Source organism: Triticum aestivum, chromosome 2B (assembly GCF_018294505.1).
Source record: "Triticum aestivum cultivar Chinese Spring chromosome 2B, IWGSC CS RefSeq v2.1, whole genome shotgun sequence".
In the NCBI taxonomy this organism is placed as follows: Eukaryota; Viridiplantae; Streptophyta; class Magnoliopsida; order Poales; family Poaceae; genus Triticum; species Triticum aestivum.
The window spans coordinates 200520371-200592459 of NC_057798.1; the positions used below are offsets into that span (position 1 = coordinate 200520371).

At 46.5% G+C, this 72089-nt stretch overlaps 2 protein-coding genes across 2 annotated transcripts; one reads left to right on the plus strand and one right to left on the minus strand.

Moving 5' to 3' along the window:
• The first annotated feature begins 43673 nt into the window (after positions 1-43673).
• Positions 43674-45296, plus strand: LOC123041052 (uncharacterized). Its single transcript, XM_044463749.1, has 2 exons — positions 43674-44370; positions 45034-45296. Exons 1-2 carry the CDS (start codon positions 43753-43755, stop codon positions 45118-45120), a joined length of 705 nt encoding a protein of 234 aa, XP_044319684.1. The 5' UTR covers positions 43674-43752; the 3' UTR covers positions 45121-45296.
• A 939-nt stretch (positions 45297-46235) lies between these two features.
• On the minus strand, positions 46236-49362 carry LOC123041053 (vesicle transport protein GOT1). Its single transcript, XM_044463751.1, has 7 exons — positions 49075-49362; positions 48755-48830; positions 47415-47506; positions 47252-47332; positions 47054-47151; positions 46853-46934; positions 46236-46645 (listed from the first exon to the last, which is right to left on the minus strand). Exons 2-7 carry the CDS (start codon positions 48783-48785, stop codon positions 46607-46609), a joined length of 423 nt encoding a protein of 140 aa, XP_044319686.1. The 5' UTR covers positions 48786-48830; positions 49075-49362; the 3' UTR covers positions 46236-46606.
• Positions 49363-72089: the final 22727 nt, after the last annotated feature.

Consider the following 72089-nt stretch of genomic DNA (forward strand, 5'->3'; position numbering starts at 1 on the left):
TTTAAGCACAGCGTCCATGACGAATGGCTCGCTCGGCAGCTCGGGCAAGAAAAGTCGACGACCATGGCAACCTTAACGACACTTATGACCCACTTCTGTGTGGGCGAAGATAGTTGGTTGGCTCGTAGAAACAACAACTTTGGTGACCCCGACAACTCTGAGGTGCGGTATGACAATGGTAAACCTCGCCGCAATAAAAACAAACATTGGAATAGCAACAACGGCGACGCAAACGATATGGTAGTCAATGCCAGATTCAGCGGTCCGAAGTCCAGTCAGTGGAAGAAACCTTTCAAAGGCAAAGACGGGCCATCCAACTTAGATAAAATCCTTGAGAGGCCCTGTCAGATTCATGGCACACCCAATAAGCCTGCAAATCATACCAACAGGAACTGTTGGATTTTCAAACAGGCCGGTAAGTTAAATACCGAACACAAGGGCAAAGGGCCCCCAAGCGAAGAGGATGATGAGACCCGTTAGCCGAACATCAGGGGTTAGAAATAATTTCCCCCCAAGGTGAAAACATTGAACATGATATATGTCACTCACATCCCCAAAAGGGAGCGCAAACGCGTGTTACGGGAAGTCTATGTCGTAGATCCTATCGCCCCCAAGTTTAATCCATGGTCAGCTTGCCCGATCACTTTTGATTACAGGGACCACCCAACTAGTATCCATCATGAGGGTTTGGCCGCCTTGGTCCTTGACCCAATCATCGACGGATACCACCTCACTAGAGTCCTCATGGATGGAGGAAGCAGTCTCAACTTGATCTATCAAGATATTGTTCGAAAGATGGGGATGGACCCATTATGAATCAAGCCTAGTAACACTACCTCTAAAGGTGTGATACCAGTAGTGGAGGCTTGTTGTACGGGCTCAATCACACTGGAGGTAGTTAATGTTCGACATTGTCCCTTTCTGCAGTGGTTACCATGCATTGCTCGGATGAACTGCCTTCGCCCGCTTTAATGCAGTCCCGCATTATGCTTACTTGAGCTCAAAATGCCCGGACCTCATGCCGTTATTACAGTCAATGGTAATATGGAGCGCTCACTCTATACGGAAGAACACACTGTGGCCCTTGCAACCGAAGTGTATAGCGGCCTTATCAAGCCTAGTAGTTCACAGGCCAATAAAGCCAATGACACATCCAAACGAGTCCGGTCCACGCATACATCAGCAGATCCGGACATTGATTAGTAGTTCGACCTCCGCCGATCGCCCCACCAGGTAGCGGTTCAGGTACCGCACACACATAATTACGCACTAAAAATACCCGGGGCGACGCCGGAGGCACGCTGCAGAATAGATCATTGCACGGCTTGACCATAAATGGACCGCATACCCCCCTTCCCTTTCTTTTAATGCAAGTTCATCAAGAGTCCTACTTACAGGATGGTTGTCACAGGAGATCCTTTTAAGGCTAGCATGTCCCAGCCATCAAACACTCCTCTCAAAGGACTCACTACTAAGGAGGAAAGGCGCAGACGTGCGGCAGGGCATCATTAAAGTTTCTTTTCCGAACTATGGTTTTTCGGCCCTGTGTTAGACTTTCCCTTATGTAAATTTTTCTCTTCTTTAGGCATGTAATATGACCTTAGTGTTGAACGACATTGTATGTCATCAAAATACAAAGGGCACAGATGATTACCACCTTTTTGGTTGGGTGTTGAATTTTTTCCTTGTCATCTGCGCTATTCCTCATATTCGACTGATACAGGTGGTTCAACACGTGCCAAGGGCTGTACTCGGCCCCGCTAAATTGATTAAGTCCGAACACCCATAGGGAACTCTTCGGCGTCCTGGATATTGCGTTATATGCATCTGCTCAGAATCATGTCTTTGGTCTATAGTTGGGTTGCCCGGCTCCTACGTTTGCCACCTTACATTCCGCAAGTTCAACTAAGGTATTAAAGGAAGAACTACTATGATTGTATTTCCAGTTCGTCCGGTCAAATACCTCAGTAGAGAAAGCCGAAAGCTGACTGTCATGGTAAGCGAGAGCGGGTCAGCGATCCAGCGACTTAGTGTTACACTATGAATCACTCGCGACTTATGCCGTGTTATACAAGGGGCTGGGTTTTTGACCAGCCGCGTTGCAAAGGCGCCGTACTCCGGCTCACCGATCATGCAACAAGGGGCTACTACTTAGCACCACCAATGGACTCTTATGGCTAAGTGAAAGTACTAAAGTCGCATAGTCTGATTGCCTAGTTCACCTTGCAAGACGCCTCCCACATTGGACCAATACATTGGATTAAGTGCGGTCATGCGATAACGAACACCCCTGTAATATTTACATGGGGGCTGAAGCTTATGATTGGTAAACTTTCTGACATATAAACAACAAAATAGGAGGATAAACTAAATCATAGATATCATACACAATGAGTTCATTACATGACTCATACAAACCAGAGTCAACTACTCAAAGATGACATCCTTCAAACACTGCCCCTCCACAAGGCGGGCTCCCTCGAGGACCTCGTCAAAGTAATTCTCCGGCCGCCGGTGCTCTTTCCCTTCAGGCGGCCCTGCAGTAGCAATGTCGGCGGCCTTCATCCTTCCCCACTGCACCTTGACATGGGCAAAGGCCATCCGAGCACCCTCAATACAGGACGACCGCTTGAGGGCATCGATCCGAGGAAGTGCCTCCACTAGCTGTTGCACGAGTCCGAAGTGACTATTCGGGATGGGATCGGCTGGCCACAAGCGGATTATAACATCCTTCATGGCCAGTCCGGCCACCCTATGCAGCTAGGACAACTGTTTCAGCTGGTCGCTCAGGGCCATGGGAAGTTCTCGCGCAAGGTACTGCGACCAGAATAACTTCTCCGTCGAGCTCCCCTCTTCGTCTCGAAAGAATGCGGCGACATTCGAAATGCTCCTTGGCAGATCAGCAAAGGCGCATGGAGAACTCCAAACTCTGATCAGTAAAATACACCTCTTACTACTATATCTACTCTGCATGATAAAGGCCTTACCAATAGCAATCTGCTTCGCCTCTTGTATCTCATGGTGAGCGCCCTAGGCTTCAACCCGGGCCTCCTTCAGACTCTCGAGAGCGTTGGTGAGCTCGGAGGCCTGCTCCGAACTCTTCTGCTCCAAGGACTCACACCTTGCGATGGCGTCCTTGAGCTCCTGCTCTATTTCTCCCACCCACGCCTCATGTTTTCGGCGGGTGGTTTTCTCTTCCTCCAGAGCCTTGTCCGCGGCCACCTTGTTCGCCTTTGCCTCCTTCTTGGCTTTCACAAGGGCACCTTTGAGGGACTCGACCTCGGCTGTGCCAACTACGAGTATATTCATAACATCCTTAGTCCGTTTCAAACCAACTACACATAAACATAATTTCTAGATATACTAGCACACCTTGGGTTTCTTCGAACCGTTTGTTGGTATGGTCAATTTCCTCATCAGACAAACGAAGCTTCCTATTGAGCTCGGCAATTTCAGCGGCCTGGGCAGTAGCCGCCAGCTTCGAAGCTGGCCAGACATAAAAAATAGTGCGTGACATACTTTTTGATGATCCTCTATTCGGATTGTCTTAATCCGGACAGAGTCTCAGGGGATACTGTCTACATATGGGCTTCGCCTCACACGTACATACATAGAATACTTATGAAAAACATTACGCTGCCTACCTTGAAGCCTGCTAGCAGGCTATGGAAGGCTTCAGTCAGCCCGCTCTTTGCGGACTGAACATTTTCCATAGCCGCACCCATAAGGGTGCGGTGTTCTTCTACAACGGAGGCACGTTCCAGTGCCTCCCGCATACTGTCAGCAGCCTCCGGATCGGCATAGGCCGCCGATGGAGCTCTTGCTCCCCTGCCCTCCTTCGAAGGGGGATGCTGATCCAAACCCGGTGTCGTACTGGTCTCCGGGACGGTGTTCGGTGAGGGTCCGGACTGCCGAAATCCTTCACCTCCGATGGTTGTGGGGATCGTTGTGTCCCGCTTTGCAACTCCTGAGGTGTTGTCCTCGGGCAACTTCTGGACTGTCTCGTCCACCCCTTCCCGGCCAGGAGATGGCCTTTGAGACGACACCTCAGTGTCCTCCATGGCGGCAGGGGGGAGGGTGCGAGACGGGTCGTCACTCTTTGCCTCCCCGGTGGCTAAAGAGTTCCCCGCTGAAGAAGAGGGGATCGAGATCTTGCGTGGAGGGCTGAAAAGTATAAAGGAGAATGAGCACGACGAAGTCAGATTAAAATAATTGAACAAGTAAATTTCTAAAACTTACGTCTCGGCCAGGGGCTTCTCCCTTCGGGCCCGCCCTGGACTGCGTTTGGACTCTATGTACAAACTGTCCGAGAGGACCACTCACCCTTTCTTTGGCGTCGCCCCCTCTAAGTCCTCGAGGGCCGTCCTTTGCCCCTCCTCATCCTGAGGGGGGAGTCGCTCTCCACCTCCTCATCATCCTACTCCTCCTCTTCGTCGTCCTCATCTTCCTTGTGAGATGAGACGGGCTCAACCTCTTCGGAAATTATAGCCAGAGGGCCCTTGCAGCGGGGCCCGTTCTTGGGCCCCTTGCTCTTCTTCTTGGCCTTCTCCAGCTGAGGAGTAACTGGGTTTTCGGGCAACGGAGCTAGACAGTTGATGCGCTCCGACTTCTTGGTCCAACCCTACAACAAGAGACGGGTTGATGAGTTTGGCATAGATTGAATATGTGTGTGTAAACATGTGACTAGATATGTCTTCGAAGGAACCGAACACTTACTAGAGAGGCCGGATACGCGATGCTGATACCCATGTCTTCGATCTCCATGGGCCAGCTGCTCTTCTGCGCCTTAAAAAGCAGCTTCCACATCCCTTCGTTCGTAGCGCCGAAGAAGTGCTCCAACGTCCGCGGATCCTTCGGCTTTAATTCCCACATGGGGGAAGCCCGGCGCTGGCAGGGGAGAATGAGGCGGAAAAGCATGATCTGGATCACGTTGGTTATACCAACATTCTTTCCCAACACGTTGGTGATGCGCGTTTGCAGCGCCAACACCTCCGTCTGGGACCCCCAGTCGATGCCCTTCTCGTTCCAGGAAGTGAGCCTCATGGGGGGGGGTCCAGATTTGAACTCCGGAATGGCCGCCCAGTTGGGGCGGCGTGGCTCGGTGATGTAGAACCACTCCTGTTGTCAGATCTTCATGGTCTCCACGAAGGCCCCCTTGGGCCAAGTGGTGTTCGGCAGCTTGCTAATCATAGCCCCACCGCCGTCTACGTGCTGCTCGTCGACCACCTTCGGCTTCACATTGAAGACCTTGAGCCATAAGCCGAAGTGTGGCCGGACGCGGAGGAGGGCCTCACACACGACTATGAATGCCGATATGTGGAGAAAGGAGTTTGGGGCTAGATCATGGAAATCTAGCCCATAGTAGTACATAAGTCTGTGGATGAATGGGTGGAGTGGGAAACCTAACCCTTGATACGTCTCCAACGTATCTATAATTTTTTTATTGTTCCATGCTATTATATTACCCGTTTTGGATGTTTATGGGCTTTACTATACACTTTTATATCATTTTTGGGACTAACCTACTGTGACGCCCCCGATTCAATCGTACACTAATCATGCACACAAACGTGTACGATCAAGATCAGGGACTCACGGGAAGATATCACAACACAACTCTAAAACATAAATAAGTCATACAAGCAACATAATACAAGCCAGGGGTCTCGAGGGCTCGAATACAAGTGCTCGATCATAGACGAGTCAGCGGAAGCAACAATATCTGAGTACAGACATAAGTAAACAAGTTGCCATAAGATGGCTAGCACAAACTAGGATACAGATCGAAAGAGGCACAGGCCTCCTGCCTGGGATCCTCCTAACTACTCCTGGTCGTCGTCACCGGGCTGCACGTAGTAGTAGGCACCTCCAGAGTAGTAGTCGTCATCGACGGTGGCGTCTGGATCCTGGGCTCCAATGTTTGGTTGCGGCATCCGAGAAGAAGAGGAAAACGAGGGAAAAGAGGGAGCAAAGCAACAGTGAGTACTCATCCAAAGTACTCGCAAGCAAGGAGCTACACTACATATGCATGGTTATATGTGTAAGGAGGCAATATGGGTGGACTGAACTGCAGAATGCCAGAATAAGAGGGGTATAGCTAGTCCTATCGAAGACTACGCTTCTGGCAGCCTCCGTTTTGCAGCATGTAGAAGAGAGTAGACTGAAGTCCTCCAAGTAGCATCGCATAGCATAATCCTACCCGGCGATCCTCCCCTCGTCGCCCTGTGGAAAAGCGATCACCGGGTTGTCTGTGGAACTTATCTGGGTGTGTTTTATTAAGTATCCGGTTCTAGTTGTCATAAGGTCAAGGTACAACTCCGGGCCGTCCTTTTACCGAGGGACACGGCTATTCGAATAGATTAACTTCCCTGCAGGGGTGCACCACATAACCCAACACGCTCGATCCCATTTGGACGGACACACTTTCCTGGGTCATGCCCGGCCTCGGAAGATCAACACGTCGCAGCCACACCTAGGCACAACAGAGAGGTCAGCACGCCGGTCTAAATCCTATGCGCGCAGGGGTCTGGGCCCATCGCCCATTGCACACCTGCATGTTGCGTGGGCGGCGGGAAGAAGACCTAGCAACCTCCATTACAAAGGAAGTCACGTTACGCGGTCCAATCCGGCGCGCGCCGCTCAGTCGGTGAAGTCACGAAGGCTTCGGCTGATACCACGACGTCGAGTGCCCGTATCTTTCCCGCGTAGTTGGTTAGTGCGTATAAGCTAGTGGCCAGACTCAGATCAAATACCAAGATCTCGTTAAGCGTGTTATTATGAAATAGCCGCGGACGCCGACCAGGGCCAGGCCCACCTGTCTCCCAGGTGGTCTCAACCCGCCCTGTCGCTCCACCACAAAGATCCACACAGAGGGCCATCGGGACAAAGGTCCTTTCAGCCCCCAATCGTGAATCACTCGCGGGTACTCCTCGAGCCGACCCGACTTTAGTCACCATCTATAGTATGCATATATGTATAGTATATACCCGTGATCACCTCCCGAGTGATCATGTCCCAATAGTATAGCAAGGCAGACTGACAAGAATGTAGGGCCAATGATGATAAACTAGCATCCTATACTAAGCATTTAGGATTGCGGGTAAGGTATCAATGACTGTAGCAACAATGACAGGCTATGCATCAGAATAGGATTAATGGAAAGCAGTAACATGCTACACTACTCTAATGCAAGCAATATAGAGAAGAATAGGCGATATCTGGTGATCAAGGGGGGGGGGCTTGCCTGGTTGCTCTGGCAAGAAGGAGGGGTCGTCAACTCCGTAGTCGAACTGGGCAGCAGCAGCGTCGGTCTCGTAGTCTACCGGAGAGAAGAGGGGGGAAGAAACAATGAATACAATGCAACCATATGCATATCAATGCATGACATGACAAGTAACGATGCTAGGTGTGCCCAATCGCGGTAGTAGGTGATACCGACGAAGGGGGAAAACATCCGGGAAAGTATCCCCGGTGTTTCGCGTTTTCGGGCAGAGGTACCGGAGGGGGAAAGTTGCGAGTATGATAGGTTAGGGATATGTGGCAGACGAACGGGCTGCGTATCCGGATTCGTCTCGTCGTTCTGAGCAACTTTCATGTAGAAAGTATTTTCATCCGAGTTACGGATTAAAAGATATGATTTTCTAAAGATTTAAATCATTTTCTGATTTTAATTAGTTATTTAATTCGAACATTGTCCAGAACAGTGCATGATGACGCAGGCATGACATCAGAGTGATGTCAGCAGGTCAACTGGTCGGTTGACCAGTCAAACCAGACAGGTGGGTCCAGTGGGACCCACATGTCATTGTCAGGGGCATTAACAGAGTTTTGAAACTAACTAAATGGGCTAATTAGTGGGTGGGGCCCGGTAGTCAGTGAGAGATTAGTGTTTAATTAACTAATTTAATTTATTAGCAAATTATCGATTTATTTTTATTTGTTTATGGCATGGGCCCCGCATGTCAGTGCCACTAGGCTGCCCAGTTAGCACGTTGACTGGGTCAATCCAGGCCCCCATGGCCCACTGGCAGTGACCCAGGGGTGGGGCCCGCCTAGCCACGTCGGCGGACGACGCTGGAACGACGCCGGCGAGGCAAAACGTGGCGGCGCCTCTCGGGAGGTGGCCGGAAATCACCTACAGGGCACCGTTCATTGAGTTTTCGGGCGCGTTCGAGAGCTACGGCTGCGCCGCGTCCAACGGTGGTGATTGTGGTGGCAGGGGTGACCGGAATCGAGCGCGGCGAGCTCATCGGCAGACGGCCGGAGTTGGGCGCGGGAGGAAACAGCGAGGCATCATGTTTGCGAAAGAAAGGGGAAGCCAGGCGAGTTATACGCGAGGCGGCGAACGCAACGGGCGCTGGCCCGTGACCATTTGGTCACCGGAGGCACGCAGACGATGAGCGCAGGCGGCAGCGCGTTCGGGCGCCCAACGGGGACGGCATTAGGAGGCACGGGAGAGAGCGTGCGCTGGCGCGTTGGGCTCCTAGGAACCCCAGGAGTACAACGGTGGGTTTGGGCGAGCGTGACGGCGGCGGTGGCCACGGCAGCGAGGTACACCGCGGCGACCAGAGCCTCGGCACGACGACAAGCTAGTTAGAGCGTGAGCTAGGGGAGCTAGAGGCAGAGGGGGTAGGCAGCTCACCTAGCGGCACGCACGGTGGCCCTTGGTGGCTTAGTAGCAGCAGAGTCGACGGCACTCGTCGGAGACGCGTCGGGGATCCGAGGAAGAAGATGAGGCCGGCGGAGCGTTCGTGGGCGTCCGGCGTCCTGCGTCCTGACGGGGAGCCGTAGTCGAGGGAGGCGGGGCGAGCGGACACGTCGGAGCGGCTTGGAGGTCGCATCGGCCGCGAGTTCTACGGCGGCGAGGCCATGGCGGCGCTCGGTTGCGGTGGGGAACGAGGGGGAGATGGATCTGGAGGGGAGAGGGAGAGGCGCAGGAGCCAAGGCGAGAGTGGGTGCGAGTGCGGAGGGGAGCCCGAGGGGGCGCGGCGTCAGCGTCCTTATCCCCTCGGCGGGGACGGCGAGGTGGTGCGACGGGGACACGCCCCTATTCCGACCCAGGTCGGGGGAACAGGAAGGGAGACGACAGGGGAAGGCGGGCCGGGCCGGCTGGGCCGGTCGGCTGGGTTAGCTGGGCTAGTTGGCCCAGTGGGGTTTGGGGGGTTTTTCCTTTCTCTTTCTTTCTTTCTTTATTTTTCTTTTCCTTTTTCTGTTTTATTTAATTTAGGGCATTTAGATATTTTATAAAATCGTGTCTTCTACACCATAATTACCTATGTCATTTTTGGCACTGTTAGAACATTTTTGTTTCAACTTCTAAAAACTTTTGTTGTTTGCCATTTTTTTGAATTGATTTCTGGATCGGTTTGAACTTACGAAAGTTTAGCAACAGTGATCAAAGATGACATGGCATCATTACGAGAGTTTACTGTAGCCTAATTATCCGGGCGTTACAAATCTCCTCCACTACAAGAAATCTTATCCCGAGATTTAGGAGGTAGAAGAAAACAGCGCGGGGTATTCTTCACGCAAACGATCCTCGCGTTCCCAAGTGGCTTCATCTTCAGAATGGTGCGACCACTGAACTTTGAGGAACTTGATCGCCTTCTGACGCGTGCGGCGTTCTTCTTGGTCGAGAATGCAGACTGGATGCTCCTTATAGGAAAGGTCCTGTTGCAATTCGAGCACTTCATGATCCACTGCTCGGATTGGGTCCTTGAAGGAACGGCAGAGCTGTGACACATGGAACACATCGTGAACCTGAGAAAGGTTCGGCGGAAGCTCCAGTTGATATGCCACTTTTCCCCGCCTTTCCAGAATAGTGAATGGGCAAATATAGTGAGGAGATAGCTTGCCCTTGATCCTGAAGCGGTGAGCACCCTTCATTGGTGTAACGCGAAGATAGGCCTTTTCGCCAGGTTGATAGGCCATGTCCTTATGTTTACGATCATACTGACTCTTCTGACGTGGCTGAGCAGTCTTGAGATTTTCGCGAATAATGCGGACTTGTTCTTCGGCATGTTGGATAATATCTGGACCAAAGAGTGGACGTTCCCCAGTTTCTGACCAGTTCAGAGGGGTTCGACACTTTCGTCCATATAACACTTCAAAGGGGGCCATCTTCAGACTAGCTTGATAGCTATTATTATAAGAGAACTCAGCATACGGGAGAGATTCCTCCCATTTCTTGCCGAAGGAAATAAAACAAGCTCGAAGCATGTCTTCAAGAATTTGGTTGACACGTTCAACTTGCCCTTGCGACTGCGGATGAAACGCAGTACTGAATGACAGATGAGTTCCCATAGCTTCTTGGAAACTTGCCCAGAATCTAGAAGTGAGTAAACTGCCACGGTCTGAACTGATAACCAGTGGAATACCATGTAATGAGACAATTCTGGACATGTAGAGGGTTGCCAGCTGACTAGCAGTAATAGTCTCTTTGACAGCCAGAAAATGTGCAACCTTAGAAAGCCGGTCAATGACGACAAGAATAGCATCATTACCTTTCTGTGATTTGGGAAAACCGGTGACGAAGTCCATTTCAACATGGTCCCATTTCCATTCGGGAATAGAGATAGGTTGTAGAGTTCCAGCAGGCCTTTGATGCTCTGCTTTGATACGACGATAAACGTCACACTCAGCAACATAACGAGCAATAGCTTGTTTCATATTAGACCACCAGAATCTCTGACGAATGTCTTGGTACATCTTGGTGCTACCGGGATGAATAGACAAAGGTGTATCATGAGATTCTTTCATAACCTCCTAGGTCATATCAAGGTTACCTTTTGAAGGGACCACTAGGCGACCTTTAAAGAACAAGGTGCCAGTATCATCAACAGTGAAGAACGAGGGCTTCCCTTCTTTAAGGTAGTGTTTAATCTTGTGGGCTTGAGCGTCATACTTCTGCAGCGTCTTGATGCTTTCCACGAGATCTGGTATAGCAACCAGGGTATTGAGAGAACCCTGGGAAACAACATGGAGGTTCATCTTGCGGCTCTCAGGAGGAGGGGGAGTGAGAGCACCAGGAGGAACAATATGGAGGTTCAGCTTCCTGAATTCCTCAACAAGCGAGGGCTGAACTTTGTGAACCTGGAGGTGGTTGCAGTAAGACTTGCGGCTCAAGGCATCAGCCATTACATTAGCCTTGCCTGGGGTATACGAAATACCCAAGTTAAAATCTACAACAATCTCCATCCATCTTTGCTGACGGAGGTTCAGATCTGGTTGAGTAAACAGATACTTTAGACTTTGGTGGTCGGTGAAGATCTCGCAACGATTACCGAGAAGGTAATGTCGCCACTGTTTTAGTGCATGGATAACAGCAGCAAGCTCGAGGTCGTGAACTGGATAGTTCTCTTCGTGAGGGCGCAATTGACGAGAGGCATAAGCAATCACTTTGCGCTCTTGCATTAGTACAGCGCCTAAGCCTTGACATGAAGCGTCACAGTAAATGATAAAGTCCTTCTTAGTATCAGGTGGAGCTAGTACTGGGGCAAAAGTCAACTTGTCTTTGAGTGCCTGGAAGCTTTCCTTACATTTGTCTGTCCATTGGAACTTGACGCCCTTATGCAACAGGTTAGTCAGAGGTCTGGCGATCTTGGAGAAATTCTCGACGAATCGACGGCAATAGCTGGCGAGACCAAGGAAACTTCTGACTTGCTTAATGTTCTTCGAAGGAGTCCAATCAAGAATAGCTTGGACTCGTTTAGCGTTGACGGCAATACCATCCTTAGAGATGACATGCCCGAGATAGGTTACTTCGGGAAGCCAGAATTCAAATTTGGAGAACTTGGCGTATAGTTGATGCTCTCGTAGCTTTTCCAGCACAAGACGAAGATGTTCAGGATGTTCTTCTTCGTTCTTGGAAAATACCAGAATATCATCCAGATAAACCATGACAAACTTGTCGAGGTAATCCATGAATATATAATTCATCAGACGAGAGAAGGTGGCTGGAGCATTGGTTAAGCCGAAAGACATGACAGTGTACTCGTAAGATCCATATCGAGTCACGAATGCGGTCTTGGGGATATCCTCCTCACGAACACGGATCTGGTGGTAACCCAACCTCAAGTGGAGTTTAGAGAACACTGATGAACCAGCCAGTTGATCATACAGATCATTGATCTGAGGAAGAGGATACTTATTCTGAATGGTAGCTTGGTTTATAGGACGGTAGTCTTGGACCAATTGGTTTGTCCCATCCTTCTTCTTGACAAAGAGAGAAGGTGCTCCCCAAGGAGAGCAACTTGGGCGAATGAAACCACTTCGAAGAGATTTATTAATTTCCTCCTTAAGCTCAAGGAGTTCATGCGGCGGCATCTTGTAGGGTCGCCTGGCTATAGGAGTGGTGCCTGGTTTCAAGTCGATGACGAATTCGACAGCTCTAGCAGGGGGAATCCCTGGGAGTTCTTTAGGAAAGACGTCTAGGAATTCATGCACGACGGGAATGTTTTCAATGCCCTCGAGTGGTGCAGCGTTCAATGCATTCAATGCATAGAGCCTTGCCTCGGCATTCTGAACCAGACGAGCATTATAGCTTATTATTTCATCCGAAGGGTGTAGCAGATGGACAGTCTTGGTGGCGCAAACGATAGAAGCAGTATGCGCTTTTAACCAATTCATTCCCAGAATGAGATCAATGCTACAGGACTTCAGTACGATGGGAGAGACAAGGAATTCCAGTCCTTTGATTTCAACGGGGATGTCGTTGCAAATCATGGAGGTCCGACATTGGCCCGCAGGGGTGTGCACTAATAGAGAAGCGTTCATGTCCTCACATTTAATGTCGTGCAAGCATGCAAAATCTTCTGACATGAATGAATGCGATGCACCAGTATCAAATAAAGCGGATGCTGGTACTGAATTTATGAGGAGTGTACCCATCATAGTAGCAGGCTGGTCTTGAGCTTCATTCAGATCAACGTGGTTGGCATGAACACGGCCATAAGACTTGGCATTGTTGTTGCGGGCCTGGTTGTTTCCATGGCCAACTCCTGGAAGGGCCAGTTGATTCTGGTTCTGATTCTGATAGCAGTTCCTGGCAAGGTGACCTGGTTGACCACACTTGTAGCACAAACCATTATTGGGAGTGGGAACAGGTGCTCCGGGTGGTGGAGCTGGAAGCCTTGGCTGCCTAGATGGTGGAGGAGGCAGACAAGGTGCAGCATAGGTCTGCCTTGGGGCAGGTGCATTTGGACGGTACATGCTATTCGGGATCCATATCTTACGCTTCTACGAGGGCGGGCCCGAAGATGAGCCCATGTCACGGTTGCGCCTGTGAGAGCTCTGGTGTTCCTGCAGACCAGTCTTGACATTGATGGCCTTGTTCACCAAGGTGGCAAAATCGGCAAAGTCATGCACTAGAAGTGCGAGCTTGATGTCAGCTTGAAGGCCGTCACGGAACTTCTCCTGTCTACGTGCATCAGTTGCAATGTCTTCTTCAGCATAGCGGGATAAGTTCAGAAACTCCCGCTGATAAGCTTCCACAGTTTTGTTGCCCTGGGTGAGGTTACGGAACTCACGCTTCTTCCTGTCCATGATCCCCTGAGGAATGAAGCGGGCACGGAAGGCAGCTTGAAAGTCTGGCCAGGTGATGATTATCCCAACTGGCAGAGTACGCCTGTGGCTGTCCCACCATTGAGCTGCGGGTCCCTTCAGAAAGAAGGAAGCAAAGGTGACATAGCGGGCAGGGGCTACTTCAACAGACTCCATCTCATAGGTGATGTCACGGAGCCAGTCATCAGCATCCAGCGGCTGAGTTGAGCTGCGGTACACGGTTGGGTTGAGGCGCATGAAATCCTGCAGAGTCACTTGGGCTGGCTGCTCGTTCATGTTGGGGCGAGGGAACTGAGCCATCATATTCTCCATGAACTGGCGATTCATCTCGAGCTGTTGGACCATACCAGCCATGTACTCAGGCGGTGGTGGGGCGTTGCCGCCACGACCACGACCAGCTGGTCGAACCATCCTGCTAATATATAACAGGGGTAGTTCAGTATTGAGAAATTTGCATAGACAAGAATCATTCATGATGAAACATGCATAATGAAAGGAGCACGACAGATACCACATAGTAGTCGGCATAACTTACAAAAGGGTCGGACATAGAGTTCAGTACACAGAGTTCAGTACATAGACTAAGTCATCATAGGCGGCATGCAGGCTCGCGGCGAATGCATCTAATACTAATGAGCAAGACTACATCAGTCCCAGGAGGTATTGTGAAGGTAGCTGTAGCCTGACAACTGATAGTGAGGCAACGGATAGTCCTCCGCGTCAGTGGCCTGGGGGCCGCGGATACTCTGGTGTAGAACCCGACGCTCAGGTGGCAGAAGAGGACCAAGTGCGGGAGAGTAGCCTCCCACCTCTGGCCAACCGACACCGTGGGGCATCACGGTCCTGGCTGGGTAGATTGCAGAACGCGGCAGCTGTCCAGACCGGACAAAGGGGTGCAACAGCGTCAGAGCCCTGTAAAGGTGCTGACGAGTGGTGTACAACTCGTGGCGAAGAGCTCTGTTAGCTCGGTCCAGCCCATCAGCATGCAGAACCAGGTGCTGATGGTGGAAGGGCTCTCGGGTGACGGTGGAGTAGGCAGCAGTGTAGTATCCCTCCGCACCAACGTCAGATGCGATAGGAATGTGCCTGAAAGGGGAAGTGTCCAACGCCCGATACTCTCCACGAAGACGTGTCAGAGCAGCATGAGCAGCATCGTGGACTGCCATCTCGATGGTCACTCCAACACCATGAGCGGTGTGCAGCACGGTAGTGGACTCATACTCCCTAGAGTAGAGGTGGACGATGGCACGGTACTGCTCCTGGTGAAAGTCCTGGTACTCCTCGTAGATGGTGTACTCAGGGTGCCAGCGATAACCCAGATAGGTCGTCATCTCAGCTAGCACAGCAGGTGATCCTGAGGCACCAATGGCCGCAGTGTGGCACACGACCTGCCTCGTGGGTTCCATCTGAAAACAAAGATGTTTCAATGGAGTGAAATGACAATATGGGCACTATTCAAAATGCTATCCTACAGAATAACTATGGCTTATCCAACTTTGGGGTGAACGTGCTAACGGGATCCTAATGTCAGAGTTAGTAAATTCATTTAACCCGAGTAAGAGAGAGTTCAGAGCCCCAGAGTAAAGGTCGAGAAGAAAAAGATCCTAATACCACCCAATGGCAACGTGGGCCCGTAAGGCACACAACCATGTTAGTAAAAGTTTTGTAGTGACTAGACTTGACTTCGGCCAAGGAGTGTGGAAGGGGGATTCCTACAGGCAGTCGGCTCTGATACCAACTTGTGATGCCCCCGATTCAATCGTACACTAATCATGCACGCAAACGTGTACGATCAAGATCAGGAACTCACGGGAAGATATCACAACACAACTCTAAAACATAAATAAGTCATACAAGCATCATAATACAAGCCAGGGGCCTCGAGGGCTCGAATACAAGTGCTCAATCATAGACGAGTCAGCGGAAGCAACAATATCTGAGTACAGACATAAGTAAACAAGTTGCCATAAGATGGCTAGCACAAACTAGGATACAGATCGAAAGAGGCACATGCCTCCTGCCTGGGATCCTCCTAACTACTCCCGGTCGTCGTTAGCGGGCTGCACGTAGTAGTAGGCACCTCCAGAGTAGTAGTCTTCGTCGACGGTGGCGTCTGGATCCTGGGCTCCAACGTCTGGTTGCGGCATCCGAGAAGAAGAGGAAAACGAGGGAAAAGAGGGAGCAAAGCAACCGTGAGTACTCATCCAAAGTACTCGCAAGCAAGGAGCTACACTACATATGCATGGTTATATGTGTAAGGAGGCAATATGAGTGGACTGAACTGCAGAATGCCAGAATAAGAGGGGTATAGCTAGTCCTATCGAAGACTACGCTTCTGGCAGCCTCCATCTTGCAGCATGTAGAAGAGAGTAGACTGAAGTCCTCCAAGTAGCATCGCATAGCATAATCCTACCCGGCGATCCTCCCCTCATCGCCCTGTGGAAAAGCGATCACCGGGTTGTCTGTGGAACTTATCTGGGTGTGTTTTATTAAGTATCCGGTTCTAGTTGTCATAAGGTCAAGGTATAACTCCGGGTCGTCCTTTTACCGAGGGACACGGCTATTCGAATAGATTAACTTCCCTGCAGGGGTGCACCACATAACCCAACACGCTCGATCCCATTTGGCCAGACACACTTTCCTGGGTCATGCCCGGCCTCGGAAGATCAACACGTCGCAGCCCCACCTAGGCACAACAGAGAGGTCAGCACGCCGGTCTAAATCCTACGCGCGCAGGGGTCTGGGCCCATCGCCCATTGCACACCTGCACGTTGCGTGGGCGGCCGGAAGCAGACCTAGCAACCTCCATTACAAAGGAAGTCACGTTACGCAGTCCAATCCGGCGCGCGCCGCTCAGTCGCTGACGTCACGAAGGCTTCGGCTGATACCACGACGTCGAGTGCCCATATCTTTCCCGCGTAGTTGGTTAGTGCGTATAGGCCAGTGGCCAGACTCAGATCAAATACCAAGATCTCGTTAAGCGTGTTATTATGAAATAGCCGCGGACGCCGACCAGGGCCAGGCCCACCTGTCTCCCAGGTGGTCTCAACCCGCCATGTCGCTCCGCCACAAAGATCCACACAGAGGGCCATCGGGACAAAGGTCCTTTCAGCCCCCAATCCATGAATCACTCGCGGGTACTCCTCGAGCCGACCCGACTTTAGTCACCATCTGTAGAATGTATATATGTATAGTATATACCCGTGATCACCTCCCAAGTGATCACGGCCCAATAGTATAGCAAGGCAGACTGACAAGAATGTAGGGCCAATGATGATAAACTAGCATCCTATAGTAAGCATTTAGGATTGCGGGTAAAGTATCAATGACTGTAGCAACAATGACAGGCTATGCATCAGAATAGGATTAACGGAAAGCAGTAACATGCTACACTACTATAATGCAAGAAGTATAGAGAAGAATAGGCTATATCTGGTGATCAAGGGGGGGCTTGCCTGGTTGCTCTGGCAAGAAGGAGAGGTCGTCAACTCCGTAGTCGAACTGGGCAGCAGCAGCGTCGGTCTCGTAGTTTACCAAAGAGAAGAGGGGGAAGAAACAATTAATACAATGCAACCAGATGCATATCAATGCATGACATGACAAGTAACGATGCTAGGTGTGCCCAATCGCGGTAGTAGGTGATACCGACGAAGGGGGAAAACCGGGAAAGTATCCCCGGTATTTCGCGTTTTCGGGCAGAGGTACCAAAGGGGGAAAGTTGCGAGTCTGATAGGTTAGGAATGTGTGGTAGATGAACGGGCTGCGTATCCGGATTCATCTCGTCGTTCTGAGCAACTTTCATGTAGAAAGTATTTTCATCCGAGTTACGGATTAAAAGATATGATTTTCTAAAGATTTAAATCATTTTCTGATTTTAATTAGTTATTTAATTCGAACATTATCCAGAACAGTGCATGATGACGCAGGCATGACATCAGAGTGATGTCAGCAGGTCAACTGGTCGGTTGACCAGTCAAACTAGACAGGTGGGTCCAGTGGGACCCACATGTCATTGTCAGGGGCATTAACAGAGTTTTGAAACTAACTAAATGGGCTAATTAGTGGGTGGGGCCCGGTAGTCAGTGAGAGATTAGTGTTTAATTAACTAATTTAATTGATTAGCAAATTATCGCTTTATTTTTATTCGTTTATGGCATGGGCCCCGCATGTCAGTGCCACTGGGCTGCCCAGTCAGCATGTTGACTGGGTCAATCCAGTCAACGGGGCCCCCATGGCCCACTGGCAGTGACCCAGGGGTGGGGCCCGCCTAGCCACGTCGGCGGACGGCGCCGGAACGACGCAGGCGAGGCAAAACGCGGCGGCGCGGCAAGGGAGGTGGCCGGAAATCACCTACATGGCACCGTTCATCGAGTTTTCGGGCGCGTTCGAGAGCTACGACTGCGCCGCGTCCAACGGTGGTGAGTATGGCGGCAGGGGTGACCGGAATCGAGCGCGGCGAGCTCATCGGCGGACGGACGGAGTCGGGCGCGGGAGGAAATGGCGAGGCATCATGTTTGCGAAAGAAAGGGGAGGCCAAGCGAGTTATACGCGAGGCGACGAACGCAACGGGCTCTGGACCGTGACCATTTGGTCACCGGAGGCATGCCACCGACGAGCGCAGGCGGCAGCGCGTTCGGGCGCCCAACGGGGATGGCATTAGGAGGCACGGGAGAGAGCGTGCGCTGGCGCGTTGGGCTCCTAGGAACCCCAAGAGTACAACGGTGGGTTTGGGCGAGCGTGACGGCGGCGGTGGCCACGGCGGCGAGGTACACCATGGTGACCAGAGCCTCGGCACGACGACGAGCTAGTTAGAGCGTGAGCTAGGGGAGCTAGAGGGCAGAGGGGGGGAGGCAGCTCACCTAGCGGCACGCACGGTGGCCCTTGGTGGCTTAGTAGCAGCAGAGTCGACGGTGCTCATCGGAGACGCATCGGGGTTCCGAGGAAGAAGACGAGGCCAGGGGAGCGTTCGTGGGTGTCCGGCGTCTTGCGTCCTGACGAGGAGCCGTAGTCGAGGGAGGCGGAGCGAGTGGACACGTCGGAGCGGCTTGGAGGTCGCGGCGGCCGCGAGTTCTATGGCGGCGAGGCCATGGCGGCGCTCGGTTGCGGCGGGGAACGAGGGGGAGATGGATCTGGAGGGGAGAGGGAGAGGCGCAGGAGCCAAGGCGAGAGTGGGGGCGAGTGGGGAGGGGAGCCCGAGGGGGCGCGGTGTCGGCATCCTTATCCCCTCGGCGGGGTCGGCGAGGTGGTGCGATGGGGACACGCCCCTGTTCCGACCCAGGTCGGGGGAACAGGAAGGGAGACGACAGGGGAAGGCGGGCCGGGCCGACTGGGCCGGTTGGCTGGGTTAGCTGGGCTAGTTGGCCCAGGGGGGTTTTCCTTTCTCTTTCTTTCTTTCTTTATTTTTCTTTTCCTTTTTCTGTTTTATTTAATTTAGGGCATTTAGATATTTTATTAAATCGATTCTTCTACATCATAATTACCTATGTCATTTTTGGCACTGTTAGAACATTTTTGTTTCAACTTCTAAAAACTTTTGTTGTTTGCCATTTTTTTTGAATTGATTTCTGGATCGGTTTGAACTTACGAAAGTTTAGCAACAGCGATCAAAGATGACATGGCATCATTAGGAGAGTTTACTGTAGCCTAATTATCCGGGCGTTACACCTACTAACCGGAGGCCCAGCCCAAATTGCTGTTTTTTGCCTATTTTAGTTTTTCGAAGAAAAGGAATATCAAACGGAGTCCAAACGGAATGAAACCTTCGGGAGCGATCTTTTTGGAACAAACGCAATCTAGGAGACTTGGAGTGGATGTCAAGAAGCAGCCGAGGCGGCCACGAGGGTGCAGGGCGCGCCCTAGGGGGGTGGGCGCGCCCCTGCCTCGTGGGCCCCTCGTGGATCCCTTGCCCGACCTCCTTCGCCTATATATATCTACGTACCTCAAAAACATCCACGAGCACCACGAAACCCTATTTCGTTTTTTTGACTATAAACAGTAGGGTAAAACCCCACTGCAATTTTTATTAAAATAAAGAAGAACAACAAATTAGTCTGTAAGGCTTGAGATAAGCCCAAGAAACAAAAGAAAAAGACCTAAAAAGACTAGCAACATAAAAGAATAAAGGAAGAAGAAGGAGAGAAAGAAGCTAAGCAGCTAAAAAAACGTAAGAAGAAAAATTACAACAGGCCATCAAGCCAAACTGAGAATTGCCTCTCATGCTTCTTCCTCATCCTATATTTGAGAAGCTTCAGTTCCTCCAGATAAATGAACTTCCACCCTTGGAAAGAAGGTGCAATATTCTCAAATATTTTATTGTTTCTTGTGATCCGAATGGCCCAAGCTCCAAGAATGATTATCTCCATGTAAAATGGGTACCTTATCTTATCTTTGAGGTCTTGGAATGCTTCTAATACAGACAGATTTGGAGCTCTTGTGGGACAAATGAAGTCCCAGCATTGTTGAACAAATGGACATCCCCAAAAGAGATGATGCAATGTTTCTTCTATAGGATAGCCTCCAACAGCACAATTGTAATATTCCAACACAAACTTCTTCCTTCTAAGTAAGTTTCTGGTGTTAACTCGATCATGTAGAAGTTGCCAGAAGAAAACTTTATGCTTTGGTTGACAGGAACTCTGCCAGATCCAGTTGAAATGAGGGGGTGTCTGTTTGTGACCAATTAAGACTTTATATGCTTTGATGGTGGAGTAGTGCTCAGTTCCCCAAATGTAGCTCCAAGTATCCAAAGAGTTTAAATGTTCAGATTGTCTCATGGCTAAACAAATGTCTTCCATTTGTAAGAATTCCTCATAGGCCTCAGTTGTCAAGGGGAGGAAGAATAAATCCTGCAGGTACTCAGTCTGCAAAACTTGTTGAATATTTAGCTGGGGATTTTTGACAAAAGAGAAAAGGTGGGGAAATTGGTGTTTAAGAATTGCTTGGCTCCACAGATCATCCCAAAAGAATGCACTAACACCATCCCCCACATTACATCTAGCAATAGCTTTGTACTGATCAATGAGGGCTAAGTTGGACTTCCACCAGAATGATCCAATCATGTTGTCCCCTGGTAATTTCCCATCATTGTAATATGTCTCCCAGATCAAGTTTACCCAGGGAATATCATGTCTGTTGAAGAATTTGTGAAGGTTTTTCATGAGCAGGGTCTTATTATGAGTGAAGATATCTAAAACACCTAGGCCTCCCTGGTCTTTTGGTCTGCACACTGTGGTCCATGATACCAAAGCAGGCCTTTTGTCCTCCATATCAGGTCCTCTCCAAAGGCAGTGTCTCAGGTATTTTATGATCTGCTTTTTTATTGTAACTGGTATGTCCAAACATCACATGAAGAAGACTGATAAAGATGTCATCACTGACTTGACCAACAGTAATTTTCCAGCTTGGGTCATGAAGATAGAGATACCAGCCACTCTTTTTGCAATCCTGTTAACTAAAGGTAGACATTGCTCAACCGTTGGCTTGTAAATTCCCAAGGGCATACCAAGGTAGGTAAATGGGAATTTCCCTCTAGCACACTGCAGGGTGTTTGTATAGATTTGTACTCTGTCTTCAGCAATATTCAAGGGTACCATGATGGACTTCTCATAATTAACTCTTAACCCAGTTGCTGTGGCAAAAGTATTCAGAAGTGCTTTTAAGCAGAATAACTGCCTAGAATCAGCTTGCATAACCACTAAGGTGTCATCTGCATATTGCACAATTGGGAAGTGAGGACAAGAGTTTACTTGCAGAGGAGCAGTGATCAGATTTAATCTCATGGCTTTATTAAGGATGGATTGAAGCAAATCAGCAGCCAGCACAAAAATTAAAGGAGAATAAGGGTCCCCTTGTCTTACTCCCCTCCTTATGTAAATTCTTTTCCCAGGAACTCCATTGAGTAGTACAGAAGAAGATGCAGTTGTGAACAAAGCTTCCATCCAGGAAATCCACTTCTCTCCAAATCCTTTACCTCTAAAAATATCAATGATGGCAGCATGCTCAATTGTATCAAAAGCCTTCTCAAAATCCAGCTTTATTACTAAGATTTCCTCCTTAGATTTATGACACTGGTGGATGTATTCATATGCCCAACCAAGACAGTCCTGGATTACTCTATCTTTGAGAAAGCCATATTGATTAATATGCACCAACTGTATAATAATTCTTTGCAGTCTATTTGCCAGCAGCTTTGTAATGATTTTTAGAACACCATTAAGCAGGGAAATTAGCCTGAAGTCATTTGGAGAAATTGGCACCTCTTTTTTTGGCACTAAAGTGATGAAAGAGGAGTTAATGCTTTCAAGATTTACATTCCCAGCATGGAAAGCCAAAATAAGCTCAAAGACATCATTCTTGATAATATCCCAACAATTCTTAATAAACTCATTATTGAATCCATCTGGCCCTGGGGATTTATCATTAGGTAGGTTTTTGACCACCTCCTCAACTTCCTCTTGGGTAAAAGGCTTCTCAAGATCAATGAATATTTGGGGATATACTGTGTTTTCATAAAGATCATTAAGGTCAAAATGCATTGAGTGACCATTAGACTGCCCCAATCTAGTTTTAAAAGCCTCCCAGAGAATTGCAGCCTTTCCTTCATGATCAATTACTTCAACTTGGTCTTGATTCAGCAACATAGCAATCTTATTGTGTCTATGATTAATAGAGGCTTTAGTGTGGAAGAATTTTGTGTTTTCATCTCCAAACTTTACTCCCTTAATTTTCCCTCTTTGTTTCCAATAAATCTTCTGATCATTGAGCACAGTTAACAGATGCTCCTTGAGCAAGGTCCTGCAATTATTTTCAAATAGAGTAAGATCTCTGAATTCCTCAATCATATCCCATAGAAATATACAGTCATTTAGGTCTGCAATTTGCTTCTTATGACAGGCAAGATTTTTGGCCCACAGCTTTAAAGCTCTTCTGACATTCTTGAACTTTGCAGAAATCTTTTTAGCATAGTCTGTATGACCTACTGGAATAGCCCAAGCATTCTGAACCACCTGTTTAAAATCACTGTGATTAAGCCAGTAGTTTTCAAGTCTGAATACTCTAGACTTTGGAATGTTTGTGCCAATTTTAATCATGCAGGGTAGATGATCAGAGATTGGTTTAGCCATGGGGAGGGCCAAGGTATCAGGATAACTGGTCATCCAAGCTGCAGAGGTAAAGAACCAATCTAATTTCTCCAAGAGAGGGTTGTCTTGCATGTTGCTCCAACTAAACTGTTTGCCTTTAAGGGGTAATTCAATCAGTCCAAGCTCACTTATTGCCTCATTAAACATGAGCATTTCATTTACATTCCCTCCAGGTCTATTTCTGTCCTCAGGTGTTCTGATGAAATTAAAATCTCCCATAATAATCCAATCTATATCATTAGGCATCTGAATATTCCCAAACCAGTCAATGAATTCAATTTTGTCCTCATGATTACAAGGGCCATAAATGTTTGTGAGGACCCAACTTTTGGAAGATGTTCTGCAGGTGAACTGAATAGATAATGAGAATTTATTTTGAAACATTAGCTCTCCAGAGAAGAGAGCTCCATTCCAAGCAGTGAGGATGCCACCTGAAGCCCCAATGGAAGGTAAGAACTCAAATTTATTAAACCTTTGGGGACAAATTTTATGAATGTATGCTAGATCAAAATTTTCTCTCTTAGTCTCCTGTATACAAACAATACCAGCAGCACTTTCTTCCACTTTGTGTCTGATTGCCAACCACTTATCTGAGGAATTAATGCCTCTCGCATTCCAGTTTAAGATATTCCAAGTTGCATTGTTATTCATTAATAATCAGTTTGGTGATACTGAAGTCAACAGAGCCCACCCCCTGATGACAATTCGAAGCCAATAAATTATTTGTTTCCACAAAAAGGACAAAGCATTGTAAGAATGTTGGGATAGTCCAGCAGTGGACATAAGCCGGTGAGGAGGTGAACCAAAGCATCCAAAGTTGATTGCTCATAGCTTCCAAGTCAACAGATAGGACAGAGGTCTCAGTCATAAGTGGATACCAGAGCTGACACATCAGCAAAGTGCAATTAACATACAAAAGGTGCCTTCCAGGGTAAATAAGCATTGTGCAACCAGTGGAAGCATTACAGATAACTGCATACATAAGACAAGAAATTCCCAAAATAGAAAAGCAGGCCATCCTGCTATCAAGAGGAGACTGATGTTGTAGACACATATCACACAGGCCTGGGCTGTGAAGCTTCTGTTGTGGCCTTGGACACCTTAGCCACATCTTCCTGCCCCTTTTTCTTGGGCTTCTTTGACAGCTTTTCCTGAATGTCCTCCTCAGCAACCTTGCAGAAAGATTTGGATAGGTTTTTAACCACTGAATTGTGAATAACTGGGGGTATGGCATTGCATGGTAAACAAGACTGAGTAGCACAAGATTTCCTTCTATAGCCATTGTTATTCTTTTTAATCCTATCACTTCTTCTTACCTCAGTTTCAACCATAGGTTCTTTCTCCCTCCTTTTCCTTGATATGGCCTCTCCAAGGGGCAGCATTTTATTTGGGGACACCTACTGAAGAGGACTGCTAGCCCCAGTGGAAGAGTGAGCAGCAGGGCTAATACCCTCATTTTCTTTGCCTAGCCCCAAGATGAAATCCTTACATGCAGGTGCCTGAGAAGTTGCACATTCATCAGGAATGTGAAAAAGCAAAGTGTCGTCATGTTCACAATTATCAGTCAAAATTCACGAAACCCTATTTCCACCGCCGCAACCTTCTGTTCCCGTGAGATTCCATCTTGGAGCCTTTTCCGGCGCTCCGCCGGAGGGGGGATCTATCACGGAGGGCCTCTACATCAACACCATAGCCTCTCCAATGAGTTATGAGTAGTTTACCATAGACCTTCGGGTCCATAGTTATTAGCTAGATGGCTTCTTCTCTCTCTTTGAATCTCAATACAATGTTCTCCTCGATCTTCTTGGAGATCTATTCGATGTAACTCTTTTTGCGGTGTGTTTGTAGAGATCCAATGAATTGTGGGTTCATGATCAAGTTTATCTATGAGAAATATTTGAATATCCTCTGAATTCTTTTATGTATGATCGGTTATCTTTGCAAGTCCCTTCAAATTATCAGTTTGGTTTGGCCTACTAGATTGATCTTTCTTGCAATGGGAGAAGTGCTTAGCTTTGGGTTCAATCTTGCGGTGTCCTTTCCCAGTGATAGCAGGGGCAGCAAGGCACGTATTGTATTGTTGCCATCGAGGATAAAAAGATGGGGTTTATATCATATTGCTTGAGTTTATCCCTCTGTATCATGTCATCTTGCCTAATGCGTTACTCTGTTCTTATGAACTTAATACACTAGATGCATGCTGGATAACGGTCGATGTGTGGAGTAAAGTAGTAGATGCAGGCAGGAGTCGGTCTACTTGTTGCGGACGTGATGCCTATATACATGATCATGCCTAGATATTCTCATAACTATGCACTTTTCTATCAATTGCTCGATAGTAATTTGTTCACCCACCGTAATACTTATGCTATCTTGAGAGAAGCAACTAGTGAAACCTATGGCCCCCGGGTCTATTTTCCATCATATAAGTTTCCAATCTACTTTATTTTGCAACCTTTACTTTTCAATCTATATCATAAAAATACCAAAAATATTTATCTTATCTTATTATCTCTATCAGATCTCACTTTCGCAAGTGGCCGTGAAGGGATTGACAACCCCTTTATCGCGTTGGTTGCGAGGTTCTTGTTTGCTTGTGTAGGTATGAGGTACTTGCGTGGAGCCTCCTACTGGATTGATACCTTGGTTCTCAAAAACTAAGGGAAATACTTACGCTACTTTGCTGCATCACCCTTTCCTCTTCAAGGGAAAACCAACGCAGTGCTCAAGAGGTAGCAAGAAGGATTTCTGGCGCCATTGCCGGGGAGGTCTTCGCTCAAGTCAAGACATACCAAGTACCCATCAAACACTCTTCTCCCTCGCATTACATTATTTGCCATTTGCCTCTTGTTTTCCTCTCCCCCCTTCACCCTTGCCATATTATTCACCCTTCTTCTGTTTGTCTTTTTCGTTTGCTTTGATGTCTTACTTGGCTGGTTTGCTTGTTTGGTTGGGATAGTTGTTTATTTATTGCTAAACAGAGAACCTAAGATCTATGGATCCTCATCCGCTTGCTAATCTTTATAAGAGATCCAATTATGATGAACCAATTGCTAATGAGTTTTGTGCACTAGATTATCTTTATGAAGTTTTGCTTGAAATTCGTGAATCTGAAAATTGTGATGAAGAAATTTATGAAGAGATTCATGGTGGCTCCTTGAATAAAAAGCATGATTGTAATGATTTTACTATAAATTCTATTGATGTCAATTTTTCTAATAATATGCAAAACCCTAAGCTTGGGTATGCTAGTTTTGCTATGTCTACTACTTGTTGCAATGATCATGATTGGGGTGATTCTTCTGATGATCTTGGAAATTTATTGAAGCCCCATGATGAATATGAGATTGATAATAGTGTTTGCAATAATATTGAAAGTGGGTTTGGAAGAGTGTCAACTTTAGATCCCACATTTTTGGAGTATGTTCAATCTTATGATATTTTTGATAAAAGTGGGTTTGGAGAGGTCATGACTTTAGTTAATGTTAATCCCACTATCTTGGAAGAGTGTCAACTTTGCATATATGTGAATCGTGTTAAGAATATGTTTTGTGATAGCTATATTGTTGAATTTGCTTACGATCCTACATGTAATTATTATGAGATATGAAAATATGGTTGTAGAAATTTTCATGTTACTAAATTACCTCTCATCATGTTGAGATTGCTATCGTATCTTTTTTCTTCCTTGCATATGCTGATTTTTGCTTTCTATAATATTTTTTTTGCTTATAAAATGCCTATGCCTAGGAAGTATGTTAGACTTATACGTGTTTATCACGTGTTTTACGATGCTCTCTTTGCGCTTCAATTCTTATCTTTCATGTGAGCATCATTAAAATTATCAATGCCTAGCCAAAAGGCTTTAAAAAAAGCGCTTGTTGGGAGACAACCCAATATTTTTATTTGCTGTTATTCATTAAATAATTCATCTAGCCTCTGTTTAGATGTGGTTTTATGTTTTAATTAGTGTTTGTGTCAAGTGGAACCTATAGGATCATCTTGGGTGAAAGTTAATTTGATCTTGCTGAAAAACAGAAACTTTTTGCGCACACGAGAATAATTTTATTAAATCACAGAAACGTGATTTTGAGTTTATTCTTGTTGCAGTAGATCAATAGACATATTGCCTAGGGCTTACTATTTTTGTAGGATTTTTAGATTTCCAGAAGTATTCGGAAGTTATAGATTGCTACAGACTGTTCTGTTTTTGACAGATTCTGTTTTTCGTGTGTTGTTTGCTTATTTTGATGAATCTATGGCTAGTATCGGGGGGTATGAACCATAGAGAAGTTGGAATACAGTAGGTTTAACACAAATTTAAATAAATAATGAGTTCATTACAATACCTTAAGTGGTGGTTTTTCTTTCTTGCACTAATGGAGCTCATGAGATTTCCTGTTGAGTTTTGTGTTCTGAAGTTTTCAAGTTTTGGGTAAAGATTTGATGGACTATGGAATAAGGAGTGGCAAGATCCTAAGCTTGGGGATGCCCATGTCACCCCAAGATAATTCAAGGACAACAAAAAGCCTAAGCTTGGGGATGCCCCGGAAGGCATCCCCTCTTTCGCCTTCGTCTATCGGTAACTTTACTTGGAGCTATATTTTTATTCACCACATGATATGTGTTTTGCTTGGAGCGTCTTGTATGATATGAGTCTTTGCTTTTTAGTTTACCACAACCATCCTTGCTGTACGCACCTTTTGTGAGAGACACACATGATTCGGAATTTATTAGAATACTCTATGTGCTTCACTTATATCTTTTGAGCTAGACAGTTTTGCTCTATGTGCTTCACTTATATCTTTTTAGAGCACGGTGGTGGTTTTATTTTGGAGAAATTATAATCTCTCATGCTTCACTTATATTATTTTGAGAGTCTTTTAGAACAGCATGGTATTTTCTATGGTTATAAAATTGGTCCTAGAATGATGGGCATCCAAGTTGGGTATAATAAAAACTATCATATAGAGTGCATTGAATGCTATGATCAACTTGATGCTTGATGATTGTTTTGAGATATGAGGTTGGTAATATTAGAGACATGCTAGTTGGGTAGTTGTGAACTTGAGGAATACTTGTGTTAAAAGTTTGTGATTCCCATAGCATGCACGTATGGTGAACCATTATGTGATGAAGTTGGAGCATGAATTATTTACTGATTGTCTTCCTTATGAGTGGCGGTCGGGGATGAGCGATGGTCTTTTCCTACCAATCTATCCCCCTAGGAGCATGCGCATAATACTTTGTTTCGATAACTTGTAGATTTTTGCAATAAGTATATGAGTTCTTTATGACTAATGTTGAGTCCATGGATTATACGCACTCTCACCCTTCCACCATTGCTAGCCTCTCTTGTGTCGCGCAAATTTTGCCGGTACCATACACCCACCATATACCTTCCTCAAAACAGCCACCATACCTACCTACTATGGCATTTCCATAGCCATTCCGAGATATATTGCCATGCAACTTTCCACCGTTCCGTTTATTATGACATGCTCCATCATTGTCATATTGCTTTTGCCTGATCATGTAGTTGACATCGTATTTGTGGCAAAGCCACCTTTATAATTCTTTCATAAATGTCACTCTTGATTCATTGCATATCCCGGTACACCGCCAGAGGCATCCACATAGAGTCATATTTTGTTCTAAGTATTGAGTTGTAATTCTTGAGTTGTAAGTAAATAAAAGTGTGATGATCTTCATTATTATAGCATTGTCGCAAGTGAGGAAAGGATGATGGAGACTATGATTCCCCTCCAAGTTGGGATGAGACTTCGGACTTTTATGAAAAATAAAAGAGGCCAAAGAAGCCCAAATAAAAAAAAGAGTCCAAAGAAGCCCACCAAAATTAAAAAAAAAGAGAAAAAGAGAGAAGGGACAATGTTACTATCCTTTTCCACACTTGTGCTTCAAAGTAGCACTATGATCTTCATGATAGAGAGTCTCCTATGTTGTCACTTTCATATACTAGTGGGAATTTTTCATTATAGAACTTGGCTTGTATATTCCAATGATGGGCTTCCTCAAAATGCCCTAGGTCTTCGTGAGCAAGCAAGTTGGATGCTCACCCACTTAGTTTCTTTTGTTGAGCTTTCATACACTTATAGCTCTAGTACATCCATTGCATGGCAATCCCTACTCACTCACATTGATATCTATTGATGGGCATCTCCATAGCCCGTTCATACGCCTAGTTGATGTGAGACTATCTTCTCCTTTTTTGTATTATCCACAACCACCATTCTATTCCACATATAGTGCTATGTCCATGGCTCACGCTCATGTATTGCATGAAAATTGAAAAAGTTTGAGAACATCAAAAGTATGAAACAATTGCTTGGATTGTCATCGGGGTTGTGCATGAGTTAAATATTTTGTGTGATGAAGATAGAGCATAGCCAGGCTATATGATTTTGTAGGGATAACTTTCTTTGGCCATGATATTTTGAGAAGACATGATTACTTTGTTAGTATGCTTGAAGTATTATTACTCTTATGTCAATATTAAACTTTTATCTTGAATCATTTGGATCTGAACATTCTTGCCACAATAAAGAACGTTACATTGAGAAATATGCTAGGTAGCATTCTGTTGGAAATATGCCCTAGAGGCAATAATAAAAGGATTATTATTATATTTACTTGTTCATGATAAGAGAAGGACGGGCAAAAAGAGAGAGACTGACTAACTACCCGGATCAATGCTGATTGTTATTCATGCTATAATTGTATTATCCGGAAATCGTAATACACGTGTGAATACATAGACCACAATATGTCCCTAGTGAGCCTCTAGTTGACTAGCTCGTTGATCAACAGATAGTCATGGTTTCCTGACTATGGACATTGGATGTCATTGATAACGAGATCACATCATTAGGAGAATGATGTGATGGACAAGACCCAATCCTAAGCATAGCACAAGATCACGTAGTTCTAGAGCTTTTCCAATGTCAAGTATCTTTTCCTTAGACCATGAGATCGTGTAACCCCCGGACACCGTAGGAGCGCTTTGGGTGTACCAAACATCACAACGTAACTGGGTGACTATAAAGGTATACTACGGGTATCTCCGAAAGTGTCTCTTGGGTTGACACGGATCGAGACTGGGATTTGTCATTCCGTATGACGAAGAGGTATCTCTGGGCCCACTCAGTAATGCATCATCATAATGAGCTCAAAGTGACCAAGTGTCTGGTCACGGGATCATGCATTACAGTACGAGTAAAGTGACTTGCCGGTAACGAGATTGAACGAGGTATTGGGATACCGACGATCGAATCTCGAGCAAGTAACATACCGATTGACAAAGGGAATTGTATATGGGGTTGCTTGAATCCTCGACATCATGGTTCATTCGATGAGATCATCGAGGAGCATGTGGGAGCCAACATGGGTATCCATATCCCACTGTTGGTTATTGACTGGAGAGCCGTCTCGGTCATGTCTACGTGTCTCCCGAACCCGTAGGGTCTACACACTTAAGGTTCGGTGACACTAGGATTGTAGAGATATTAGTATGCAGCAAACCTAAAGTTGTTCGGAGTCCCAGATGAGATCACAGACGTCACGAGGAGTTCCAGAATGGTCCGGAGGTAAAGAATTATATATGGGAAGTCGAGTTTCGGCCATCGGGAAAGTTTTGGGGGTCACCGGTATTGTACCGGGACCACCGGAAGGGTCCCGGGGTCCACCGGGTGGGGCCACCCATCCCGGAGGGCCCCACGGGCTGAAGTGGGAGGGGAACCAGCCCCTGGTGGGCTGGTGCGCCCCCCCTTGGGCCCTCCTGCGCCTAGGGTTGGGAACCCTAGGGGAGGGGGCGCCTCCACTTGCCTTGGGGGGCAAGGCACCCCCCTTCGCCGCCGCCCCCCTAGGAGATCCCATCTCCTAGGGCTGGTGCCCTCCCAAGGGTCCCTATATAAAGAGGGAGGAGGGAGGGCAGCCGCAACCTTGCACTTGGCACCTCCCTTCCCCCTTGCTACACCTCTCCCTCCCGCAGACGCTTGGCGAAGCCCTGCCAGGATCCCTGCTGCATCCACCACCACGCCGTCGTGCTGCTGGATCTGCATCAACTCTCCTTCCCCCTTGCTAGATCAAGAAGGAGGAGACATCATGTTGACCGTACGTGTGTTGAACGCGGAGGTGCCGTCCGTTCGGCGCTAGGATCTCCGGTGATTTGGATCACGACGAGTACGACTCCCTCAACCCCGTTCTCTTGAACGCTTTCGCTCGATCTACAAGGGTATGTAGATGCACTCCTCTCTCTCGTTGCTAGATGAACTCATAGATTGATCTTGGTGAAACCGTAGGAAATTTTTTGTTTTCTGCAACGTTCCCCAACAGTGGCATCATGAGCTAGGTCTATGTGTAGTTCTCTTTGCACGAGTAGAACACAAATCTGTTGTGGGCGTAGATGTTGTCAACTTTCTTGCCACTACTAGTCTTATTTTGCTTCAGCAGTATTGTGGGATGAAGCGGCCCGGACCGACCTTACACGTACGCTTACGTGAGACAGGTTCCACCGACTGACATGCACTAGTTGCATAAGGTGGCTAGCGGGTGTCTGTCTCTCCCACTTTAGTTGGAACGGATTCGATGAAAAGGGTCCTTATGAAGGGTAAATAGAAGTTGACAAATCATGTTGTGGCTTTTTTCGTAGGTAAGAAAACGTTCTTGCTAGAACCCTATTGCAGCCACGTAAAAGATGCAACAATAATTTGAGGATGTCTAACTTGTTTTTGCAGCAATTGCTTTGTGATGTGATATGGCCAAAAGTTGTGATGAATGATGAATGATATATTGTGATGTATGAGATCATGTTCTTGTAATAGACATGGCATCGGAACACAGAGACCGAAAGGTCGAACATGAGTCATATGGAAGATACGATCAACATGGAGATGTTCACCGATGATGACTAGTCCGTCTCACGTGATGATCGGACACGGCCTAGTCGACTCGGATCATGTAACACTTAGATGACTAGAGGGATGTCTAATCTGAGTGGGAGTTCATTAAATAATTTGATTAGATGAACTTAGTTATCATGAACTTAGTCTAAAATCTTTGCAAAAATGTCTTGTAGATCAAATGGCCAACACTCATGTCAACATGAACTTCAACGCGTTCCTAGAGAAAACCAAGCTGAAAGATGATGGCAGCAACTATACGGACTGGGTCCGAAACCTGACGATCATCCTCATAGCTGCCAAGAAAGCATATGTCCTAGAAGGACCGCTAGGTGAAGCACCCATCCCAGAGAACCAAGACATTATGAACGCTTGGCAGTCATGTGCTGATGATTACTCCCTCGTTCAGTGCGGCATGCTTTACAGCTTAGAACCGGGGCTCCAAAAGCGTTTTGAGCAACACGGAGCATATGAGGTGTCCGAGGGGCTGAAAATGGTTTTCCAAGCTCATGCCTAGGTCGAGAGATATGAAGTCTTCGACAAGTTCTATAGTTGTAAGATGGAGGAAAATAGTTCTGTCAGTGAGCACATACTCAAAATGTCTGGGTTGCACAACCGCCTGTCCCAGCTGGACATTAACCTCCCGGATGAGGCGGTCATTGACAGAATCCTTCAGTCGCTCCCACCGAGCTACAAGAGCTTTGTGATGAACTACAATATGCAGGGGATGGTGAAAACTATTCCTGAAGTATTTTCAATGCTGAAGTCAGCAGCGGTACAAATCAAAAAGGATCATCAAGTGTTGATGGTCAATAAAACCACTAAGTTCAAGAAAGGCAAGGGTAAGGAGAACTTCAAGAAGGACGGCAAGGATGTTGCCGCGCCCGGTAAGCCAGTTGCCGGGAAGAAGTCAAAGAATGGACCCAAGCCTGAAACTGAGTTCTTTTATTGCAAAGGGAAGGGTCACTGGAAGCGGAACTGCCCCAAATACTTAGCGGACAAGAAGGCCGGCAACACTAAAGGTATATGTGATATACATGTAATTGATGTGTACCTTACCAGTGCTCGTAGTAGCTCCTGGGTATTTGATACCGGTGTCGTTGCTCATATTTGTAACTCAAAGCAGGAGCTGCGGAATAAGCAGAGACTGGCGAAGGACAATGTGACGATGCGCGTCGGGAATGGTTCCAAGGTCGATGTGATCGCCGTCGGCACGCTACCTCTACATTTACCCACGGGATTAGTTTTAAACCTCAATAATTGTTATTTAGTGCCAAGTTTGAGCATGAACATTGTATCTGGATCTCGTTTAATGCGAGATGGCTATTCATTTAAATCCGAGAATAATGGTTGTGCTATTTATATGAGAGATATGTTTTATGGTCATGCCCCGATGGTCAATGGTTTATTCTTAATGAATCTCGAACGTAATGTTACACATATTCATAGTGTGAATACCAAAAGATGTAAAGTTGATAACGATAGTCCCACATACTTGTGGCACTACCGCCTTGGTCACATTGGTGTCAAGCGCATGAAGAAGCTCCATGCAGATGGACTTATAGAGTCTCTCGATTATGAATCATTTGACACATGTGAACCATGCCTCATGGGCAAAATGACCAAGACTCCGTTCTCCGGAACAATGGAGCGAGCAACCAACTTATTGGAAATCATACATACTGATGTGTGCGGTCCAATGAGCGTTGAGGCTCGCGGAGGATATCGTTATGTTCTCACTCTCACTGACGACTTGAGTAGATATGGGTATGTCTACTTGATGAAACACAAGTCTGAGACCTTTGAAAAGTTCAAGGAATTTCAGAATGAAGTAGAGAATCAACATGACCGAAAAATAAAGTTCTTACGATCAGATCGTGGAGGAGAATATTTAAGTCATGAATTTGGTACGCACTTAAGGAAATGTGGAATCGTTTCACAACTCACGCCGCCTGGAACACCTCGGCGTAATGGTGTGTCCGAACGTCGTAATTGCACTCTATTGGATATGGTGCGATCTATGATGTCTCTTACCGATTTACCGCTATCATTTTGGGGATACGCTCTAGAGACAGCTACATTCACTTTAAATAGGGCTCCGTCTAAATCCGTTGAGATGACACCATATGAATTATGGTTTGGGAAGAAACCTAAGCTGTCGTCTCTAAAAGTTTGGGGATGGGATGCTTATGTCAAGAAACTTCAACCTGAAAAGCTCGAACCCAAGTCGAAAAAATGTGTCTTCATAGGATACCCTAAGGAAACCATTGGGTATACCTTCTACCTTAGATCCGAAGGCAAGATCTTTGTTGCCAAGAACAGATCCTTTCTGGAAAAAGAGTTTCTCTCGAAAGGAGTAAGTGGGAGGAAAGTAGAACTCGATGAAGTACTACCTCTTGAACCGGAAAGTAGTGCAGCTCAGGAAAATGTTCCTGTGGTGCCTACACCGACTGGAGAGGAAATTAATGATGATGATCAAGGTACTTCGGATCAAGTTGCTACTGAACTTCGTAGGTCCACAAGGACACGTTCCACGCCAGAGTGGTATGGCAACCCTGTCCTGGAAATCATGTTGTTAGACAACGATGAACCTTCGAACTATGAAGAAGCGATGGCAGGCCCAAATTCCAACAAATGGCTTGAAGCCATGCAATCCGAGATATAATCCATGTATGAAAACAAAGTATGGACTTTGACAGACTTGCCCGATGATTGGCGAGCGATAGAAAACAAATGGATCTTTAAGAAGAAGACGGACACAGATGGTAATGTTACCATCTATAAAGCCCGACTTGTCGCTAAGGGTTATCGGCAAGTTCAAGGGGTTGACTACGATGAGACTTTCTCTCCCGTAGCGAAGCTGGAGTCGTCCGAATCATGTTAGCAATTGCCGCATACTATGATTATGAGATATGGCAGATGGACGTCAAAACAACATTCCTTAACGGCTATCTTAAGGAAGAATTGTATATGATGCAACCGGAAGGTTTTGTCGACCCTAAGAATGCTAACAAGGTATGCAAGCTCCAGCGATCCATTTATAGACTGGTGCAAGATCTTAGAGTTGGAACATTCGCTTTGATGAGATGATCAAAGCGTTTGGGTTTATGCAGACTTATGGAGAAGCCTGCGTTTACAAGAAAGTGAGTGGGAGCTCTGTAGCATTTCTCATATTATATGTAGATGACATACTTCTGATGGGAAATGATATAGAACTTTTGGACAGCATAAAGGCCTACTTGAATAAGTGTTTTTCAATGAAGGATCTTGGAGAAGCTGCTTACATATTAGGCATCAAGATCTATAGGGATAGATCAAGACGCCTCATAGGTCTTTCACAAAGCACATACCTTGATAAGATATTGAAGAAGTTCAATATGGATCAGTCCAAGAAAGGGTTCTTGCCTGTATTGCAAGGTGTGAGATTGAGCTCGGCTCAATGCCCGACCACGGTAGAAGATAAAGAAGAGATGAGTGTCATCCCCTATGCCTCAGCCATAGGATCTATTATGTATGCCATGTTGTGTACCAGACCTGATGTAAACCTTGCCGTAAGTTTGGTAGGAAGGTACCAAAGTAATCCCGGCAAGGAACACTGGACAACGGTCAAGAATATCCTGAAGTACCTGAAAAGGACAAAGGACATGTTTCTCGTCTATAGAGGTGACGAAGAGCTCGTCGTAAAGGGTTACGTCGATGCTAGCTTCGACACAGATCTGGATGACTCTAAGTCACAAACCGGATACGTGTATATGTTAAATCGTGGAGCAGTAAGCTGGTGCAGTTGCAAGCAGAGCGTCGTGGCGGGATCTACATGTGAAGCGGAGTACATGGCAGCCTCGGAGGCAGCACATGAAGCAATATGGATGAAGGAGTTCATCACCGACCTAGGAGTCATACCCAATGCGTCGGGGCCGATCACTCTCTTCCGTGACAACACTGGAGCTATTGCCCTTGCCAAGGAGCCCAGGTTTCACAAGAAGACCAGGCACATCAAGCGTCGTTTCAACTCCATCCATGAAAATGTTCAAGATGGAGACATAGATATTTGCAAAGTACATACGGATCTGAATGTCGCAGATCCGTTGACTAGACCTCTTCCACGAGCAAAACATGATCAACACCAGAACGCTATGGGTGTTTGATTCATCACAATGTAACTAGATTATTGACTCTAGTGCAAGTGGGAGACTGTTGGAAATATGCCCTAGAGGCAATAATAAAAGGATTATTATTATATTTACTTGTTCATGATAATTGTCTTTTATTCATGCTATAATTGTATTATCCGGAAATTGTAATACACGTGTGAATACATAGACCACAATATGTCCCTAGTGAGCCTCTAGTTGACTAGCTCGTTGATCAACAGATAGTCATGGTTTCCTGACTATGGACATTGGATGTCATTAATAACGAGATCACATCATTAGGAGAATGATGTGATGGACAAGACCCGATCCTAAGCATAGCACAAGATCGTGTAGTTTGTTTGCTAGAGCTTTTCTAATGTCAAGTATCTTTTCCTTAGACCATGAGATCGTGTAACTCCCGGACATCATAGGAGTGCTTTGGGTGTACCAAACGTCACAACATAACTGGGTGACTATAAAGGTATACTACGGGTATCTCCGAAAGTGTCTGTTGGGTTGACACGGATCGAGACTGGGATTTGTCACTCCGTATGATGGATAGGTATCTCTGGGCCCACTCAGTAATGCATCATCATAATGAGCTCAAAGTGACCAAGTGTCTGGTCACGTGATCATGCATTACGGTACGAGTAAAGTGACTTGCCAGTAACGAGATTGAACGAGGTACTGGGATACCGACGATCGAATCTCGGGCAAGTAACATACCGATTGACAAAGGGAATTATATACGGGGTTGCTTGAATCCTCGACATCGTGGTTCATCCGATGAGATCATCGAGGAGCATGTGGGAGCCAACATGGGTATCCAGATCCCGCTGTTGGTTATTGACCAGAGAGCCGTCTCGGTCATGTCTACGTGTCTCCCGAACCCGTAGGGTCTACACACTTAAGGTTCGGTGATGCTAGGGTTGTAGAGATATTAGTATGAAGCAAACCGAAAGTTGTTCAGAGTCCCGGATGAGATCCCGGAAGTCACAAGGAGTTCCAGAATGGTCCGGAGGTAAAGAATTATATATGGGAAGTCGAGTTTCGGCCATTGGGAAAGTTTCGGGGGTCACCGGTATTGTACCGGGACCACCAGAAGGGTCCCGGGGGTCCACCGGGTGGAGCCACCCATCCTGGAGGGCCCCATGGGCTGAAGTGGGAGGGGAACCAGCCCCTGGTGTGCTGGTGCGCCCCCCTTGCCCCCCCCCCCGCGCCTAGGGTTGGGAACCCTAGGGGAGGGGGCGCCTCCACTTGCCTTGGGGGGCAAGGCACCCCCTTGGCCGCCGCCCCCTAGGAGATCCCATCTCCTAGGGCCGCCCCCAAGGGTCCCTATATAAAGAGGGGGGAGGGAGGGCAGCCGTACCCTTGCACTTGGCGTCTCCCTTCCCCCTTGCTACACCTCTCCCTCCCGCAGACGCTTGGTGAAGCCCTGCCGGGATCCCTGCTGCATCCACCACCACGCCGTCGTGCTGCTGGATCTTCATCAACCTCTCCTTCCCCCTTGTTGGATCAAGAAGGAGGAGACGTCATGCTGACCATACGTGTGTTGAACACGGAGGTGCCGTCCGTTCAGCGCTAGGATCTCTGGTGATTTGGATCACGACGAGTACGACTCCCTCAACCCCGTTCTCTTGAACGCTTCCGCTCGATCTACAAGGGTATGTAGATGCACTCCTCTCTCTTGTTGCTAGATGAACTCATAGATTGATCTTGGTGAAACCGTAGGAAATTTTTTGTTTTCTGCAACGTTCACAAACACATTCCACATCAAAAATTCTGTTTTTATCATTTACCTACTCGAGGACGAGCAGGAACTAAGCTTGGGGATGCTTGATACGTCTCCAACGTATCTATAATTTTTTATTGTTCCATGCTATTACATTACCCGTTTTGGATGTTTATGGGCTTTACTATACACTTTCCTACCATTTTTGGGACTAACCTACTAACCGGAGGCCTAGCCCAAATTGTTGTTTTTTTGTCTATTTTAGTTTTTCGAAGAAAAGGAATATCAAACGGAGTCCAAACGGAATGAAACCTTCGGGAGCGATCTTTTTGGAACAAACGCAATCCAGGAGACTTGGAGTGGACATCAACAAGCAACCAAAGCGGCCACGAGGGTGCAGGGCGTGCCCTAGGGGGGTGGGCACGCCCCGTGCCTCGTGGGGCCCTCGTGGCTCCCCCTGACCGACCTCCTTCGCCTATATATATCTACGTACCCCAAAAACATCCATGAGCACCACGAAACCCTATTTCCACCGCCGCAACCTTCTGTTCCCATGAGTTCCCATCTTGGAGCCTTTTCCGGTGCTCCACCGGAGGGGGGATCGATCACGGAGGGCTTCTACATCAACACCATAGCCTCTCCGATGAGTTGTGACTTGTTTACCACAGACCTTCGGGTCCATAGTTATTAGTTAGATAGCTTCTTCTCTCTCTTTGAATCTCAATACAATGTTCTCCTCGATCTTCTTGGAGATCTATTCGATGTAACTCTTTTTGCGGTGTGTTTGTCGAGATCCGATGAGTTGTGGGTTCATGATCAAGTTTATCTATGATTAATATTTGAATATCCTCTGAATTCTTTTATATATGATCGGTTATCTTTGCAAGTCTCTTCAAATTATCAGTTTGGTTTGGCCTACTAGATTGATCTTTCTTACAATGGGAGAAGTGCTTAACTTTGGGTTCAATCTTGCGATGTCCTTTCCCAGTGACAGCAGGGGCAGCAAGGCACGTATTGTATTGTTGCCATCGAGGATAAAAAGATGGGGTTTATATCATATTGCTTGAGTTTATCCCTCTACATCATGTCATCTTTCCTAATGCGCTACTCTGTTCTTATGAACTTAATACTCTAGATGCATGCTGGATAACGGTCGATGTGTGGAGTAAAGTAGTAGATGCAGGTAGGAGTCGGTCTACTTGTCGCGGACGTGATGCCTATATACATGATCATGCCTAGATATTCTCATAACTATGCACTTTTCTATCAATTGCTCGACAGTAATTTGTTCACCCACCGTAATACTTATGCTATCTTGAGACAAGCCACTAGTGAAACCTATGGCCCCCGGGTCTATTTTCCATCATATAAGTTTCCAATCTACTTTATTTTTCAATCTTTACTTTTCAATCTATATCATAAAAATACCAAAAATATTTATCTTATCTTATTATCTCTATCAGATCTCACTTTCGCAAGTGGCCGTGAAGGGATTGACAACCCCTTTATCACGCTGGTTGCGAGGTTCTTGTTTGTTTGTGTAGGTACGAGGGACTTGCGTTGAGCCTCCTACTGGATTGATACCTTGGTTCTCAAAAACTGAGGGAAATACTTACGCTACTTTGCTGCATCACCCTTTCCTCTTTGAAGGAAAACCAACGCAGTGCTCAAGATGTAGCAACCCTCTAAGGAAATTGGGAAGGAAGACAACCCTTTCGCCGGGCTCCGGAGTGGGAAGGACTTGACCTTCAGAGGGAAGTCGGTGCTTGATTTCGGTGGTGAGGTACCCCGCACTCTGGAGATCTGCTATGTTCTCCTCCTTCACGGAGGAGGCCTCCCATTTGCCCTTGGAGCCAGCTCCGGCCATGGTCGGAGTAGGTGGTGGTGGTGGTGAGAAAGACGGAGACTTTGCGAGCGCAGAAGAGCGTGGGAGATTGGAAGGCTGAGGAGATGTGAAGGTGTGGGGAGGAAAGTGGGGGTCCCTAGCCTTATAGGTAGTGAAAATACCAACCGCCCCCACTCGTGCCTTGAATCTTGCCTATTCTCGATGGATGCGTGCGCCGCAAATGGTTGGATTACCCAAAAATCATTGATATGCCATCCCGTATTAAGTGGGCATGATCTCTATTTTGACAGGACGCGCCAATGAGGCGTGACCTCGAAGCACGGAACACGGGGCATGAAAACGGTTCAAAATGACGAGTGGTCGTGTCTGACGCTTTGTGGAGAGAGTTGTCCGTAAAAGACGCGGTTCTCATTTTTTATATATCCTGCCTTCGCGGCTAAGGGTTGTGTTTATTGCGAAAAGCCAGATACAATTCTTTTTGCAGAGGAAAGCCGATGTGTACTCTCTAAGGAACCCGCATTGCAATGTTGAAGACAATCTGAGCACCGAATATATCATCATTGAAGACTGGTTCAGGGGCTACTGTGGGAGTCCTGGATTAGGGGGTCCTCGGGCGTTCGGTCTATTGATGTGGGCCGGACTGGTGGGCTGTCAAGACACAAGATAGAAGATTATCTCTCGTGTCCGGTGGCGACTCCCGTATACGTGGATGGCAAGTATAGGTGTCCGAATATCTTATTCCTTTCTATAAAACCGACTTTGTACAACCCTAAGCCCTACCGGTGTCTCTATAAACTGGAGGGTAGATCGAAGGCAGGATCACAACATTGCTAGGCTAGCTATCTAGGGTTAGCCGAATCGATCTCGTGGTAGATCAACTCTTGACCTCTATACCCTCGAATATAATCAAGCAGGAGTAGGGTTTTACCTCCATTAAGAGGGCCTGAACCTGGGTAAACATTGTGTCCCTTCTCCATTGTTACTATTGATCCTCAGACGCACAGCTTGCCCCCCCTACCCCAGATCTATCGGTTTTGACACCGACAGGTCGTACTACTGATCTTCTTGGCCTTCTCGAGCCAACCCTGTAGAAGTAAAAGAATGGAGGATAAATTCCCTGGAATACGAACATCCAAACTTAGAACGGATAAGAACTTTGTTACCTCCTTGGGGGGGGGGGGCGAGGTTGATATCTTCCTCCTTAGCCCGCCACGTCTTTTGAGGCTTGAATAACACCTTCCACAGCTTGTCGTGGGTGGTGCTGTAAAAGTATTGAATGGTGGCCGGATCCTTGATCTTGTAAGACCACATTGGGGTGGCCCTTTGTTGGCAAGGGAGGAGGCGCGGGCAGAGCATCATTTGAACCACGTTGGTCAGCTTGGCACCCGCCTTTATCATGTTAGAGACGCGCTTCTGCAGCGCCTCCACCTTCATGGTGGACCACCAGTCGAGACCCTTCTTGGTCCACGAGGTTAGCCTCGCCGTGGGTCCGGATCTAAATTTGGGAGCCATCGTCTAGGCAGTGTCCTATGGTTCTGTGATATAGAACCACTCCTTCTGTCAAATTTTGACAATAGCAATAAACATGCCCTCCGACCACTTGACCTGGGCGAGCTTGCTGGTCATCGCCCCGCTGCAGTCCGCCTGTTGGCCGTTGACTATCTTCGGCTTAACGTTGAATAACTTCAACCGCAAGCCAAAGTGCGGCCGGACTTGCAAGAAGGCCTCGCATATGACGATGAAGGTCGAGATGTGGAGGAAGGAGTTCGGGGCCAGATCGTGGAAATCCATCCTGTAGAAGAACATCAGCCCCCTAACATAAGGGTGAAGCGGGAAGCCTAGTCCCCGGATGAAGTGAGGGACGAACACCACCCTGTCACCTGGTCGAGGAGGGGGATGGCCTGGCCCTTCTTTGTGGTCCGGTGAGCGATGTTGGCCGAGAGGTAGCCGACACACTTCAGATCCTCAATCTCATCGTTTGTGACGGTGGAGGTCTCCCACTCGCCTTTGGCATCAGATCCGGCCATTGCTGGAGTGAGGGGTGGCTTGAAGGGATTCTCTTTGGAAGAACAGCACGAGGTGATGGAGCTCCGAAGATTGGGAAAGTGATGGCGAGAGGAAGGAGAAGGCGTATGCCGATAACGATGGCCGTTCTCCTTTTATAGGCTGCCAAAGTACCAAGGTCCTTTTACTGCATCGCATGCCTCTCCACTTCCCGATATACTCGTGACGTTATGCACGAGTGGGATGATCAGAATCATTGATCATATCCCCTAAAAAGCGGGGCACGATCCCCACCTCGATGGGACATGCCTATGAAGGGGTTGCCTCGAACCGTGCATCAAGTGCTCACAACGGTTCAGTGTTTATGACCGAACGTGACCCTTTACCGAAAGTTGTCAGGCAAAGGCACTTTTCACACTCGAGTGGTTGACCTTCAAGGCTAAATAAGACCGATAATCCGGATTCCTGATACTACTTAATTGAGTGCATGACCGAACTTGACCAAACATTTTTTTTGGAGATTCAACCGAGGAAGATTTTTCCGAACACACAGGGAGAGAAGAACTCGCTGCAAGCCAGAGACTGCAGATTCAAGAGTTACAAGATGCCAGCATTGGAAGCTAGTTTAGGGGCTACTGAGGGAGTCCTGGACTAAGGGATCCTCGGGCTGCGGGACTATTCCTTATGGGCCGGACAGGTGGGCCGTTGTATGACTACTACGGGACCGAGCTACAAGGTGACTCCGTGTCCGGACAGGAAACCCTCGAAGTCTTGGTGTGTCCTCCAACTCAAGATAGAAGATTCGACATGTTTATTTCCCTTGTTGTAACCAATCATGTGTAACCCTAGTACCCCTGGTGCCTATATAAACCGGAGGGTTTAGTCCGTGGAGGCTAGACCAACAACCATTATCCTACTAGTCTAAGGTTTAGTTCATCTAATCTCGTGGTAGATCGACTCTGTGATCATCCTATTCACATCAATATAATCAAGCAGGACGTAGGGTTTTACCTCTTAGAGAGGGCCCGAACCTGGGTAAACACTGTGTCCTTCGTCCCTTGTTCCCCATTGATCCAAGATCCACAGCTCGGGACCCCCTACTCGAGATCCGCCGCTTTTGACACCGACACCCACCACGGTTGAGCTCTCCATGTTTGGCGGCCTTCCTCTTGCCGCCTCTGTTGTACCCGCTGCCACCCTTCCCTTTGCAACATTCATCGTTGTAGATGCCTCCTCCTCCTCAATCCCTTCCATCCATGGCGTCAATATCATCGGCCTCGCCCAATTCAAGCTCGACCTCGTTGGTCTCACCATCAATCGTTGACGCATTGATACGGGGTAAACCTCATGGGTGGTCTGTTCTTTACGAATTGGAGGTGGTTTAGAGAAGAAACACAAGCATAAATTGCAAACAAAGGAAAAATACAAAGAGCATATCACTCAAGGGACAAGATCGACACTAATTACTCTTCATAACCCTAACCCAAGTCCTTCTGGAGCGTTCGGAATTCGGCATCAGCTCCAGAGTAGGTTCCGAAATTGGTTGGGAGTTCTGTTGGCTCTTTGTTTAGCTGCGGAACCTGCTCTAGAAGAAGTGTCAAAATCCGACTGTCTGGAGCGTTGCTCCGGAACTTTAGAAGCTACTTCTAGCAGGTGTCTCGACGCTTCCAAGAGACACATTTGCAAGTGGGACTATATAAGCCCACTTCATCTTCCCCAAGAGGCATCCATCCATTGACTTTTGAATTGTTCTTCTTCTCTCTCTTACTCCATTTCTCAAAAGCTAGAAACTACCCAATCATCCACTTCCCTTCATGAAAACACTTCACATCTCTTAAGGGTGTACCACTTTTTTTTTCAAGTCAGCTTAAGAAGTTCAAAAGATAAAGTCACTCTCCATATTCTTGGCTAGTGGAATGGAAGCAAGATTTCAAAGTCCACCAAACTTATTTACCGTTGGGGACTGCTCTCCTTGCCATGCATCTGCACTTGTCTAACCCTTTGCCTAGTCGTCACCACCACCCATGGCCGGCCTCGCCTCAAATGGACCGAACGGTAATCTTTTTTCGTCTAATTAATAGCCAATGTGAAAACAATATGCACACACAAAGCCACCGTGAGTTGAGACTCAAGAGCAAAACTATAAAGCAAGGTGTTTATACATGTGCTTAAAATCCCACTTAATTCGGCACATCTCCTGTAGAAATAAGCAATGATACTTAAACAAAACTTGATTTATTTTTCGAACACCTACTTAAATACCTTGCATTGCATCCTAGTACAAGCCATCGGTAAATCCAAACCACGAGTCACCATCGACCTCAAGCACCACATGAAAACACACAAAATTTTCTCGATATTTACTTCTCAAACGCAAATTGAAAAATCAAGCCCAGTGGCTGCAGCGGCAGCAGTGGCCATGGACGAGAGGCTCGCCCAGCCGCCGCCGCCGCCGCAATTCCAGCTCGGGAACCCCATGTCCGGCCCGGCGTCGCCCTACTCCGCGCTCCACCCTCTCCTCCTCCCGTCCACGAACCCGCACCTCCTCCTCAAGCCCAAGACGCTGACCCTCTCGCTCTCCTCCTCCTCCCTCGCCTCGATGCCCTCCTCCTCCTCCCCGCCCGCCCCCGCCTCCGACGCATGGGAACTCGTCCACCCAACCGTCCCCGTTGCCGCCGCTTCCCCCATAGACGGCGGCCTCGACGACTGCGCCATCTTCCCACCGCGCCTTCACGAGGGCCTGGGGCTCGAGGCGGAGGCCGAGGAGGCCGCGACCAAGGAAGAGAAGGAGGAGGAGACTGATGACGAGGTGGAGTGGCTGTGGGGGTGGGGGAGATGCCGCGCGGCGGCGACGCGCGCGTGGGCGGCCGGGTCAGGGGCCGTGCTCGTGCATGGAGAGTGCGGATGTCCCGGGGTGAGGCCGGCCGTCTGGTCGGCCGCGGCGGCGGCCGTTGTGGTTGGCGCGCTGTTGTACGTGCGCCGGCGAGACAGGAGGGAGAGGGACCTCCTCGTCATGCTCTCGCAGGAGAAGGATAAGGTTTGTGGATCTGGACAACCTTTGGTCATGATGTGAATGCCATCTCTGTGTTTGGCAGATCTCCAACTTAAGTTGAATTGATTGATTGGACCCAAGATATCTTATTGGCATCTACATCATCATTAGTATTACTGACATTCAAACAATTGATAATTTGGGAAGCCTTGATGTATGGATGAACCTTTGAGAAGCCGTTTCTATATTTTGTTCTTACAATTGATATTTGTTCTTACAATGGTTGATGTTGGGGATGACTGGGAGATGAGCAGATATCCTTTATTCACTCCATTTGAGTGTCTTTTGACAATTGGTGTGTCAGTCATGGATGATTAGAGGTCTTGGTTTTGGGGCTGGGTTCAGGGAAGCAAATGGTGTAGAAGACTTTGTACGCTTCGTTTAGGTAGTGTTTTTGCCATGTTTCACAGGTTCCAAATAAACTGTACATCTCCATCTTAGCCTTTATCTTGTAATAATTGATGTGTACCTTTGTCATAGCCTTCTGTCTAAACATACTCTACCAAATAACTGTCTGTATTTCTCTCATCTACGGTTGCTACTGCTGAGTCTTGTGAATAAGGTAGAAATGCATTTGGCAGATTGGCACTTTAACATATGATCATTTTTTGATGTCCCCTCATTATATTCTTATTTTTCTTGTCGCAGAGGATAGCACAACTTCTGCATCAAATTGCTTTACTGAGTGACATCAGAGGCGGCAGCGAAGCAATTAAAATTATGAGGAACTCTTAACCGTTGCTTCACTGTAGATGAGGTTTGGTTGTAATACTGTGTAGCACTTTGGTTAGGTAGTTGCAGCATGTTTTCATCCGGAAGTGCTCCAGGACCGTGTACCTTGATCGAGTAATTATAGCTCAGTGCAATTGGAGAACTGCAAAATATCAGCTCTGGACCCCCCCCCCCCCCCCCCCTGTTTTTAAGATTTGTAAATAGATGAGTGATAGCATTATCAGTTATAAATTTGTGGAAAAGATGTTCAAATTATTATGCTGGACCCAGATCGTATATATGAATAATTTATATTTTCAATTATTATCTTGATGGATCTGCTGAACCTTGAATTTAACGAGTACAGTTATCTTTGATCTTAATGAGTACAGTTTAAGCGATCATAAATGAACCTCTCCAGTGATTCATATGACCAGGCCACTCATTTTTGGAGGAACAGATTGATACTGGTTATATGGGAGAAGAAAATGAAAACAAAGAACAGATATACACTTCGCTGCTTCTTTGTTTCATTACCTTTTAAACGGCAGGAGCTTCGAATTTGAAAGTTTACACACAGTTTGGAACATTTCCACGTACAAAAACAATGGTCGAAGTTGCACCATCTTGCATATATCTGATGTTTGTGTAACTGGAGAATTGCAAACATCAGCTCTGGAAACCCCCCTTTGTTGTTAAGATTTGTAAATAGATGAGTGATAACATTATCAGTTATAAATTTGTTGAAAAATTGTTAAATTAATGCTGGACTCAGGTCCTACATATGAATAATTTCTATTTTCAATTATGAACTTGCTGGATCTGCTGAACCTTAAATTTAACTTGAGTACCATGGTGATTTTCTTTGATCTTAACTACAGTTTAACCGAACATAAATGATACTGACCAGTGATTCATATGTCCAGGCCGCTCATTTTCGAAGCTAAGAACCCCAGTGTTCATGAACGGAACAGATTGATACTGGTTATGTACTGGAGAAGAAATGAAAAATAAAGAACAGATGTACGCCAAGCTGCTTCCTTGTTCATTTCCTTATAAACAGCAGGACCTTCAAATTTGTAAATTTACACACAGTTTCGAAAGATGCTGTGCACTGTTGTTCATGCAATAAGCAGAGATGTAATCAGCTGTTCATGAGCAGGAAATGTCTAATTCGTTATTACAAAAACCAAGCAAGAAATGGCTTCCTTGAGAGCTAGAATCAGTAGGAAATAATATGCACGAACCAATTCACCATTCACTCAGACTTACGATCATTCAGAAAAGAGCTCAGCTCTTAGCCACCTTAACACGTGGTACTAACAAATGCTTTTGTACAAAAAGAATTCTAGACGCAGTCAAGAAATCTGCAGAAAATCAACTGGTAGCAGCGCAGCAAGATTCACATCCAGCAGACCAAGGAATCAACAAACGAGCAAGAGAACACATGTCCGTCTACTTTATACAGAGCGATCTGGCATCCTTTGGGAATGTTTCGACAGCACGGCGATCACACGGGGACTCGTCTGCCTCTGAACCGGGTGAGCAACTGCGAAATTCGAGTAGGAAACATCAGTAAGAACTAAGAACAATGGAGACTGAGATGTAATCATATGGTTCATCAATCTCCATATAAACAATCTCTCACAGAAAAAATCTCCATATAAACAAAGTTGCGACCAAATTAGGTTGGACTTCAGGAAAATTTAGGCAGAAAGCAATAGCAAAGCCGCAAAGAACGAACACATTATCTTACCGAAGTCACGTAAGGGTGCTGGAAAATCCAGCCGACGGTGGGGTTCTTTTGCAGGTAAACAGCAGCAGTAGGCCAGAAGCCGCTGTGAGGAAATTCAGTAGCAGTCAGATACAATACCCAAAGGTTTCTACCATTTCTTAATGCACACTGAAAACCAGACATCAGATGACCATATAAATGCACGACACAGGATTTACAAACCTGAACAGCACGGCAAAGCCATACGATTCCGCCATCATTCCGAAGACAGGCCAACCAATGAGGACGAGGAAAAGTCCGATCCCAAAAGCAATCGAACCCTGCACATTCAGGTGAATCATGTTAGCTCATAACTGAATTGGAACTGAACAGTTTGGATGCATGACTGTTCTTAGGCTTGCATTGTTACATGTATAGGACCTTGTGATTCTTAGGCTTGGTGAAGAACTGTACGGTTGACTTCAGCCCAATGGTTAGTGAAACACCAGACACGAAGAGAATCTGACAACATGAAGTACATGATAGTAATTAGAAAGGAATAGGTTGCAGCGAAGTATAAGTAAACCAGGAGGATGATTCTTACATTCCCCATTGCCAAGAACCCCTTGTCAAACAGCATGAGGATCCCAAGAAACGAGAAGAGAACTCCAAACCCAGTCAAGCCCAGCCCAATCTCTGTTGGAAAATGTGAAACAACTTGAGCAAGACTTCAGAGGTGCAGTACATGACAAGTGCCACTTGATTAAATTAGACGCCCCAAAATACAGCCATACTTAGAAACTACTTGTAGTTTGAGCAAGAGTTCAGAGGTACAGGTGCATTGTACAAGACATGAAAGGAAAGTGTACTTAGACAGCCGATTTCAGTAATATTAAGCATTTAGCATCTATTAGATGGTGCCTTCTGATTATATCTTCCTGACAATTTTTCAACAACGAATGACCAAACAGGAAAACACCGAACAGCAGTGGTTTTTATTCTAAATAGATGCCATGCACGTAAGCCCAAGTTAATTTTGTATACATCTGTCTGACAAACATTAGAAATCACACTGGTTCTAATCCTACGAATGATAGAAGAATAGTCTGCCACATTTAAATAGTGGACCAAAAACATTTATGCAACGGCATCATGATCATACCAACGGCACTAAACAAACCCTGAGACAAGACATTGCTGAATTTGGGCGAGATTCAACACACCAAAACAATACTGTTAACTAGCACAGTGAACCCATCGGACTTTAAAATTCAGCGTAGAAGAATTTGTACACCAACTATTATATTTAGCATTTAGCAGCTATTAGATGCTGCCTCCTGATTATAACTTCCTGAAAATGTGTACACCAACCAATGACCAAGCAGTAAAACACCGAATAGCATGAGTGGTTCTTATTCTGAACAGATGTCATACACTCATACTCGTAACCGTTAGTTGATTTTCTACACATGTGTCTGCCAAAAATGAAACATTAGAAATCACACTGTTGTAATCCTACACAGAGGCAATGATAGAAGAATAGTTTGCCACACTTAAACAGTGGACAAGCATTAACGCAACGACATTATACCAACGGCAAATAATTCACACTAAGCAAACCCTGAGACAGAACATCGCTGAATTTGGGCGAGATTCTACACACCAAACCAATGCTGTTAACTTGCACATTGAACCCATTGGATTGTAAAATACGGAGCAGAATTCATAGTAACCAAGACGCGAAAGGATCAATGTAGTCACTGAAAACGAAACAACCATCTGAATCTCCTACGGGTTTCGACACCAGAGCGGCAGACGGGACCAAATGTGAGACGAATAATTTACAGGGCGCGAGAGAGCAAACGCCTCCCAATCTCGCAACGAACGACACATGAATCGCGCTAGGAGGAGAGAGGGAGAGGGGGAGGCTGTGAAGTCACGTACTCGTGCGGTCGTTGATGTCGAAGGAAACCATCGCGTCCGTCCGCCGCCACACGCGCGCGTCGCAAGCAGCGACCGCCTGCAACATCAACGAAACACGGAGCCATGTCAGGATCGAGGTGCAGCGTCCGGACTTCACGAAGCAATTAACGAACCCGACTGGAAATCAAATCCACAACGCAATGCGACGAAATCGACCAAAGCAATTCGCACCGATAAACCTCGGGAAAACACAAACGAACTGGGGGAGAGGGGATCGATCAAAGGGTCTCGCGCGCACTCCCGCGGGCGACCAGGGGCAGGGGGGACGAACGGGCACGCACCTCTCTCGAACACCCGGAAGACCGCGGCGCCAAGGGCGAGCCGGTGGAGACGGCGAACTGGAGGAACTCGAGAGGGAGGGGAGCGAGTGGCGAGAGACGAGAGCGGAGTCGAATGGACGGAGCGGTTCTCGCAGAGAGGACGCCTGCCTTCCCCGTCCGTTCTTATATTGTGGGATCGGACGAGAGCCGGCGCCGTCGGATCGGTCGGCGCGCGCGGCCGAGGCTGCGATCGGACGGCCACGGCCGGTTCAAGACGGCCGTTGGGCTCGTGCGGCGCTGAGCAGAGGAGGGCCGCGGGCTGGGTGCGCGTGCCGGGCTGGATTTGCTTGCCCTTGAAGCAACACGCGTCTCTTCGGCTCGAGGGTTTAGGGCGATGAGGCCATCCGGCCAATGGTGACCGTACACGTGGAGTGACTCACAAGATTAAAGAATGCTAGTTTGAACTAGTAGACGTTCATTTGGCTAGAGTAAACGTCGTGTGGAATTTCTCTTAGTTTAATTTTATTTTAAATCTTGGTTTTTTTTAGGGAAGGCATCATCGGCTATCCTCCCCCATCTATACAGGCCTAATGAGTTTTGAGACTAAATTTTGAACCAAATTTAGAAGCATACTATATGACATCCATTACAAAAGAATACGCAAATTGTAGTGAAAGGAGCTTTTTATGGATATAATTTTTACATATACAATCTCATGTACTAATAATCTTATCAATAGTCAGACTGGTCTTGAAAACGCATAAGATTTATTATAGATGGAAGGAGGGAGTAGCTTTTATTACAAGATGGAAAAATGGATACATTGTCTACGAGCGAATATCATCAGACAATCTGGTGGCTCAAATCAAACCAACTTTTAGAAGTCTTATTAAAAAACTATAATTAAGCTAGCGCATGTGCGCCAGCTTGATTAGCAAATCGAAAACAATGCATATAACTTATTCTTCCAATATATAATCTAATGTCAACACATTCGCAAAAATTGCAAGCCGCAAGGTCCTATTCTACTCTTTGTACGGAAATGATAACTTTCTGTGAGTAGTCAAACCTCGACACGATGGAATCCCAAAGAGTTTGCAAACTCTAGCCCGTCTCTCATCGTCATTACTCCAGTGGTGACTGCCTCTGCTGCAAAGGGGATATATTGGCAGTAACCTGCTAGAAAATTCCTCTCTCATCTCGTATTATTGCTGCGGTTGCACCAGCTCCGTCATATGCAAAGAACACAACAACAATTTACTTGGACAAATTTTGGTTCAGGCCGAGTCCACTTATGCTCCGGTGTAGACATATTCTCTGTATTGGATCTTAGAAAATTAGATGCAATAGCTAGTATAGTTAGATGCCATCTTTCTGGTGCTGGGTACGCTCCATTGTGAGTGATTTGTCGACGAGTCCACCAAAGGTCTACCAACAGCTAATCAGAATCACCTGCTTAATGTCCAGAGATGGCACAATTTTAGTTACTTCATGGCTTCCAACTCAAAAAAAAAAGTTACTTCATGGCTTAAATGGTTCATCTATTTTTTGAAAAGATATAATTCCATTAACCAACTTGTGCAGCAAAGTCGCTAGCAACCAAACATGAAACAAAACCTGGCGTATGCTCCATCCAAACAGTGGAGGGCATAGAAGCACGATAATCATGTTGCGCTAAAGCGTGAGCTACTGAACTACATGCACGTCGGCAAAACACAAATTCAGACGAATCAAAGTGGGTGATGCAATTGCTTCGAGCTTCCTGTAATGAAATACACTATGTTATTGTGTGCCAAGTACCGAATAGGATAAACCATTTTGAAACCTACATTGGGTGTAAGCAGGTTTATATTAAGTGACAGGCGTAACACGTGGTTGGTAAAAACCTTATTTCATTCGCTGGAGTAAATACACTAAGCATATGTTTAGTTGGTGATTATGCTCGTGTATGAGATAGATAAATTGTACTTGTAAGGGCATATTTACCCCTCAGTAGTTTTGGTTATTGATGACAATGCTCTTCCGGACTAATCATGTGCATTGAGCATTTCAGATATATCATGTCTAACAAGAAGATTTGGTGCCCCTCGAAGACCATTGAAGACGGTGCTTCTCTATGTTTCTTTTCGGTGGATTTGAGTCGTAGGAAAGCCGTACTATTAAGAGGGGGTCCGCGTTGGAAAGGTTTGGATGGAATCACACGTACACGTCTGTTCCGTTTTTGCACCACCTTTCCTTTGGCTCTTTGGATCATCCTCCGTCTCCCCGTGTCTCTGCAAAATGAAGGACTCCTAATGTTGCTGAACTGAGGCAGGCGGTAGTACTGCTCTCCATAGTGGTACTACCACAGGCCCTTGCGGTATTACCGGGCTCCAGCACGGTAGTACCGTAGGTGCTCACGGTAGTGCCGCTCCTCGGGAGCGGTAGTACTGTCGCCTCAGGCCAAGCGCAACTGCTCGAGCGGTAGTAGGGGCGGATGTAATTTTTTACATCCGCACCCTACGCGGTAGTACCGCTTCGGGTTTGCGGTAGTACCGTGTCGGATTTTTGCATAAATCAAAACTCAGCGGAAGTAGTCACGGATGTAATTTTGTATGTCCGTGCCTTCTCAGCCTAGACTATTCCTGCCTTGCGGTAGTGCCGCAAGGGGGCGCGGTAGTACCATGCTAGCGGTTCTACCATTCCCTGTCTTAGCACATCACGACTAGTCTTGGCCCCTGCCGTGCCAGCGGTAGTACCGCGGTGCTCCGCGGTAGTACCGCAGGCCCATGCGGTAGTACCGCTTGTTTGATGCGGTAGTACCGCATGTCGCAGGCTGAGTTGGTGGATAATGGTTGGATTTGTCCCTTGACTATAAAAGGGGTGTCTTCTTCCCCGAGTTGACCACCTCTTCCACCTCCAAGCTCCATTGATGCTCTAAGCTCCATTTTTGCCCGATCTCTCTCCCTAGCCAATCAAACTTGTTGATTCTCTAGGGATTGGTTGAGAAGGCCCCAATCTACACTTCCACCAAGAGAAATTTGATTCCCCCCACTAATCCCTTGCGGATCTTGTTACTCTTGGGTGTTTGAGCACCCTAGACGGTTGAGGTCACCGCGGAGCCATAGTCCATTTGTGGTGAAGCTTCGTTGTGTCATTGGGAGCCTCCAATTAAGTTGTGGAGATTTCCCCAACCTTGTTTATAAAGGTTCGGTCGCCGCCTCCAAGGGCACCAATAGTGGAATCACGACATCTCGCATTGTGTGAGGGCGTGAGGAGAATAAAGGTGGCCCTAGTGGCTTCTTGGGGAGCATTGTGCCTCCACACCGCTCCAACGGAGACGTACTTCCCCTCAACGGGAAGGAACTTCGGTAACACATCCTCGTCTCCATTGGTTCCACTCTTGGTTATCTCTTACCTTTACTTGTGCAAGTTATATTGTGTTATATACTTTCCTTGCTTGTGTGCTTATTGTTGTTGCATCATATAGGTTGCTCACCTAGTTGCATATCTAGACAACCTACTTTGATGCAAAGATTAATTTGGTAAAGAAAAGCTAAAAAAAATCAGTTGCCTATTCACCCTCCTCTAGTCAACTATATCGATCCTTTCAATTGGTATCAGAGCTTTGTCTCTTAATTAAGGGCTTTACCATCCTAAGAGTATGGTTGACACTATAGACGGTGAGAAGGAGCACGCCAATGTGAATCCTTCTTCGTCTATGGCCGATGGGGGATCCCCGGTCTCACGTGAGGAATTCAATGTGGCTTTGGACACATTGGAAACCTCCATGATGACCGAGGTCAAAGGCATGTTCAAAGAGTTCCTTGATGGTCTTAAATTATCCACCGCACCTTTGGAAGTGGTCGCTCCCACTAACAAGGTGGCAGATGCCAACTCCGATAAGGGGGAAGCTTCTAGCGATAAAGTTCCTTTGCCTAGTGGTAAAAGTGGAAATGGCATCTATGCTCATGTTGAACCACCTCTTACTTATGGAGGACCGGTTCCCTCCACTCATTTAAATCATGCGGGTTCTCCTCCCAAGATTGTGAAGAATGAGGATTTTGACTCTTGGGTTTATCGCTTTAAACATCATTTAAACCATGTTAATACTAATCTTTGGAGAATCATTGAGGAAGGTTTCTATCCGCATGATCGAAGCAACTTCACCCCTAGAGAAGCCGCGGATAATCAATTCAATGAGAATGCTCTCTTTATCATCCAAGATGCAATTCCACTCAAAGACATTGCGCATCTTCGACCCTTCACCGTGGCCAAGGAAGCATGGCACCATGTTGTATACCTTTACAAGGGAACCGCAAGCATTCAACGCTCCAACTATGAAGTGGTGCAAGATGAAGCCGATGAGTTTGCAATGAATGAAGATAAAGAACCTCGTGAGCTTTACCGGAGATTAACTATTCTCGCGGTCTCACTCCGAGATCATGGGAGCAAGGATACGGATGACAATTGGATCAAGAGCAAGTTCCTCAAGGCCATAATGCCTTACCACAAGGCCATGTCCTCCGTCACCCGTGAAAGGCCGAACTTCCACACCTTGTCCTCAAGTGAAGTGTTGGATGAGTTTGTAGCAATGAGTGTCGGATTACGGGTTTCGCAAACCCTTGAGAGGTTTGAACTCTAGGGTGCATGCGGAGATCTAAACCTACCCAGCCTGCCTACTCGCGATCCTCCTAAGACTAGCGCGTCAAGCTCAAAGAGACAAAGAGACACAACAGTTTTATCCTGGTTCAGTCCACCTTGTGGTGTAATACCATACTTCAGCATTTTTGTGGATTGCCTCAGAGGACTAAGGATGAACTAGTACAGTGGATGAACTAGCCTCAGGAGGTGAGGTGTTCTGGAGCTCGAGGGAGCTGGTGTGGTGTGCATCCGATCTACTCTGAATGAGCTGCCTCCCTATGGTGGTGACTAGTCCTATTTATAGTGGCCTTGGTCCTCTTCCGAAATGTTGGTGGGAAGGGATCCCATAATGACCAGATTTGAAAGGGGACAAGTAGTACAACTTATCCTGACAAAAGTAGTCTTCACGTGCGAAAAACCTCTGTTCGTGACGCTGCGGTGGGCTTGTTGATGACCTCTGTCCTACCGTCCTGGCGGTCTTGGTCTCGTTGCACCAGAATGGAAACCTTTGGCTGATTCCTCGGGACTCTACGCCTGTGGCTTGCCTCCTTTGCACCAAAGAGGAAACCTGCGCTCTGCGCCCGCCCGGCCTTGGTCGTCATGGCTCACGTCAGCTGAGCCTCCTGAGGTAAACCTTACATAGAACTCTCTGCCCCTTGGGAGCCAGCTTGAGGAGGCCGATCCCTTCGGGGGTCTTGGCGTCGTCCGCCTCACGAGGCTTGGCCCCTCGCGAGGGTCTTGAGTTTTTGATGTTGAAGCTGGGTCGTACCAAGCCGTCGATGGAGCCATGTGGTGGGCTACAGGTAGGCAAGGCTGGATACCCCCATATCCAGGAAGCCGACAGTAGCCCCCGGGCCCAAGGCGCGCTCGAACTTGGCTTCCAGGCGAAGTGAAAGGGCAAGTGCGGAGCGCCGCGGTCCCTAAGCGCCTGCGACCTTGATGATGCATGGCGATTGATGGGACGTGGGCGACTCCGCTTCTCCACGCTGCCTCGGTAACCGTTCGACTTGATGGGACGATGCATCATGCAGATGGTCATGATGGCGCGAGGTCATGCAGGCCGGCAGTTGGCCTCCCTTGGCTATAAAGGTGAGGGAGGGGCAGAGCCCCTCGCCCATCTTTCCTTCGTCTTGCTCTCACCTGCTTCTTCCCTTCTCCATCTTGCTCCCATGGCATCGTCGAGGAGGTTTTCAACGACCGAGAAGGGGAAGGCTTCCAAGGAGGGGGCAGCCTCTCCGCCTCCTAAGAGGGGCCGCGCCTGTCCCCGCAAGCACCCCACGGCTCTTGCGAGGGCCTCCAGGGGGTGCGGGCGCACCCCCTTGAGGCGGCGTTGCTCTTGGTGCCCATGATGGCACCTCTTCTCGTGGCGGGGGCCACCAGCTTCAGAGCAGCTCCATGATGAAGGGAGGCGTGCTGCGATCGTGCGCCCGCCTTGGCCGCGCTTCTCCTCGCTGGACGTGCTCCCTGAATTCGTGGTGTGGTCGGAGAGCCCAGCCAGCACCTCGCTCCGACTTCCGCGCTTCTTCCCCGGCGAGCTTCCTTCTTTGGGACTCGATGGCCTCTGGCTGCAGGCTGACGGGTGATGCAGCAGGGCTTCGTGGGTCGGGGCCGAGGTCGCTGCCTCCGACAGCGTGGTCCTGACCCGCGGCTGGCAGATGTTTGCCCGCGCGCGAGGCCTGGGCAGAAGTTGCACTCTCCACTTCAAGTATGACGGCCTGGCAACCCTCTACGTGAGGGTGTTCAGGGAGGATGGCCGCCGCATGGGGTGCTGCCCGGAGGATGGCAGCAACGGCGAAGGTGGCGATGGTGAGCTTGGTCTTGGCGGCGCGTGCTCCTCCTCCCGCGACGACAACTCTTCCTCGGATGAGAGCTCGAGCAGTGATGGCTACGACCGACCTCCATGTCATCGTGCTCGTGTTGAGGACGACGGTGGTTCGTCCCGCCGCGGTGCCCCAGTGAAGCTGGAGAGGAGCCCGGCGTGAGGCTGGGGGCCGACAAACTTGGACTCAAGACCGGCACCTTGAGGCGCTGCTTGAGGATGCAGTGCTGGTGCCGGGTTCGTACGCCTTCAGGCCCTCTTTGTTTAGCCTTTCCTTTCTCTTGTAATTCAAAAAAAAAGAAAAGATGGTGTACCCCGCTGGGGTGTGTAATGAACTATGGCAGTTATGCCCTTTATGCTATGCTTGCTATCTTAATGCTGTGTCGTAATGTTTGTGCTTTGGGTAGGATAACTTAGCTTTGTATGTGCATAGTAGTTTTTCGCCTCGCGAGGACTTGGCCTCAGGTGCACGATGGGGCCCCCTTCCCGAGGGGCCGTGGGGTCTTAGGAGCTGTCGCGCAGCCGCTGCATTGCTGCTCCCAAAGGAAAAGAAAAGACCGACGAGCGGCTCACTCCTTATGTGATCCCCCCGCCATAGATTAACTCGGACTTGACGCACCGGGTCGCGCTGCCCGGGTGGCATGTACATGAGGGGTGCTGGCACCCGTGAGCTTGATCGAGGGCTCCTCGCAAGGACGAGGCTGAAACACCAGGGTTCAGCGTGATGCGTGCGCGCGAGGGCAGGCCTGAGGCGCGCACACACCTGCCTAGCCCCATGCGCGAGGTGCGCGATTGAAGCGACGGGCGACTGCCGCCTCCTTCACGCCCTCAGGCAGAAAAACAGCTCAAGAAGAAAACAGCTCGAGGGACCAGAGTTCGAAGATACCAAATTGCATTGAAAGGTTACTAAAAAACTGCAAGCAACTTCCGAAAGCAAATGAACAGCCACGTCCGACACCTAAACTAGACTTCTCACCAGCGCGGAGCTAAGTTCTGCCACTAAGACGTGGGAGGGAGCCCCCAAAAGGCCCCAGGGCGACTCTCAGGAGACTCTGGGGCATGTACAGCCCCACTCATTATTACGTGAGAGTGTCACGAGCGGAGACCTTCACAGGGCGGAGCCTTGCTTCATAGGCCGGAGCCTTTCTTCAGGGGTAGAACTTCCGGAGGTGCTGGATGTTCCAGGCGTTCTGGATGGGAACCTCATCCTGTGTATCCAGGCGCGCTGCGCCAGGCCTGGAGATACGGGCAATACTAAGCGGGCCCTCCCACATGGGAGAGAGCTTGTGCAGCCCCTTGATACATCTCCAACGTATCTATAATTTTTGATTGTTCCATGCTATTATATTACCCATTTTGGATGTTTATGGGCTTTACTTTACACTTTTATATCATTTTTGGGACTAACCTACTAACCAGAGGCCCAACCTGAATTGTTGTTTTTTTTGCCTATTTCAGTGTTTCGAAGAAAAGGAATATCAAATGGAGTCCAAACGGGATGAAACCTTCGGGAGCGATCTTTTTGGAACAAACGCAACCCAGGAGACTTGGAGTGGATGTCAAGCAACGAACGAGGCGGCCACGAGGGTGCCCGGCGTGCCCTTGGGGGTGGGCGCGCCCCCCACCCTCGCGGGCCCCTCATTGCTCCACCGACGTACTTCCTTCGCCTATATATACTCCCATACCCAGAAAACATCCAGGAGCACCACGAAAACCTAAATCCACCGCCACAACCTTTTCTCCACGAGATCCCATCTTGGAGCCTTCACCGGCGCTCCGCCGGAGGGGGAATCAACCATGGAGGGCCTCTACATCAACTCTCCAATGAGTTGTGAGTAGTTTACCATAGACCTTCGGGTCCATAGTTATTAGCTAGATGGCTTCTTCTCTCTCTTTGAATCTCAATACAAAGTTCTCCTCGATCTTCTTGGAGATCTATTCGATGTAACTCTTTTTGCGGTGTGTTTGTCGAGATCCGATGAATTGTGGGTTTATGATCAAGTTTATCTATGAGAAATATTTGAATCTCCTCTGAATTCTTTTATGTGTGATTAAGTTATATTTGCAAGTCTCTTCGAATTATCAGTTTGGTTTGGCCTACTAGATTGATCTTTCTTGCAATGGGAGAAGTGCTTAGCTTTGGGCTCAATCTTGCGGTGTCCTTTCCCAGTGATATTAGGGGCAGCAAGGCACGTATTGTATTGTTACCATCAAGGATAAAAAGATGGGGTTTGTATCATATTGCATGAGTTTATCCCTCTACATCATGTCATCTTTCTTAATGCGTTACTCTGTTCTTCTTGAACTTAATACTCTAGATGCAGGCAGGAGTCGGTTGATGTGTGGAGTAATAGTAGTAGATGCAGAATCATTTCGATCTACTTGTTGCAGACGTGATGCCTATATACATGATCATGCCTAGATAATCTCATAACTATGCACTTTTCTATCAATTGCTCGACAGTAATTTGTTCACCCACCGTAATACTTATGCTATCTTGAGAGAAGCCACTAGTGAAACCTATGGCCCCTAGGTCTATCTTTTATTATATAAGTTTTCCATCTACTTTTATTTGCATATTTTACTCTCCAATCTATATCATAAAAATACCAAAAATATTTATCTTATCTTATTATCTCTATCAGATCTCACTTTTGCAAGTTTCCGTGAAGGGATTCACAACCCCTTTATCGCGTTGGTTGCGAGGTTCTTGTTTGTTTGTGTAGGTGCGTGGGACTTTTGAGGAGCCTCCTACTGTATTGATACCTTGGTTCTCAAAAACTAAGGGAAATACTTATGCTACTTTGCTGCATCACCCTTTCCTCTTCAAGGGAAAAACCAACACATGCTCAAGAGGTAGCAAGAAGGATTTCTGGCCCCGTTGCTGGGGAGGTCTTCGCTCAAGTCAAGACATACCAAGTACCCATCACAAACTCATCTCCCTCGCATTACATTATTTGCCATTTGCCTCTCGTTTTCCTCTCCCCCACTTCACCTTTGCCTTTTCTTCGCCATCTTCACGTATGTCTTTTGTGTTTCCTTGTGCCTTCTATTTGCTTGTATCTTTGCTTGCTAAAAATCTATTGATATGGATCCACTTAAAGTGTTCTACTTGGATCATCTTCGATCCTTATGCGCTCGTGCTGAAACCCCAACTAGCCTAGTTGATGGGAAATCTTTAGATGAGCATGCTCATTTTGTGCATCACTGTTTGTGTGAAAAGGGGAGACTCTTATGGGATCAAATAAACAGATTGTTGTGTTATGCTTGGAATCTTTGTGAAATTTATGATTTTACTTGTTGCTCTAAGAACCCTAAAAAACACCTTCCCTACCTATGTGAGTTTAATGAAAATGAAATCTTATCTTCTTATGCAAAGGGTGTTTATAGTTACTATGATATCGAACAACTTGAAAAATTTGTTGCTTTTAAGGGTGCTTATGAAGTTGCTTGTTTGATTGAAAAGTATGATATTACTCTCTACGAATCTGAAAATTTTGACATACTTAAATATTGCTATGAAAACTATGCTAATAATGTCTATGTCAAAGAATTTATTGAGAGAATGACTGTTGCTTTGGAAGAAAATAATGATATGGATGAATCATGATTTGATTGAAATATCCGTTGATGAACATGATGCTTGCTATTCTTATGGCCATGATGCCAATATTTATGAAGATGAATTTGCTATAGTTCCTTATGTTAAACATGAGATCGTTGCTATTGCACCCATACTTGGTAGTTCCTTCAATGAAAAGCATGATTGCAATGATGTTACTATAAATTCTCTGATGTCAATTGTGCTAATAATATGCAAAACCCTAAGCTTGGGGATGCTAGTTTTGCTATGTCTACTACTTGTTGCAATGATCATGATTGGGGTGATTCTTCTTTTGATCTTGAAAATTTATTTAACCCCTATGATGAATATGAGATTGATAATAGAGTTAGCAATATTATTGAAAGTGGGTTTGGAAGAGTGTCAACTTTAGATCCCACATATTTGGATTTTGATCAATCTTATGAAATGTAGCGACCAAACCTCAAACATTCTGATCTCTGTGCATCAGTGTCATCCCTGGATCGGTAATGCTAACATGCACAGTACTTGAAGGATTTATAACAGAGTAGTAATCACACACTTATTATTTCGAATGTCTCAAAAGAGAACTTAGTACAATAAATATGGCTTAAGGCCATCTAATAACGATAACAGCGGAAGGCTTGGAAGATAAGAGAGTCCATCAACTCCAACGGCATCACTGAGTATAAGACCACGACCTAAGGCACCTTACTCGTCGTCTGAAAAGTCTGCAACATGAACGTTGCAGCCCGAAACGGGCCAGCACATGGAATATGCTGGCAATGTAACACATAGAGAGTAATGAACAGAATAATGCTATCACTATATGCATATATGGCTGGTGGAAAGCTCTATGGTTACAGTTTTGCATAAAGCCAAATTTTCCCTACTGCAAAAGGAATAAATTTTAGTTAACTATCATGGTGGTTGTTAAACATTGAGAAGGGTACTCCAACTCAATCCCAATTAAGCATCATCGTTAACCCAACAAAATTAAATTAAGTAACATGATGAGATTCACATGATAATCCAAGTACTAGATACTCAAAACGTCCATAACCGGGGACACGACTAACCATGATTAGTTTATACACTATGCAGAGGTTTGCGCACTTTTCCCTGCAAAACTCGATCTCATCCGCTTGATTTCTCTCACTACATGGTGTTTGAGAAATGGATGACCGAGACACAGTCTTTCAGAAGCATTAACTCTCTACTCCGGGTAGACAGTACCACCTACAACCCACTACATCTGCTAGTCTACCTCTTCAAGAGCTCACGCAACTTAATCAACTATGCTAGAGCCCATAGTAGCTTGCGGCTGCACACGGAAGTTTCTAGCAAGAATAATCTCATGATCCCTTTGAGTCTGGGTGGCGGTCCATAGGAGAATCACACGGTACCACGTGATTTCCAAAAATACAGGCAACACTGGGTTCCCCAGGTGCCTCAATCCACCCAGATGTGAATTTAAGTTGCCACCTTAAGTAAACCATTAATTTAACAATCTCACATCTGTCATGGATACACTCACCCAATCCACGTCTACTATCATAGCTTGACAATATAAGCAAACGTAGAAGTAACTCCCAAGGGTTTGATAATAAAACAAGTAATAGGTTCTACCTCATCTACTTCCCGAAAACCACATGTTAATCAGATCCTAATCATGCAATTGTTTGAGGATTGATCTAATGCAATAAAACTGAGTAATGGAAAGGTATGATCAGAGTGTTACTTGCCTTGCTGATGATCCGTGAAACCTAGAGATTCGAAGTAGCAAGCGGTGCACTCCGGGTACTCTATCGCAAACAAACAAGCATACAATAAGCACTCATCTAATGCACAAGTAAAACTCAAATAAGAGATCCAACCAGAAAGTCCAACTTAAGAAGTCCGGTTTGCAAAAATAATCAAATCAAACGAAGCAACGAAACTCAAACGACGAAAGAAACAAGCTTCATTTAATAATCTGGACCTAAGTCAAATTTTACAGTAGCAAAAGCTTGTTTGAGTAGGTTAAACGGAAAGAGGGTTTCGAGATGAAACTCTAGGCGCTTGAATCGCCTGATTCCGATAAACGAGCAAAAAGTTATACTAGAACGAAAATCGGACCAGAAATCACGATCAGAAATAATCGTGGAAAATCCAAGAAAACAAAAAACGGACGAACAAGCTAACGAACGAACGTTCGCTGTCTGCGGCTAAACTACGAAAACCGTTCTTTAAAACGAACGTACGGACGAACGTTCGCTAAATAGACTAAACTGCAAATAAAATAAACCGGACCAGATCTAATAAAAAACGGATCTAGGGTTTTGAAAAAAATTGAATGGTTTTATAAGAAAACTGGCGGCTACCTCGGGATGCGTGACAGCGACGGCGGCCGGTTACTCCGGCGGGGCGGCGGCGACGAGGGCGGTGGGGTCCGGCGGCGGTGGGCGGCGGGGTCCGGCGGCGGTCGGCGGCGAGGGCAGCGGGGGTCCGGCGGTGGCTGGGGTGGCGTCGGGCGGCGGCGGTGGCGGCGGCGGTGTCGGGTGCGGGTGGCAGCGGCGGCGTCGGGCGTGGCGGCGACGGCGGCAGCGGGGCTCGGGCGGCGCTAGGGTTCAGGTGGGCTGCGGGGTCGGCTCCCCGGCTTATAAAGGCCGGCCGGGCCTAGAGTCCTAGGCGGACACGACCCGGTAGGTTGGTTAGTTTTTTCTTAATTTGTTACGCGCAGAAAAACAAATAAAAGAAATACTAAACGGACTACAAAAATCCCGAAATAAATTTTCCCCGGCTTCTAAAATCAAGCCGGACAAGATGAACATTTATTTGGGGGCCTAAATGCAATTTTGAAAAACGCGCATTTTTCCTAAATTCAAATAAAATAGCAATAAACTCCAAAATAAAATCTTATTTGATTTTATTATCAAATCCTCAATATTTCTTTATTTTGGGAAAGTCATTTTATTCCCTCTCTCATATTTTATAATAGAAATAATTGAAGATACAATAATAAAAATCAAATGATCCTATTTTCAAAATTTGAGAAAACTCAAATATAAAAATAACGAAATCCCCAACTCTCTCCGTGGGTCCTTGAGTTGCGTAGAATTTCTAGGATCAAGCCAAAATGAAATAAAATATGATATGCAATGATGATCTAATGTATAACATTCCAAATTGAAAATTTGGGATGTTACAAACCTACCCCCCTTAAGATGAATCTCGCCCTCGAGATTCGGGTTGTCTAGAAAATAGGTGAGGGTGGTCCTTCAGTAGATCTTCCTCTCACTCCCAGGTGGCCTCATCCTTGGTATGGTGGCTCCACTGAACTTTGCAAAACTTGATAACCTTGCTGCGGGTGACTCGGCTGGCAAACTCGAGAATCTTGACTGGTTTCTCCTCATAGGTCAAATCACTATCCAACTAAATCGCTTCTAGTGGCACGGTATCTCTCAGCGGTATATCAGCCATCTCTGCATGGCACTTCTTCAACTGGGAAACGTGGAACACATCGTGAACTCCCGACAATCCTTCAGGCAATTCCAACTTGTAAGCAACTTCTCCCATACACTCCAAAACTTTGTATGGTCCAACAAAACGTGGCGGTAACTTTCCCTTAACTCCAAAGCGCTTAACTCCTCGAAGTGGAGATACACAAAGATAAACTCTGTCTCCGACTTCGTAAGTTGTCTCCTTGCGTTTAGAATCTGCATAGCTCTTCTGTCTGGACTGAGCTACCTTGAGCCTGTCGTGAATCAACTTCACCTTCTGTTCAGACTCTTTAATCAAATCTGGTCCAAACAACTGGCGGTCTCCAACTTCGTCCCACAACAACGGTGTCCTGCACCTCCTTCCATACAGAGCTTCGAAAGGGGCCATCTTCAAACTGGATTGATAACTATTGTTGTAAGAAAACTCCGCGTACGACAAATTCTTGTCCTAACTAGATCCATAATCTAGCGCACAAGATCTTAGCATGTCCTCTCGGTCTGTCCATCTGTTTGCAGATGAAAGGCTGTACTGAACTCTAGCCTCGTACCCAAAGTTTCGTGCAACTGATTCCAGAACTTTGAGGTAAATTGGGTTCCTCTATCTGATACAATGCTCCTCGGAACTCCATGCAGACATACGATCCTCGTCATGTATATCTTTGCCAACTTAGCACTGGTGTAAGTGGTCTTTACTGGGATGAAATGAGCTACCTTCGTCAGACAATCTACTACAACCCATATCGAGTCATAGCCTGAACGAGTCCTGGGCAATCCCGTGATAAAATCCATGCCTAGCTTATCCCACTTCCATTCGGGTATCGGCAATGGCTGTAACAATCCTGCTGGCTTCTGATGCTCTGCCTTCACTCTCTGACATACATCACATACTGCTACATATTCCGCAATATCCTTCTTCATTCTGGTCCACCAGAAAGTGTCCTTCAAATCCAGATACATCTTGGTATTTCCTGGGTGAATCGAGTACGGCGAATTGTGGGCCTCTTGCAGAATCAACTTTCTGATCTCCGGATCATTAGGCACATAAACGCGGTCCTCAAACCATAAGGTATCGTGCCCATCCTCATGAAAACCTTTAGCTTTTCCTTTGCTCATCTTCTCCTTTATCTCGACAATCTCCTTGTCAGTCTTCTGAGCTTCTCTGATCTTATCCATCAAAGTAGACTGAATCTCCAGTGCTGCTACATAGCCTCTCGGAACTATCTCCAAACTTAGCTCACGAAGATCCTCGGCTAACTCCTTTGGTAACTCTCCGGTCATGAGTGAATTGACATGGCTCTTGCGGTTCAATGCGTCGGCTACTACATTAGCCTTTCCTGGATGATAATGCAATCTCATATCATAATCCTTGACGAGCTCCAACCATCTCCTTTTTCTAAGATTCAACTCCTTCTGCGCGAAGATATACTTCAAACTCTTGTGATCCGTGTACACTTCACAATGGTTTCCGATGAGAAAATGTCTCCATGTCTTCAATGCATGCACTACGTCTGCTAACTCCAAATCATGTGTAGCATAATTTAACTCATGAGGTTTAAGCTGTCGTGAGGCATACGAAACAACTCTTCCCTCCTGCATAAGCACTGCTCCAAGTCCTTGATGAGAAGCGTCACAATATACTTCATAATCCTTGCGCTGATCAGGCAGAATCAAAACTGGCGATGTAACCAAACGTTTCTTCAACTCCTGGAAACTAGCCTCACATTCCTCAGTCCATTTGAACTTGGTGTCCTTCTTCAACAACTCAGTCATGGGCTTTGCAATTGTCACGCCCAATATGCGATACTATCCTAAAGAGACTCGAAGGTCCCACCAAGGATAGAACCGCATATTGAAACGCTTTTGCAAGGTGGATATCATTACATCAACATTACATATAAGATGGGGATACATACAAAAGGCATCCAATGCCACACGAATACAACATCATCTTACATAAGAGCACTATTCGACTACGGATGAAACACAAACAGAAACTCAAACGACACCCACCCTGCTAGCCCAGGCTGCCGACCTGGAACCTATCCCCTGATCAAAGAAGAAGCAGAAGAAGAAGTCCAAAACAAGTAAACATCACGCTCGCGTCACGACCATCGCATAACCTGTACCTGCAACTGTTGTTCTAGTAATCTGTGAGCCATGAGGACTCAGCAATCCCATTACCATGGGTATCAAGACTAGCAAAGCTTAAAGGGAAAGGAAGGGGTAAAGTGGTGAGGTTGCAGCAGCGACTAAGCATATATGGTGGCTAACATACACAAATAAGAGTGAGAAGAGAGCAAATGGAACGGTCGTGAAGCTAGCAATGATCAAGAAGTGATCCTGAACTCCTACTTACGTCAAACATAACCCAAAACCGTGTTCACTTCCTGGACTCCGCCGAAAAGACACCATCACGGCTACACACGCAGTTGATGCATTTTAATTCGGATCTGGTGTCAAGTTATCTACAACCGGACATTAACAAATTCCCATCTGCCCATAACTGCGGGCACGACTTTCGAAAGTTTAAACCCTGCAGGGGTGTCCCAACTTAGCCCATGATAAGCTCTTGCGGTCAACGAAGGATATTCCTTCTCCCAGGAAGACCCGATCAGACTCGGAATCCCAGTTTACAAGACATTTCGACAATGGTAAAACAAGACCAGCAAAGCCGCCCGATGTGCCGATAAATCCCGATAGGAGTCGCACGTACCTCGTTCTCAGGGCACACCAGATAAGTCAAGCTACAAGTAAAACCAGCCCTCAAGTTGCCCCGAGGTGGCCCCACAGGCTGCTCGGTTCGGACCAACACTCGAAGGAGCACTGGCCCGAGGGGGGGGGGGTTAAAATAAAGATGACCCTCGGGCTCCGGAAACCCAAGGGAAAAAGGGCTAGGTGAGGCAAATGGTAAAACCAAGGTTGGGCCTTGCTGGAAGAGTTTTATTCAAAGCGAACTGTCAAGGGGGTCCCATAAATCACCCAACCGCGTAAGGAACGCAAAATCCGGGAACATAACACCGGTATGACGAAAACTAGGGCGGCAAGAGTGGAACAAAACACCAGGCATAAGGCCGAGTCTTCCACCCTTTACCAAGTATATAGATGCATTAATTAAATAAGAGATATTGTGATATCCCAACATAACCCTATCCATCATGGAGCAATCTTCAACTTCACATGCAACTAACAATGCTATAAGAGGGGCTGAGCAAAGCGGTAACATAGCCAAGCAACGGTTTGCTAGGAAGGGTGAAAAAGGTTAGAGGCTGACATGGCAATTTGGGAGGCTTGATAAGCAAGTGATAGTTAGCGCGGCATAGCGATAGAATGAAGCAACTAGCATAGCAATGATAGTAGTGAGATGCAAGGTGACGATCATCTTGCCTGAAATCCCACAAGGAAGAAGAACGAGTCCATAAAGTAGACGAACCAACGTAGTTGAACAAATCCTCACAAACGCAACGTTACCAGAACTAAGAAGCAACACCGGAAAGAAACAAACAACATGGTAAATGCACAAACATAAACATGACATGATGCACAAACAAGTATGATGCATGTCCGGTTAATGAGTCATGGCATGGCAAAGTGCAACAAATAATACTACAATTTAAGTGGAGCTCAATATGCAACGAGTTGCATATTGACGAAACACCACATCAATTATTTAGTTCTCTCTCGGTTATGTACCCAACAATATTAAATGTTGTTAAACATGACAATAGGTGAAGCATAAGTAAACTGACTATTTAGGCAAGTTTAAATGAGGCCGGAACAATCAAACAACAATTCTGGAAAATCCCCATATGCATATTTTGGATTTGGTACTGTTCTGCCCTAAAACATATTTTATTGTTATTAAACAGGAAAAATAAAGTGCACCATGTTAAACTAGGCATTTTTCCACCCCATTTACACATAAAGTTTATTTAAAACCGAGCTACGGTTATTTAGTTATGAAATAAATCATTTTAACATGGCATTTGAGCAAATTTAAACAAACAACATTTTAAACATTTTTAGCATGAATGAAAGCAGCATATTGTGAAACTAGACAAAATTCTAAGCATTTTACATATATAGTTTGTTTAATTTGGATGCATGCATATTTAGTCATTAACAATACAAAACAGGGGCATTTTCTGTAGTTAAGAATGCATTGGAAAAATGCTAAAATACATAGACTGAAAAAAAACATATGCACGGGCCAGTAGCATTAGAGTGCAGCGGCCCAGAAGTGGAATCGGGCCCAACCTGCTATGGGTGTGCACACTGGGGTAAAAAAAATAAACAGAATAGGGGCACCCTGGGATTTGATCCCAAGACCTCCTATGTTGGCCCGATCTACAGTAGCCACTACGCTAGCTGTGATGCTTGTGTTCAGAGAGGGGCACTACACTATTTGAACAGGGCAAAGGCCCGGTCTGGGAGCCATGGATGCACAGCAACTTACCGGCAACGACGGCGAGCAACGCAGCGGCTACAGGTGCAGCAGAACAACGGCGGGGGTGCGGAAACCGACGAGCATGCTTGCACGCGTGGGTGCAGCAAGGGGCGGCGCGATGAGGCGAGTGCTGTGCGGGACCTAGCGGCAGGGCTGCGGTGAGTGCGGTGGAGCGAGCACGGGCTCGTACTCGACTCGGCGCTGGCGAGCAGGACTGCAGGAATGCGGGCGAGGCATGCGGGTGCGCGGACGTGCGAGTATTGCGGGTCTCGTGCGCAAGGGTCCGAACAAAGGATCTAAAGACACGAGCTTCCGCTCGCTACCATGGCAGGTCATGGTGGCCGGAGCTCCTGTTCGCAAAGGGCGGCGACTACAACGTATGGGACGGAGCAGGAAAAACGGGAGAAGGAGCAAAGCATCACCGTGGGGGTTCTGCTGGAGTTGTACAAGGTCGAGGGTGGCCGTGGCCGGCGGGAAGACATGCTGATCGTGGCGATGGTGCTCGGGGTCCGTGAAGCAGAGGAAGCAAGGGAAGAAGACGTCGAGGAGGAGGTCGATCCGGGCTTGAATGGACGCTTGCGAGGTCGAGGAAGAAGATGGAGACGCGGGCGTTGCTCCCCGTGGAAGAAGAAGGACGGGCCGAGCTGGTTAAGTCGGAGAGGAGCTTGGTCTTTTCTTGGCCATGGCGTCAGCGTGAAGCTTGGTGCCTTACCTGGCGGCGGCAGGAGGAAGAGAAGGGTGAAATGGAGGGAGGATGAAGACTAGGGCACCGGGGCATGTTATATAGGGGCCTAGGGGAGCTATCCGGCCATCAAATCACTCAGGAGGTCGACGTGGACATTCTGGATGACCTGCCGTACAAGGGGAAGACGATGAATAGGGGAATGGTGCTAGTGGGCTGGATCGAAGGGGTAAGTGGGCTGCAGCACTGCGCGGAGAGGAGCTAGGCCTCGGCTGGAACTCTCTCTCCCCCTCTGTTGTTCTTACTTATCCATTCATAAGATATAAATGGATCTTGCATAAATGCACAGAGAGGTAGGAGTTGAATTAGGGAGAGAGAAAAATAGTTCTTGAGTCCTTGGAATATGCACAATTTGAATAAATTGGTTTGGCAATTTTTAGAGGAAGAAAAATAATTCAAGTTTGAATTGAATTCAAACTTGAGCCATTTTTGAACCCAACCAAATCATATTCACCTGAGCCGAAAATTGGCAGAGAGCGTGAAGGCAATGAGCAGGATTTATAGGAAAAGAATTAACATTTATGGAGGACAGAAAATGGCACTAGCAAAATGAAAGGAATAAGAAGGAAGAAGGAGGTGTTGATGCATGGGTAGATTTGAGAGACATATCAAGGGGTTTGGTCACATGCAACATGCATAGAGGAAGACAACATCATGAAGAAAGTGATGCACATGGTGATTATGATGAAATGCAAAATGACAAAAGGCACAATGCAATGTAACCAAAGGTGTTCATGAAGCAAGAAGCAAATATGACAAGGCACTCAACATGATCATGGCATAAACATATAGGAATGAAATATGCAAAACAATATACAAAAAAAACTAACCACGAAGGAAATATCATATCGCATCTCCGGAAAAGGCAAGAGTTAGAGTTACGAATATGGAAAGTTGTATCCGGGGCGTACAACACTCCACCACTACAAGAGGATCTCGTCCCGAGATCTAGGATGGCACCGGAGAGAAACAGAAGAGGAAGAGAAGAGGTAAACTAAGTTGCTTCTTCGACAAACGAGTGAAACCATGAACCTTGAGATGTTGAGCAAAATGAAAGAAAGAAAACAACGAAGATGAGCAAAGATGAAAACACTCTGTTAGAAAAGAGGAACAAGGGATACGATGAGAACCAAGAGGTTTAGTGATAATATAGATATTGAAACCACTCCGGTTAAAACTAGATAGAGAAGGAATAAGATTGATATAATTTGGGCAGCACTCCGACTGAAAGAAGAAGGAAAACTTGATAAGATGAAAAGAACTTGAAGAGATGACACAACACTCCAGTTAAATGGATAAGCATGAAAAGAACACGATCCTCACAAAACGAGGTGATGGGTGAAGAGCACAACATCACAATGCCTCCGTAACGAAAGAATAGAAGCTAGACCGTTGGGATAAAGGGATGGAGAAGAAAATGACAACTTCAGCCACAAATGAGCTTGGAAAGCATCCTTGCAAAGAAGAATTGAATGGAGTTGTTGCAAAATCAACAACGAAAAGCACAAGCTTGTTGTGGGCTTATGGCAAACATCTCAAAATGATGAGGTGACAACCGGCCACCGATGGAAACAATTAATTGGATTGAGATCAGCATGGAGATGAAAACTCCTTTTAATGAAAGAATAGGAGGAAACTTGGATTATCGATAGGCACCACAATTAGCAACATTCCTTAGGGAAGGCTTTAGGTGTAACCTAACCCAAGATAACTCCAAGGAAGAAAGTGATGGGTTTAAAATACCTCATTGTTGACAACATGTGAATCATGAAACACGAACTCAAATTGTCAAGAATGACATAACACCACCTCAAATGATAAGGTAGAACGAATTGCACTTCGAAATGCAAGATGAAGAATACTTGAACTCCCTAAAACAAAACATGTGTTTAGCACCATGTTTATTTTAGAGTATAGCTTAGCAGATCATAACTTCAAGAGAAATCTTGAAGATCAAATGAAGAATGAAAGGAATCCTGCACGAACCACCATGTAGAGCCTCCATGAAGAACTCCAGTAATAAAAGGATGATAGAAAGAAAGGGAAGTTGAAAACACAAGGTGAAGCCTTGCGATGATTTAGAAGGAGCTTCGCAATGATATAACCGAGAGAACTTGGAACTCCAGAAGGAAAAGATGAACATCTTAGAATCGAGAATTTATTCCTCATGAACGAACTCCAGAAGAAGGAATTAATCACTTGGATGAAACATGAATAAGAATTATGTTATGCATATCCTTCACCAATTTAAATTGATGACAAGCAACAGATTTGGCATACTACTTATTCGCGTTGAAAGGATTAAAAGAGATATAGCGCAAGCTTGAGAAGGTATTGATGGAACCACCAGTGGGATTTGGAAACAATGAATAAATTGATATGATAACAAAGGAAGTGAAATCTTGAACGAACCACCATAAGAATTAAAAATGAAAGTAGCAAAGGCACAATTCACCGGGAAGAATTGGGGAACGAATGAAGATACTTGAGGGGATATAGATACATGAGAACGAAGAGATCATGAACTGATTAGAGGGTATTTGAACGATGCACCGGTAAGATTTGGAGAATGGTAGCTACATGTTGCGAATGAAGAATTATGACATGATGGCTTTCGGAGGAAAGAAATGGAAACAACTCATGAAATGCTCCAGATGGTAAGAAAAGAATTGTCACAATCAAAAACAATTATGAGAGGATGGCATAAAGCTAGAACCATGAATCTCTGGAAGAACGGGTAAGGATTTAAGAGGAACTCTTCATCGGTCTTCAAAATCCGAGAATGACAACGATAAACACCACCATGAATTGTTGAGACACTCCAGAATGAAAATTAGAAAGGTTGAACCAACGACGAAAGAATTTGAAAGATCTTGGAGAAAGACATTTGACTGATGATAATTCATTCTTACATCAAACTTTGAAATGAATTTGGGAATAGCTCCGGGAAAATTAGAAGAGTCAGGTAAGATCCTAGGAAAAGACCTGTTGGTTAGGGCCCACTCAAAAGATACACCGTTGAATGATTGATTGAAAGGGGGGATTGCACCGGTTGAATTAAATGGCTTGAATGAAATAACAACCTCAAAATAACTTGAACAGATAGAGAATGGAAGCACGAATCTTCTAAGATATCTTCAGCACTCCGTATATGAACTGGGAGAGGTGAATAAATAATAGAGCCTTGGATAATAAATTCACATGGGAAGATATGTGAAACAACAAGAAGAGATATGATCAACACCGAAACTTGAAATTAATCCACCGGAGAAGAATACGAGAATGAAGAATGATGAACTTGAAGCTCCGTTAGTATCTTCCTGAGAATCACCGGATAGGAACATTGATTGAAAAGAGTGAAGAGACTTCACATGAATAAATGGATACTGGATTAAAATATACGAGTCCTTGTAGAAAAGGGTGGGAGGGTGGGAAAACAAAGGCAACTTGGGGTGGACGAAACAAACACCGGTGAGAAAACTTAGAGTTGATCTTGCGGATGTTGAAAATGATCGGATCCACTTGAAGAGAAGCACACCGGTTGGAAAGAATTGACATGACAATCTCAATGATCAAAAGGATTAGTACTCCCATAGAAATATGAGAACACCACTTGAAATATATGGAATCAACACTTGACATTGAAGCAACTCGAATACCACAACTCCAAAACAAAACAAAGGATTGGCTTGCTGAATAAGCCGAAACAAACATATGATAGATCCCATATCGTATCATGTGTCTGTTGGAAAGATATCCTATGAGGTACTTGAATTCCCACCTATAAACTCCCGAAACTTTCTGGTTATGCAATCTGGTGTTGGGGATACAGGGGAAGCAATATATCTCACCCAAACTAACAATACCTACATCCAAGCTGTATCCATTCGTCAACACATAACCAAGAAACCTTCGGAAATCGTGTACCTCAACCTTAGAAAAGCATCCGTTATACGAGCTATGGCAATACTCCCAAACTCCCGCCCTAGTACTGGGTGGCGTCGAGGTTATCTCACCAACAACTGCATAAAAGAGATTTTCGATGTCGGCAAAACTCAGGTATTCCAGAACTGCAACGATAAAATTATGACGACAACACCTCGGAGCTCAACTCCCCGGGACACCGCCACAACCCCTAAATGTTAGGAGGCACCAAGAACAATGTTCTCGTCATAAGAATATCGGAACGATCCCAAGATACCCGCGTGATCCTAAAAAAAATTAGTGAAATTTGAGGAGAGGAAAGACAAAACATCTACGTCAGGAGACCTCACCAGAGCGACGAAGGGGCTGGGGAGTAAAAAGAATTCCTACTCTCCGATATATATAATCCTAAGACTCA

What these genes read in the sequence shown, in the direction of transcription:
- LOC123041053 (XM_044463751.1), bottom strand. Translation starts at nt 48,785, where the DNA reads ATGGTTTCCTTCGACATCAACGACCGCACGA. An exon ending in GGTTCTTGGCAATGGGGAAT is followed by an intron (nt 47,333 to 47,414) that starts GTAAGAATCATC and finishes TCATGTTGTCAG; the next exon opens with ATTCTCTTCGTGTCTGGTGT. An exon ending in GGCTTTGCCGTGCTGTTCAG is followed by an intron (nt 46,935 to 47,053) that starts GTTTGTAAATCC and finishes ATTTCCTCACAG; the next exon opens with CGGCTTCTGGCCTACTGCTG.
- LOC123041052 (XM_044463749.1), top strand. Translation starts at nt 43,753, where the DNA reads ATGGACGAGAGGCTCGCCCAGCCGCCGCCGCCGCCGCAATTCCAGCTC. An exon ending in TCTCGCAGGAGAAGGATAAG is followed by an intron (nt 44,371 to 45,033) that starts GTTTGTGGATCT and finishes TTCTTGTCGCAG; the next exon opens with AGGATAGCACAACTTCTGCA.